This window comes from Mercenaria mercenaria, chromosome 11 (assembly GCF_021730395.1).
Source record: "Mercenaria mercenaria strain notata chromosome 11, MADL_Memer_1, whole genome shotgun sequence".
NCBI classification, from domain to species: domain Eukaryota; kingdom Metazoa; phylum Mollusca; class Bivalvia; order Venerida; family Veneridae; genus Mercenaria; species Mercenaria mercenaria.
Genome location: NC_069371.1, coordinates 50629820 through 50701908, shown reverse-complemented (window position 1 = coordinate 50701908; position 72089 = coordinate 50629820). Strand labels below are relative to the sequence as shown.

General features: G+C 32.9%; 3 protein-coding genes across 4 annotated transcripts in view; all 3 read right to left on the bottom strand.

The window, feature by feature from the left end:
- The window catches only part of LOC128546895 (uncharacterized), a 3059-nt gene extending 1582 nt beyond the window's left edge, over positions 1–1477 (bottom strand). Inside the window, exons 1-3 of one of the 2 annotated variants that reach the window (XM_053518298.1) lie at positions 1187–1477; positions 527–649; positions 177–283 (exon numbers count right to left, since the gene is read on the bottom strand). In XM_053518298.1, coding sequence (XP_053374273.1) covers positions 177–283; positions 527–591 — 172 coding nt within the window. In that variant the 5' untranslated portion in view covers positions 592–649; positions 1187–1477. Of the gene's footprint in view, positions 1–176; positions 284–526 lie in introns of both variants that reach the window. The other variant, XM_053518297.1, reaches the window with a different exon arrangement.
- Positions 1478–11222: 9745 nt separating this feature from the next.
- Positions 11223–21164, bottom strand: LOC123530969 (gamma-aminobutyric acid type B receptor subunit 1-like). Its single transcript, XM_053518093.1, has 9 exons — positions 20958–21164; positions 19595–19669; positions 18568–18705; positions 17954–18124; positions 16575–16676; positions 13519–13714; positions 12521–12667; positions 11551–11712; positions 11223–11230 (listed from the first exon to the last, which is right to left on the bottom strand). The coding sequence occupies exons 1-9, from the start codon at positions 21162–21164 to the stop codon at positions 11223–11225; spliced, it is 1206 nt and encodes a 401-aa protein (XP_053374068.1).
- Positions 21165–48001: 26837 nt separating this feature from the next.
- Positions 48002–62652, bottom strand: LOC123530968 (gamma-aminobutyric acid type B receptor subunit 1-like). The gene is made up of 8 exons (XM_053518092.1): positions 62458–62652; positions 61195–61332; positions 59732–59902; positions 55771–55993; positions 53807–53968; positions 49437–49523; positions 48927–49074; positions 48002–48053 (listed from the first exon to the last, which is right to left on the bottom strand). Exons 1-8 carry the CDS (start codon positions 62650–62652, stop codon positions 48002–48004), a joined length of 1176 nt encoding a protein of 391 aa, XP_053374067.1.
- Positions 62653–72089: the final 9437 nt, after the last annotated feature.

Below are 72089 nucleotides of genomic sequence, written 5' to 3'. Positions count from 1 at the left end.
ATTATTCGATGCATGCTTTTAATTACATATATAATGTAAAAAAAATAATAAGTTGATAATAACAAATAATTGTTCATGTATAAAACAGGACATAACTGGCTTCATTGTTCTTCCATGTCCTCTGAGAACTGAAATCTTTCAACGCAGAATAATTAGAAAAATATAAAACTGTGTACCTTTCTTCTTGCTAACTGTCACTAAACTCATGCACCCCTTTGTACCAAGCTTGGCAGTAGGACCTTCATCTTTTACTTTACAAATAACACAGGCTTGCTGCTCAGTGCTGGAAAACAATATGGAGAGTTCTTTAATATATCACAGCGTACTTCGTTAATACCTTATGACAAAAAAAAAAATCGAGACATCTAGTGTACATATCGCATTGATGTGAACAGACTTCCGTTGCAATAGTTACCTGGTTTGAAATAAAAACGAAATCATTATTCTTTTTTTTCAAAACTAAACTAAGTTTCATGAATGCCGTTCAGATATAACTTATAAAATTTCAAAATCATTATGGTCTTACTTCATGCTCATCGCCAGAAAAAGCAGTAAGCAGCAGTAATCAAAGATAATGTACATCTGTTTCATCAGCTTCTCTTTAACAGTGTTTCAAATATAATTAATCGTGCTACGCATTCCATATTTCCTGAAATGAACAAAAAATAAATAAAATAAATTTACTTTTTTCGTTTTAAATAGAAATAAATGGGTTTACTATGTTACAATTCACTACAATTAAAACTTTACAATGAATCATAATATCTTTTCTTAATCAATTTAACGAAAAACAAATATTATTTCGAATAATAATAATATATATTCGTTACTTTCAGTCAAAAATAAACGCAATAGCCTATTTGCAGAGTTTTTCCATTTTTAAATTTATGACCCAAAAACGCTTCCGTAGATTTTTTTTTGGTTATATTCCTTATTAGGCAACGTGTTTTTCTATTATTTTTTTCATAAATACCTGTTTTTTTCATTACCATTATAGATATAAATACGTATGTTTACTGTACTAAAGCATATGTGGCCAATACTGGACATAATAAAGTGTATTAGCCTCTAGTAAACAAATCGCGAAAAACATAAAACATTAAAAGACCTTGCTTATTTTCGCCTCTTTAAAAAGTCATAGTGGCGTAAATGTTGTATTTATTGTTGCAAATAAACGTATATTTACCAATCCTTTGAAATATATTCGTCTTGGTGGTTAAATAAACGGATAATGTAACACTTTCACAGTAAACTTTGCAGACGCTTTGTTTACGTCAGAACCGGAAGTAGGAAAACGAGAGATATGGTGTATGGTAATGGACATCGTCAGAAAACGAACAAAACATAAACTTTCCGACGTTGTATCTGAAAACCCTGTCGCCCGATTTTTGAGGACTTTTTTTTAGTGTTTCACTTCATATTAAAGAACATATTTATCATAAGAAAGTTTCTGTTGGAATTAGTTTAACGTTGACATTCAGAAAAACCGGCCTAAATGGAGTTATCAAAAATCTATCAAAAAACGTATCAGACTACTTAAAACAGCGGTACCAGACAAGTGAAAATAACATTCATCTTCTAAAGCAAAAGAAACAAAAAAACATATTAGAAGAACTCTTATGTGGTATAATAGCTGAAACAAACATCAGATGACATAATAATTAAATGAAGAGAGTTTGCTTGAATGTTTCTTTAAGTTCTTTGAAGTCATTAAAAGTGTAAAAAATATGGATGTTTATATGATACTTTGTACTAACATTAAATGTATTGTTATAATCACATGAGAAGTTGTAAGTTATTGATGATTTTGATAAATCTAATTACATGTAAACGTAAACGTCATGAAACAAACTGTAATAGTTATCGAATGTAACAGATGACATTTGAAAGGCAATGGCTTCATGTCTGATTATAAGAAAACAAAGTTTATAAAGTTAACATATGACAGAAAAGTATTTGACCAATGTCCTACAAAATGTTATTTGCCCTGAAGTGAATTCTGAATTTAGTAGAAAGCTTCATATTATAAATGCGTAAAGATTTATCAGAATGAACATAGTGTTTCATATTAGAGAAATGCTTTCATTATCTGTCTAGCTCACTTGATACGATAACATTTTAAAATTTGTTACATATTCTTACGTGTCAGTTAACCGTTATCACGCTGGACACGATTGATTCTGCCTTTGCGACCAGTGTAGATCATGATCAGCCTGCACATCTGTGCAGTCTGATCAAGATGTGGATTGTTCGCTATTAAGTCTGTATTGTTTGGTAGGAACCCCTTTTAACAATTAATGGCACTGTCCAAATTGAAAGATGGTTGAACTAGAAAAAGTGGAAACTCTACAGGTCGCTCAACACGACAAAAACGAAAATGTTGCAGGCTCGGTTTGATTGAGCCTGTTCATAGACGGTAGTGGAAATGCATACTACCGTCCACGCCCCCTAACCCCGGGTTGAGCAGAACCACATTTACACATGCTAAAAGTACAAACAACAATTTAGAGTCATCCGCAGATGTGTTCATACGGTGGTGCACATGGAACCTTCAATGATACACTAGCGTGTAATTCTATGAAAAGCGGCGTATGGCCCCCATTTAAAATAATGGGTTAATAAGTTCATTATAGAGATTTAACAAGGTAAAGGTTAAAGAAAGAAGGAAAGTGAGTATTGTATATTATGTGGTTTACAAAGAGTTTTGATGTCCAGACCATCATGGGATCGCCATTTGCCGCACGATGCCAGTTACTTTACAACACCATGAACGTAAATCGATTCGGTTATAATAGTTAGAACGATATAAGCAAGGCCTCTTTGTGGTTTATTGTCTAAATGCCCCGTATTTCAATTATTGCACATTTGAACTGTGGTATATCCTACAACAAACCACGCAAAAGTTTTTATACGATCCGAAGAACTGGGAGATGAAGTTTATTAAGAGATTGAATACATAATAATTAACATAGGAATTAAGATTTATTCTACGATTCGAAGAAAAATTTTGTTCATTTCTAAACTTGAAAAATCAACTAACCAACTACGTAAATGTCTGAACAAAAGTTTTACAAACTAATAGCCGCTAAATTATTCTGTAATTACAATGCTTCAACTGAAAATTTGAACTCGAATAGCCCTTAAAATGCTTAACATTTCTAACATTATAAAACAAAAGAAGGAAAAGTAAGACTAACCTTGTGTTTTGCACATAATTTCTATGTGATATTAAACATTTGCTGTTGTATCCGAAGTTCAGCTCCAAGTAAACGTTAGGGTATAATTGTTGTTGCATGCAATAATGCAATAACATTCTTTGATTCAGAAAATAGATAACCGTTCCCTTCACGATCTTAATTGAATAACGATCCTTTCCATATCAAATATTTCATGATGCAAGTGCAGAAAGCTAAATTCCTGACAGTGATAAACGTTCTAACCCAGGTTCCGCTTATATTACACAATTCCTTTACGAGGGATGTTCCTGGATGTGTACTTTGTACTTCAACAAAAAGGGAGCATTTTGATCCCTTTTTAACCTAAATGAAGCAACTATTCTTTTCAAATTGTGTAATTATGATGTTTGTTTTTCCTGTCTATGAAACTTCTGTTCGGGTTTTTATATCTTTCTATATTAAGAGGAACCTAATTTTGTTAGTATGTTTAGAGTCGATGAAAACTTTGAGTTGTTATTCTTTTCTTCCCAAACATAAAGACAATTCCAATACGAAAAACTTGTTAAGATTTATAGGGGCAGCTACACCTTTGGTTGTTAATTATGGAACTTCGATACAAATCGTCTGTGCCAAATCATATGAAACTGTCATAATCAAGCTTACGAAACTGAGGTTTTGAATATTTGAGCTTGGTGATTTCTTTTGTATAAGCAGAACGTCAATCCATATGATCCTTTACTAAATCTAATAGATAAACAAATGAGAAGATTGCCTATATTTCTGTTCGAACAATCCTCGTATAAAGATAAATTGTGTTAAGCACAATTCAAACGTGACGGTCTCACATTTAGATACCGCCTTTGCATAATATATGTCTACTGTATTTTCATTGAAACATGATGATGTCGTTTTAATCAGGTCATCAAAGAAGGCCGAAATTTTTTATTTCGTCACTGACCTGGTAAAGCAAATTCTATTATTCCCCTCAATTTTCCCTTTTTTGCATAAAGGTAGGGTAAGCTATATAACAAAAATCTGACACATCACTTGATAGTTTGCTACTGTATAAAAATGCCTGACTAAAATATTTTGAAAATGAGTTTACTTTTAGAACACAATGTAGCTAGTAATATGTCGAAATGCTGGTAACGTCAAAGAATTGAAACATATAAATTGATTCAATTTACGACCTAACTTCGCAAAAGCAAACTTAATTGTCTTAGTTTCATGAATAAATAAAGTTTTTCATAAATAAGGAAATTTCATTAATAGGGACAATATCATAAATAAGAAAAATCAAAACAAGAATATTTTCCTGCCATATCTAGGAAAACTGTATGGTAACTACACAGGTAGCCGTGTATTTGGAGCTGACCATTTTCAAAATGAAGCATTATATATACTGATAGATAGGTCAAAACGACTTTTAAAACATCTGGTGTAAGTGCGTTTGATTGCCAGACACGTGAAGTTTATGCAAGTGATCAATTTTTGAAACCCTGTGCTTAGATCACAAGCCTTACAAGCCAGTCTATCGTCTTGATGACGATTTGTTCTTAAACAAGTTCTTTTCAAGAACATTTGTCTACCATATTTGTCAGTTGCTTATTTTAGAAAAAAAACGCGATCATTAAATGAATAGAAGCTTATGAGAAGTTTATGTTATTGAATTATTCCCCTAGGTTTCTTTAGTGAAAAGGTACTTGAATAGTTGTGCTTTGTTGCCCTCCTTTTAATTTGACATTTGCCCCTTTTCAACGAGATAGATGTAAACACACGAGAAATGAGTTTCAGATATATAACATATATCAGTAAATAAATAAACAAGCAAGTGATTAATTATAATAATTACGTTTAAGCAAGTTCTACCTACATGCCTTTGAAATGTAGAACCGGGAGACAGGAAAGGGGTTTTAATAGGGCCGTACCATTTGGTAAACTAGCCGCCATGCATAATTAACAAAATTATGTATTTTTGCACCCTATCATACGGTAAAGTACTCGGCTTGTGCGGCGGAATCTCTAACTATGATGAATGGTGTTTAACATTGTTTTTCTTGGTCGTTCCTCTCCCATTGATGTTTAAGATGGGACAATGTCGCTGCTACGCTTGATAAATGTAAATTATAACAAGAGAACATATCCAACAGGGAAACCCTTCGTTCTAAGAACGCAATCCCTTCCAACCGAAAACCTTCCAACATTGTATATGTGTACACACAAAAATAGATAGACAAACCTTAACATATAAATAACATAGAAGAAACAACAGGGCATAGCCCTGAAACTGTCATTAGCAAATTCACCATTGGTGAGTATAAGCCTTGTACAATGTAATGAACACAGAAAGGTGATATGGTAAACCAGGGCGTCTGTAACTGGTGTATTGCAACCACTAGATATTCAACTTATCACTTAATGAACTTCTGGCAGACATATATCCCATTTACAGATATCGTTCAAAGAGGGCGTTCCTAAGGCAATTGCTAACACAAAAAGTACGTCGGAGGTTCGTGTCAATGTGTATAAAACTAAACATAGCCATCATGGAACTTTTGCATCACAACGCTGTAATTTGGTAACCATTTCAAACAATCTTGAAAATACTATCTTCCAAATTGGCTATAAGAGCATCGGTTTGATTCAATACATATCTAACATTAGCATTTCATGTTGATCAACAAATGAATATACATTCCTATTTTATAATATATACATTCATATAGATCTAACAACAAGTGATTGATGACCACGCTTCGCTTGTCGGAAGATATATCTTAACATGTGCCACTAACCGATTATGTTTTCAATGCAAAATATGAACACATTACTTAGAAACAAAGATTATTATCTTAAAATTAACAGTGAGAAACCGCAAACATCCAAAGAGAGCAAGTTATCCAAAACTAGTGTACAAATGAATTCATGTTTTTCTTCTGAATATTTAGGTGATTTGTACGTAACACAGTTTATGCATATACATACTAGAGTAATCATAAAGTATTGTCACACCTGTGAAGCCGAAATAGTTCGACTAGCAATGAAAGCGGAATTTTAGAACAACTGATACGATATTTAATAATTTCTAGAGTTTAGAAGATATATTTATCAAATACATTTCTGAAGATCGCAATGTCAGTGTGGCAATTACTTCTTTAGACATTAAAATGGATTACAGAAAAGAGTTTTGTAAAAAAAAAAAAAGATGAAAAAGAAATAAAAGGGAATATCTTCAAGAACGTACATGATTATCCATTGTTTTTTGTGTGTTTGTTTTAAGCGAACATATTGGACAGATCCACACAGCTACCGTTGTAGTTACCATACAGTAAGGAAGGGAAATTATTTCGTTTCTGCTAGCTGGACATTTGTTAGTCGGTATCTAAACCCCTGTTTACTTATAATTTCCAAATGTATCACGCGTATCTTTGTGACATTTAGAAAATATTCTGAGGTCGTAAAATGAAGATATTGATGTAAATGCAATTTAATTTTGTTGACATTTTAATATTTTACTGGTAGAATATCATGTTCAGTAATAATGTTTTTAAACAGTATGATTAGTTATTGACATAGAATCAAATGTTGTGTTAAAAGCGCATGCTTACCTCGTTCGCTAGAAATTTTGTATTTAGTTGGTGAGGACTAACTGTTTCCCATAGAATGACAACAACCAGTTGTACGGTTACCAAACATCCAATTACAATCAAGAGCTGATAATCTTTGACAGACTGAAATTTTATATGACTTTTCACTTTGGAATCCTTTCTACTCATTTAGCAACATGTCGTTTCATTGACCTAAACATGTCACGTGACATATGAATAAAACGTATCATTGGATAAGCCTCATAACAAATTTGAATTGACGGCACTGAAAGAAAACTTAAGATAAATCAGAACTTAATTTCCCTAGAACTTAAGATACTTGCTTTTAATGTCTCCAATAATAGAGAAAATAAATCCAATGTGAAATTTAACAGTAATTGATTAAACGGTAGTAATTATTGGTGGCCCTCTGATGTCAAAAGGGTATATTGGTATCTTTTTCCAATAAAACAAGTGGAGAGTCGATTACCGTTTGAAGTGAAACCAGAGCAAAAATTGAAACATTCTACTGTTAGACAATTATAAGACCATCAACGAATAGTGTTATTACCCTATTACGAAGATTCTGGTTGGTAAAAATTCTGTATACTCTCCATGTCTTGGAAAATAAGGCGCCGAATGTTATAGTGAATCCTAGACTGAAACAAAATATGCGGGCCTGAAAGTAAATTTAAATAATAATGTTACAATCGAATGTGCTACAATTAAGTTTTTTGCTGAAAATATTTATGTTACAACAATCCCTAAATAATATTTCTCAAACAGTCGTTGTAATACGATGGAGTGAAAAATAATTATGAAGTTCATATATATGTAGCATTTTTGAAAAAAATAATCTGATATTAAAAGAATAAAATCAAATCACTGATTTCAAATCACTTGGCCTTCACTGATGTGGGTTCGACAATGCGCTTGGGATGTAGAATTCTGGCATGTGCGGATGTGATCCATCTTGCTTATGGAAGGTCTTTAGCCACCAAGCCGCCCGCATCTGTCGTAAACAATGCCGGGATGCCGGGAAGACACTTCCTCCATCAAAAACAGAAAACTCGCTGATGGAGCTGTTATTGTGTCGTTGTGACGTTAAAAGCCAAGATTAAAGCTATAACTGCACCCCGCCCGACCCCACAATCCAATATACAAGTCAATGCTTATCTGCAGCTTTTACGTGATTGTTCAGTACTTGTTAATTGTAAGTTTATAAGTAAAGCTTGCAGTTCCCAACTGACAGCTGGAGACAATTATTATTAAGGTTAAAATGTGTGTAACCAATACCCAACTTTCTAACTCGATGTTGAATATAATAAAATGGCGATATTCGTCCAGTGAACAACAACAACAACAATAATAATAATAATAATAATTAATAATTATAATAATTACATTTATATATGTAGCAAGATAGATTATGATTTTGGTGCTTCAATACTGGAAAAATGTTGCGTAATTGCATAAAAATGTCAAATGGTATCTAAATTGATCGTACAAATGATCACATGCAAACGAATGTTGCTACTTTTTGAATACGCTGAACATTATAAAAAAACAAGAATTAACAGAAGAGAATTAAAACGCTCATTGTAAAACTTGTTTGTAACTTACTAAATATGAAGTAACAATTTTTAAACTTCTGAAATCAAAACAAACTGATAAAACTCCCAAAATTATAAAATAAGTTTGACTAACGAAATATTATCGTCTAATTCCTAATATCCTTATTATCTTCCTGAAGTTGTTTTATAGATAAAATATATTTTGATAAAAGTATTATGCCAAATTATACAACTTTTTAAGATGAGAGTGCTTCACATATAAAAAGTTTGAAAATGTCTCATCTGTCAAATTTGCAATGCTTATGCAACTTCATGGCTGATTGCCTTCCAAATTAATATATGACATCGTATAGTGGAACCATACTGTGAAAGTGTCCGACCCCTGCTGCTACAATGAAGTCCCAAATTTCTTAGCCCACTGCCAAGATCTAGGCCTTCATACGCAACAAAAGAAGAGAAGGAAAAAATGCATGCATATTTTGAAGGGTTTACAAATAAAATACATACATGTACATACCATATATCATCAGTATGGCGAATCATATCATCCTACTTACTGAACCAATCAAAAAACCATCAAAACATTTTCTTACATTTTGCGTATCATTATTTTGAACGATACACTATCAGGGGATCGGTAGTCTAGTGGTTAAAGTGTCGGCCGCTCAAACCTGGAGTCGTGGGTTCGAACCCCACTGGGATCACGACCACGCCTTCTCATATGACACCAGTACTGGTTTTTCCAGGAAGGGGACTCATCACAACTGAGCTAAAATAAATATAGTATAATATAGTAAGTATAAACTAAACTAACACATTGAGTAGTCAACATTTTTATTACACGGCTATCAAAAAGAAGCTTATCATTAATGTGGACTGACCTTACATATCGCAGCTTTATACGACTCTGATGTTTTAAAAAAGACTGTACAATAACACAAGACACAGCCGAGTAACAGAACATTGTTGATGTTTGGAGAAGACATCTTCACGAACCTGTTTCATGACGAAAGAACAACAATTAAATTATCTAATGTTTGATTAACCTATTCCATAACAAAGCTTTTTGGAAAAAATATCAAACCATGCTGAAAATCAATAAATCATAATTTGTGAAATAAATTTGAATGTATGTTATTTCAAACAATAGCTTTGCAATGCGTACAATATACACCCAAAGTTTTAGCTAATACGAGGAGGAAGTATTATTTAATGAATATTACTTGTTCGGCGTGAGTGTTGGAGGGTGGAGCGAGGTTATGTTGTGGGGAATGGAACAGATGGGGAATTAATGCGGCAGCCTGCCTATATGCAAAGTCCGAAGACAATACCTTAAAATGTTTTTGTTAAATTAAGCCCCGGAAAGAAGATGATGGACAGACAAACAAACGTTCGAACGAACAGACGAAAGACGAACGCGCCTTATGTCTCATTTTTCAAAACGGGCGTTAACAAATCATTGAACAGAATTATTACTTGGATAAAAGAAATTAATCTAAAGCAGCTTAATACCATCTTTGTATAGCTTTTTTCAGTTGTTTTGATTTTACAGGCAATATTACATTAATAAATACACATTGTGTGCTGTCTAAAACTTGCTGCACCATTTTGTTTCTTCATTTATTTACCATTTTCAACAATTTAAATTTCAAAACCTTGACATAAATATTGAGATAAGACCGTTTAAAGTAAACCTTATTCAGCTTACCTGTTATCTCTATAAACTACGTTAAAAGCAAAAAAGACCACACTTAAGAAAATGCCGAGCCCAGAAAATGATGACATCACTGCTAATAGGTATGGTGGTATATCTTTTTCTTTTTCTAAGATAAGTGTAGAGTCTCTTGGTATAATGCCATCTAGGAATACATAAATATCTTTAATGATTTCAACCAATACGATTGATTCAATGGATTTGGAATATATGATGATGCTACAGAATGTGTCCTTAGTTCTTTTATTTCTAAGACTCCTTTGGTTTATGAATGAATTTATGCTGTATGACATTTGTGTTAACAAAATGTAAGCTGTCTGATGAAAAGCTTGTGAAAAAGTAGCAATAGTTACCAAGACCTATTTACACAAACTGTATGTGAAATCAAACTGCTTTAAAATGTCATATTTATGACATTTGCGTTAACGAAATGCAAGCAATGTGAAAAATTTGCAGTATTTACCAAGACCTATTTACACAAACTGTATGTGAAATCAAACATTTTAGGAGGTGTCATATTTAACTCTTATGAAAATAAAATATCAGTCATGTAAATCTTTAATTATCAAACACAGTATTGCTAGTCAGAAGATGGAATACAGGAATGAAACAAACAATAAACATACCTTTCCACAAAATAGCACCCTCTATCCAATCGAAATATGACGGATCCTTGTCTTGTCTATACATTCCAACAAAATGCCGCTTCCCACCTAAAACATTTTCGTTAACATTACTTGGCTACTTGCATAACACGTAATTAAGAAAATGTGTAAGGTAATGTTCTGATTAACTGTTTTATACACGCGTACGTACAAATATTCAACAATATTTTTTATTAAATACAAAATAAATTTTAATACAGATTTAAATGTTCATTTATTTTTTACCACAAGACGAAGAAAAAAAATAAAGCATTTCATACTAAAATAAATAAAACAATTTCATACAAACATTATGACTTAGTAACGTTGCGTGGATGTAATTTGTATTTGCTTTTTAAAGCCATTTTAGATGTAAATTAAAAAGAAATTATGTTTCTTTTCCATATAGGATTAAAATATCTGGTATGTAATATCTTATACACCAGCCAGTGTAAAACACAATGTCTAACAAAAGCATGTATGCAAACAAGCCAACAGTTAACTAAGACGATCACTGATACATAATTCTAATAATCTACAATCATTAAGAAAATAGAATGGCTTAGTTGAATTATATCAGAAATTGTTATTTCATATCTTATTTCACGTTTTATTTCACATCTCGCGTAATTGTTTCGATAACCTATTTGGTTTCTTTATTAATATGATATTTTCATGAACAAATATTTAATTATTGGCGAAGAATCTGCAATAACTATAAGAAGTGAAACTTTTTGCTCTCGTTTACTACCGAAACAGGTACACAGCATCGTTCACTATTAAAACAATATGCAATTATTTGGAATGGTACCTAGGGAAATCACTTGCGGTATACCCAGTGCAAAAATAGCTCACCTTGTATACGCTCTATTTTCAAAATTCTATTAGGATCAACTTCTGTCGAGAGGACAATTCTTCCTGACACGCCTGTTATGTTTGTCCTTGACATACAGTCGAAAATAATATCGTTGATATCGGAATCCTGGTATGTAAACATATCAAGCGTTTTTGGATATTCTGAAAATTGAAAATATGTTCATATTCTAACATGCCTTGGATAATAAAAGAGTAAATACATACACCCATCTGATAAAATAATTATTTTCGAGTAAGTAATAGAAACACTAATTTGTTAAATCAACTTTTCCGTACATAGATTTTTTTCTTAATTTTTTCTTGAACTGTTACACAAAATATTAGTCGCATTATGAATAATTCTAAAGAACTCCAATGGTGGTAATAGGTTTTCGAATTTTGAAAATGTCTTGAATAGTTTTGAATTGATCATCAAAACATTTTCTGATATACATTTCCATTGCAAATTGCATCCATTTTAATATAGAGAAAATTAGTTTTAACAATTGTAATTTTATTTGTTTATAGACTGTTATTAAATTTTCAGTTACCCTGGTGTAAAAGCAATCTTTCCTTGTAAGACATAACCATAGGCCAAAATTTTACACATGGAAAACAAACATTGGACATAAAATTCACATTAAATATTCAAAGATATCGTACTACCACCTCTGGAGATCTATAGAATCTAATATCCGGATCTTGCAAAAGAAAGCCGCAGATTTACCGATGTTATGGATCGATTAGTAGATATATTGCAATATGAAAACAATGTATAGGTCTGACTTTTAAGTGTCGTAAGCACAATCAACCAGTCTACCTATCTGTTTGGTCAAACTTGATTGTTATTCAAGTGACACGTATATGAAATTTTCATTTTTGTTTTATATACTTATACACTTGGTACATGCATCCACTTACACAACATAGCTATTTTAAACTAAAAGAAGGAATATTCTACTTTGTCTACCTATTTGTTTAAGTCTCGCATCGGAACAGTTTAAAGCGAGGGCCGCTATCCAAATATGATCATAGCACTGATGGGCCACAATGTCAGTGTCTTTGTATATCGGATTGTATGTGGGATGGCTATAATACCGCTCTTCAAATTCCTTAGCTGAAATTACACGACAGGTGTCAATACTATTCGTTGTCTTTTGAATGTAGTAATAGGTTAAATATAGAAATTAATAAATAGTCATTTATTATTGCTAATTCACAACCTTCAATAATAAGACAGATTTAATACAACTTTTAAGCTAGTGTCACCTCCCATACCTATTCCATTTCTTCAACTAGGTTTGTTAAACATTAATGCTGTTTGCAAACACAACCTATAAAGTATGTTTACCCAACGCTATTACAATGAATTATACACAGATCGGGTGAGTTATACGCCGTCTATATGCAACACACCCATTTATTAAGTTTATTGCTACATTCATTTTTACAAATTTTATATACATTTATATTTTCCAATGCTGGTCAACAAGTAATGGACCTTTAGCGAAAACTTTTAGTCAAAATAATTAAAAGTTATTCGCCAACTTTGATGAACATTGGTCAACCTGTTATATTTGATAATCGCCTTTCTTCTATTTGGGTTTTAAACACTTGTCAGGTCAGGAATATTTTTTATGGATGAACCTACCTGTCAAATTACTGGTCTTCCCTCTTGTACTTGGCTCTTAAACACTGGTCCAGTGAGAGATAAACTCTGGATAAACTACCTGTCAGATTTGCTATTCCCCTCTATTCTTTTGCAGTGGTTGGGAATGCACTCTCTGGAAAACCTACCAATCAGATTTGCTATTCCCCTCTGCTGTTCAGGGTTTTTGCTTTTGCAGTGATCCGGTAGGGAACGCACCCTACCCTTTAGAAACCTACCTGTCAGATTTGTTTTCCCCTGTCTTGTACTGGATTTTGAAAACTGGTCCGGTTCCAACTACACCTTCTAGATCAACCTACCTGTAAGATCTGCTACTCCTTTCTCTTCTATTGGGTTTTTGAATATTGGTCCAGTAAAGAATGCGCCCTCTCCTGCTTCTTCCATCTCCTCTCTGGTACAATCTACTTCGTCCAGATTCTCGCGCCAGAAATTAGTGGAATACCATCCGGCAAAAACCCAGACTATCTTTGGACCATAGAGACCGACCTTGAATGCCTTTTTTGAATCAACTTATTATGCATGATTCTATCGATCAAATTTCCAATATAAACGTATAAGAAAATAACCAGTATATCATTTTACGATAAAATATACTAAGCTTTAACATTTCACCTCTTATGCTTGTAAGACAGGAATTCTACCTGTAACTCATTATCTGCCGTTTACATACAACATATACAAGTGCTAAATGTATAAACATGGTATAATAAAATATAAAACAAAGGATAAAACGTCGTCTTTGACTCAAACGGGGAGTCAGAATAAGTTTTGACCTTCGTGAATTTCCTAACGAGTGCCTTTGCTAAAATACAATTCAGCAATGACTTTATGAAAAAATATGACATCATAATAATGTGACGGTTTACTGAAGTTAAGATCATATTACTTGGTCAAATAACAGGTCCTCTGTATTCTTTGCATTTGCTAAGTGTATTTCACAAACTATTGCAACTTGTTAAATTACTGCCTTATAAATATACCTCAAAATCCCGTTGTACAATGCTTTCCAACCAGGATGTACATTGTAACAGCCTGTAGACCAAATGTTGAATTAAAATTCAAAATTTAGTGCCAAATATTTGCATGGTTAGAATCGAAATAATAAATGTCTTTCTATATTTTACCATCAGATAAAATACAATCGGTCAAACGAATGAGAATTATTTAATCACTCGTGCTGTGAACTCGTGCTTTAATTTTCATGCATCGATCCTCCTGCATTTTATATTATCTACCGTTAAAATATAGATGTATATTTATTATCTTCAATATCAAACTTTCGTTGAAATCAACATTTTGTTCACATACTTTTTTTGGTATTTGATCCTTAAAATATAACAATAGGCAATCGCGAATAATTAAAGTTGTTTGGTTGATTCTCTAGAGATATATCTGTTGTTTGGAAAACATCCTACCAGACTATCAGTTCTGAAGAAGGAGGTAAAATACCACACTTAGTTTAACCTTTAGCCTGCTGGCGGCAAGTGTGTTTCCTTTGCGGGCAGTGCAGACTAAGATCAGCTGATCATGGTTTGCACTGTTCGCTATTCAGTCAGTATATTTTCATTGAACATCCCTTTGAATAATAAATGGTACTGCCCAAATTGAATGATGGACCATTCCAGTTTAGAAATTTAGCAGGGTAAAGGTTAAGAAACAAACGTTAAAAAACAGTTAGGTAACAAACATTCCAATAAATAAAAATAAATCAGAAACCACATCTTTTTACAAAAAATAGGGACTTCTGGTACTGCTTGAATAGTTCAGCAGACTTTCACAAAGCTTCCAATTCTTATTTGTCCATGTTAAATGCAAACTGTTATATAGTACACAAATAGATATCTGCTCTCCCTTTCAGTTCTTAATGGGAGGCAACTGACTACTTGATGCAGTGATTTAGAATGAAATTTATTTTAATCCGTGTATTTGACTTACCGCACACAGAATTTCCCTTGCTCTGTCTTCATAAAGACTGGTCATTATTATTCTAGCACCACGCATCTAGATAATATTTTAAGGGAGATAGTTTTAGATTGTGAGCTTAAATATTAGAAAAAATATAACACCTAAATCAATACTGACTATCAAATTAAGAACATGAAGAAATTTAAAGTAACACGATAATCTGAAACAAACACCATCAACATTTTGTAGCGTACATTTCGAAATATACGTTTATATTTCACATGTATTTATATAAACTATTCGTCATTTGTGTTTCTTCCACCCAGCAGTATTTTGTTTCTAAATTTCCTTTTTATTTTATATTTTTACCAAATTCTACGACCGGAACATCATGACTTCACAACATTTATGTCGAAAAAAGTTAATTGTTATTTATTCTGAACTTCATAGTCTATAAGATTCATTTGATCTTCGATTTTTTAGATAAGCATTTCCGATTATTTTTAATTCATATTCTTCCGCGTCCAGTCAATTTAAAAGAACTTATATTTTATAATATCACTAGAATTATCAAATATAATTTACCTCTATATTTCAAGTAGCCGATGGAAAAAATGAAACAAATCCGACATATTTCATTTAATATTGTTCTGCATGTTTGATAAACCAGTAGTAATGGCGTAACGTAATTATGCCGGATAACGTAAAATAAAAGCTAAATTTGGCGTACGGAAATGAAAATCATTTTATAAATAAATAGCAACTCGTGAGTTAATTTATTACAACAGCACATAACTATCTTTCTAAGGTTAAAATATGATATTAAAACTTTTGACACGTTGAATAATTCCAAATGATGTCTTAAAATCAGTCTGAAAAGTGTGGATCTTTTTAATCATGGGCAAAAATCTAAAAAAACAAGCACACGTACATATACATTTCATTTTATTATAGTAAAGGTCATATATTTGTTGACAATTTTCGAAGTTTCCTTAAAATCTACATTGTAGCAAACTTCCTGTTCTGTTCGCGAAAATGTTATCGAAATCGTGATTTTCCTATAGATTCCCATTATGAAAACATGTGTCAGATCCGAACTTTTCAAATCAGTCTACCAAATAAAATCATGCACATGCACACGACATTATCATTTCATTTGCAAAATTTTCTAAGTACACTCTGAATATATGCAAAGTCATAGTTTATTCAAATTCTACATTGTAGAAAAATGTTTATCCGAACGTGAAGAATTACCTTAAAGTGTATGATCATTATCCATATACGATAGCATAAAAAATGTACAAATCGAGTGTCTACTCATGTTTGTATATCTTAACAGTATGAAAATTCTTCAGTTTCCTTTTAGTTGAAACAAATGCATGGCTCTTATTCGAGCCAAATTAAGTTAATATAATGGGAATAGAATGAAAATACCCACTTTGATTCTTACCTTTAAGTTATGAATTCTGTTTTGAGGGTCGTTGATGAATATTTCTTGGGACAGAATTGTAATGTCTGTATGCTGTATTTGCTGAACAAAGTCATCAATGACCTAAAAGTGAATAAATAAATTGAACGTAAGCAACATTAAAATACTGAAAGAATGCATTAAGCCAATGAATAGGTTTTTAATTTAAAAAACAGAAACTCATATATTTGAGGGACTTTGGTAAAGTTGTTATATTAACTTTCTTCGCAAAACATTTGTATGTATTTGTTTGAACTGAATATTCGTACTTGTTTTTCTTCTTTCCCCGTTCACGCACCTTTCTTTACCCAATTCTTATTTCTTCATCATTCATTTGATCAAAATATACTTGTTGATGGATATTTGAAGCAACGAATATCACAGCAGTCGGGTACTTGGTGATGTGTTGCTCCGACGGCAGTGTTTGTTTTACTCCATGCTTCCAGGAAATCTACCCTTACCTTTCAACTTCTGCATAAATGTGATGAACACATGTGTGTATATATGCAATAAAATATTAACAAACTAGTACATTATAATCCGTATCAGACAATAGAAGTCTGCGATATACAATAAATATAACTGCGCAGTTGGTTATGACTAAGCTTTTAGTAGGTAAACTGCATACATGGACTATCTCTATTTCTATTGAGTCTTTTTCCTAGTTTTCATCTTAATATATTTCATCGTAATTAAGAAATCATTTGTAGCAAAACCGTGTTTTAACACTATTTACACACGATGGATGGTTATACGTCGGGCGTAATAATTGCGCCCTCGTGAAATTATTACGCCCGACGTTTAACCAGCCATCGTGAACAAATAGTGTTTAACACTCGGTTTTGCGGAAAACTAGTTCGATTCTAATATGTCTTTTATTGTAAAATTTGAACCAAATAGTATAGAACTGCTTTTTTTTTCGTGCAAGTATAGCGCCAAATGACGAGTTGTCGTGCTTCTTTGTTTATATACGTCAGGACCAGAAATGGTAATACGTCTTGTGGAAGAGTTCCATTAGGGCACAAATGATGGCGAACTATTCTGCAAAGCTAATTACTAACTCAGTGTATGTGTAAAATAATCAAGGCAGTAGTGCTATGTGACATTTCGTTTCAAACATGCTATTAATTAAAATAAAAAATGTACTAGATCAAATTTGAAAGCGCTATTTCTAGATGCATACATGACGCTAAATATCACGTCGACGTGACGTCAACATAATATCTTTTGTGTTGATTTAAGCATTGCTAGGTATATTAGAATGAATAATAAGTACTGAACTTGATACAATATAAATATTAATGAAGTTCCAGACAGCGCAATAAATTTACATTCATAAAATTATTACGAGAAAGTCATACCACGGAGAAGAATTCTAACGCTTGGTGTATTGTTGCCACTTTCTTCCAGTCAAATTCTCTCATCAACGCTATTCTTGCAAGATTCATCTTCTGGTCTGGGGTTCCTATTCGAAAAAAGTAAGGGAACCGGTTTCTGTCCGACAGGATTGGCGACGGCGAACTATAGGAAAACTGCAATTAGAAAATGCAGTTACAGGGAAATTGGATAATACGAAAGAATTATGAAACCGACAAGAACTTTAGGAGAAAATATAAACTTTTATACCGATTTAAAAGTTATTTATCAAAGTTTACAGTCATCGGATACCATAATTGGGCTTGAAAATATTGCACGAATTGTGTGCATAATTCCAGACAGTTCTTGTAAAGCTTGAGACAGGCAGAAAAGCTAAGCAATATTGTCTATATATAACATCGTGTAAAATAAATAAGCTTTACATTTTATAAGAAAATGTAAGTTGTTTTAAATCACTGTTAATCTTGGGCATTTTCCTGACATTTATTCTTCTACTGAGCAATCAAAAACTAAAGACACTATTCAAATCGTTCTGTTGTATTTATGTCGTTTCTCGTGTCTAGTTAAAGGTTTTAGAAAAGCAAACCATTTAACAAACCTGGGTAAGGTTCCAGAGATGTGAAACCTGAGCAGTAGCTTCTGATCCGAACGAGCATCCGTCTCCTAGCAACATGACATAAGGTGGATCATTACAAAATGCTTCAAACATTCGTTTTACTGGAGTCCCGAAGTTACACTGAAATGAAAGCATAATATAACGAAGTGGAAGTGCTAGAATAGAAAATACGTGATGGAAAGTATATGAATAATTTTATGATACATTTTTTTTTATTACGGACTGTAATTTAGCCAACGATTTTGGTCTTTCATTAGACATATTTTGTGGCTATCCGCTTCGATATGTTTGTCTTTTTCCAAATGTATACATCTATATTGTCTGTTTCTAAAAGCATACATCTACCGGTTTCTGCATTCATTTAACATGTCCAATATGTATGAGAAGGAGCCGTATATTCCATTTCATAATAGTAAATCATTAGGGGTTACTGTTGACTTTTCATTAGAAGCTAAATGTACACACAAATACAAAAAAAGTTCGTTGTAATGTCGTCTCGCCGATGAAAAGTTTAGGTGATTACCTGAAAAGCGTTATAAAGTGTCAAAAAAATACTTTTCTGTTTTTTAACGTAAAAGGAGTTTGAAAAATATCCAAACTACCTTACAAAGCTAGAGTAGTATGCTTCACTAACCACATGTTTACCAAACAATCTTGAGAATGTGTTTTGTTTTCACTTAATAAAACATCATTAAAACTTTATTTACTGGTTTCAGACCAGTTTCCGATAAAAAATGAGGGTTTTCAATATATTTATTTTTAAATACACATTGTTTACAAAAGTAATCTACAAATTGTTAAATCTTAGTCTTTACTCTTTGCAAGGATGTAAACAATTCCGACCTTATCTGCGCATGCGTCCAAAAACAGGGGCTCCAAAAGGGCAGTCTAATTAACGTTAATTGGTTTATCTACAGTACCAGTTTCCGATAAATGGCTTTTTAAGCAGTTTTAAAATTGTTTTGACTGAAAATCTTTTATACTTCTGATTTTAAATTATGTAATTAACCTTTACAACTTTTCCCCATAAATCGTACACGGTGTGGCTATCTTCCGTTCCGTTACGTACGGTACCGTACAGCACCTGTACAATCATATTATGCAACACTTCAGACAAGCACCTTTCACATCGTGTATTTGTCTAGCTTATAAACAGTAGTTTATTTGATTACTGTATACATTGTACCCCCGGTAGATGGGAGTTCTATATTGATTTTAAGTCCTAAAGCTGTGTTATATAGATTTAAAAAAGCAATAAAAAAGGATAAAAGTTTCAGCGGAGGCTGGGATTCGAACCCACGGCCTCTCACACCTGAAGCGAGCGCTCTACCTTGTAACTAAATACCCATGTGATGCAACAGTAATATAATTTCCTTAATATTTTATCTAATTGTAAAGGGAGAGTAATTCTACAATGGAGTTCAAATCATAAGCTCAGGATTTACCTCCCTGGAATAGGACAAACATGGGTTTGTCTTCCGCGCATGCGTGTCATGTGGAATCCCTCAGATGTAAACAAAACAAAAAGTTGATTGCTTAATAAAGAAGGTAGAATTTCTCTGTAAACACTTGTCATTGATGAACGAAATTTCGCTCGATGCTTGCTTGTGAAACAGCCTTCCAAAACATTTAGTACTCCCTTTATGAAGGGTTACATGAATGGAGAAATTACGAGAATTCGGATACTGTTACTGTTCGAGTATAGGTCCGATACCAGTATTGATACAATTGAGGTACTTTTAATTCATGTGAAAATTATGTCAGTGTATATAGCCAGACAGGGCGACACTTTGGTTTACTTACTGTAATAACATGTTCTTATTCTAATACAATTACAATGATTAGCTTCAAAAACGAACGTATTATTAAAGGAATGCAAAACTAAAGGAAAGCATTATCAAAAGAACTCAGTTTTGAAATATGAAATGAACGCAAAGAATGTCGTTTTTATTTGCTACGTCGGTATTTGACACATTTATCTAATATTTATACGACTTTAAAAACACGGAAACTGTCTTTGTTGGATCTACTAACATGTTTTAAAATAAGAATTTATCAGTTGTCTGTCATTATTATTTATTTGTAAATATGAATAAAGTGATTGCATTTCGCTTAGCAAACTCGAATTGGCCTTGGCAAATCAGTCGTTTAATGTGGCCAAACACTTTACCTATTTTTAATTTGCCATTTGCATTTTAATTTGCCATAGCATAATTTCTATGCAATATTTTTTTTTATTTACTTCTGTGCAAATGATTTCTTTAATTGTAAACTGTGTTTCATTTATTGCCGGCCGATATTTAAGTAATTCTGACTCAGTATGTACAAATTGTTTTATAAAAGTATCTTCAAGTTGTTACATTTCAACTTACTTTGCTATCAGTCCATTTATACGTCAGATGATAATCTACAAGTATATCTTCCCGTGCATTAATATCGTTTATCGCCATCTGTACAGCTGGGAGGCATGATCTTCCAGTAGTCGAACCGTTCCCAGACATAGGTAAGAGTCCCAGCAACCGCAACTCACGTTGCTCCGCCTCAACTAAACACATCATTGTCACCAGCAAAATCGACATCGCCTTGACTAATTTCATAACTCTATATGTCTATACTTGTTTCGTTTTCTAAATTATAGAAAAATAATTTCTGTAAACTGGACAAAGTCAGCTGGTTTAAATATCTCGCGACGTCGATTATGTGCATATTCTATTCGTAAAGTCACTTTAATTCACATCTGTGATTCAACAAATTATCATGTTCTTTTCAATTTTGACATCAACTTTAAGCAAAAATTTAAAAGTTTACAAATCTTATACCGTAATATCGGCTGTAGTTTGTGTTTCGTCGCAATTCATTGAATAAAACAATCGGACACGCTGTGGCGCTTTATATCAATAACAGTTTCGACATAGTCAGAGGTTGGAATTGATTGGTTGAAAAATGTGTAGGGAAACCTGGATGATTCAATGAGACGTAAGCTGATTGGATGAAAATGGTATGGTTTCAATCATATAATTTGTGTCAAAATCAAGCAATACCATGTTTTCTGTGAAACTTGGAATATTTTACAAGTGTCTGGCTGAATGCCTGACTTTTCAGTTCTATCCTTAGCATAGTAGGTGTCAGTGCGCATTTTGCCTCTAAATGCAACAAAGGGTGTAGGTTTGTCTGAAGGATAATTGTGAAAAAATGGACTGGATAAGCCTATATATAATTGCTATTTTTATATGCCTGAAATGCTGTCTTACTGGAAGAATCACAGTTTAATGGTCATTTCTCAATTTTGGGATATGTTACAGGGTAAGTTCTTATAATGGAAGTCTGTGGAAAAAACAATAGCAGTGCCTGACGACATACTTAGAGAGGGTCATAAATACTTGCCGAGCGTTTTAATATCACGATTGCTTGTTTGTCAGTCAAGGAATTGAAATCTCTTTCATACTTTCAGTGTCAAAAGTTAACATGATAAAACTAATCAAATAAAAACATTAAGGCATAATTAGAAAGGAATCAGTTTACTGTATCTGTACAGCCAATGAACGTTACAAAATGCTTTGCGTGATAAAGCCTCCTGGGTTGGGCAGTTTACCAGAGCAAAAGCATAAACTAATTGTAACTTATCAACGATGAATAAATGAATACGCACACGTTTTGTTATTTTGTGTTTCTTTTTAAATGTCTTATATGTGTATTCAACGGCTTTTATTCTGTGTAATGATTCACTCTTTTTACCTCTTTTTGCAATTACGTAGCTTGAAGGACAATCTTTTAACAGAAAACATGATTGGGATGCTCCGGATTATAAAATCATTATTCAAAATAACATAGGGCTTAAAAGATTTTAGAATGACAATATATTTGACTTTAAATATATTTAGATTTTGTTCTACATATTATTTAAAAATGAGACATTTCGGCTGAATATTCATGTCACCTTTACGAATTAATATTCGTATCTACGGTCATGTGATGTCTTTCCGAATACCATCAAAAAGCAAAACGGACGAACACCATCTGGTTATGGATAAATACACTTTTAATTCACTGCATTGGTTAAAATGGTAATGAAAACTATCCTTAAGCAATGAAGCATAATTATGAGTGTATCATCAATAAAAATAATTGTGCATATGACGCAAATATTCTATATAGCATATAGTATTATTAAAAACCCTAAATAATGTGAATTCACCAGTGTTTACGTGCACAAGTAGGATTTTTGTGGGGTTTACAGTCACAATGACACAATTTATGTTATATTGCGTCTGTTCCAGTTTTTGGTGGTGGACAAATGTGCCCCTCCAGCCATTGTTTAGACTTGGCCGGCATCTAGGTAGAACCACTGCACTTGCGTAAGCAAACTCGGTGGCCTCTTTTACACCCGAAGCGAGTTTTTAAATACACACGAATTTAGGGCAAGTGATTGGAATTCAGCGACCATAACCGATCGGATGCCAAATTTCACATAGCACAACTGTCTTGATAAATTTACACAGACACTGAGTTGGTCATTTGCTTTGCAGAATAATTCGTCATCATTTGCGCCCTAATAGAATTCTTCCGTAAGACGTATAACCACTTCCGGTCCTGCCGTGTATAAACAAAGAAGCATGACGACCCACCATTTTACGCCATACTTGCACGAAAAAAGAAACAGTTCTGGCAGCTCATTTCTTGTCAAAAGGTCAAACTGTGGCTGCTAGATACTATCCAGTAATTTTGAAAAAAAAAAACAACAGAAAAACATTTAAAGAAAAACTAGAAAAGTTGCTTCTTAGGCTAGCCCAGAAAATGGCCTTCTTTTTTATGACAATGTCCCCCTCTCATACTTCTTCATCTACAGTAGAACGTATCAACTCCTTCAATTGTCAATTGTTGTCCCACCCTCCGTAGAGCCCAGACCTTGCACCCTTCGACTTTCATTTGATTTCCGCCTTAAAGCGGTACCTCAGCAGTAGGTCTACTTCATGGTTTGCAGAGGGAATACAAAAGCTCCCACGAAGATGGCAAACGTATATAGACCCTCGTAAACTTATGGAGGTACACACGTATGACACACATTACAATGTGAATGTCAAAAATTCGTTCAACAGTCTTCCGTTTACACGGCTTTTAACGTTTATGATTACGATGATTATCAGCACATATATAAAATCAGATTATCGTGTCAGATAAAATATCAAATTATTTACTTGTTTCTGCGTGTTCGGCGTATTTCATTTAAAATTTATAAACACTCAGAACTGGAACATTTAAAACAAAAATTTCAAAATATATTTTTATAGACCTGGGCCCAGTTGTTCGGAACTTTAACAGACTGTTAAACTAATCGCCTGTTCAATTTTGATTCAAAATATTAGTCTTAGTGGGACACACTAGTATGATGTTTTAGTTTTACTGTAAAGACGATTTAGTGTTCATAATCCTTAAGCCATACATTTGTTTTTCTAAGTTTTCTATAGTGTCGAAATCATAGATCAAACAATTCTGAATTTTACTGAAAACGGAGTATAGAAATAAGGAATATACTTTAGCAATTACTAATAAGTTCGTTATATCATGCTTAAATTGAAATATCATATTTGCGTGACTCTAACCATAGTATAACTTAGCTATAAGTACATTGTTATAGAAAAAATCAACATTGAATAACAATAACTTAAGCAAAAGCACGATTTTAAAATAACAGACTTAACTAAGTAATTACTTATTTTTTGTGAAATTGTGGCCTGAACTATAAGAATAAATTTTTACAGTTGTAAGTTTATAATTAATTTAGTTTAGCATAGACCAACATGGAAGATTTTAATGCAGCAGTTTTGAAATTGACGTCATATCAATTTTATGCGTTGAGATGACGTCATAAAAATTAATTTAAAAGTTAACATTGCAACATTCTTACTAATATTATGGATAAGCCATCATCTGATTGCAATGCATGTAAATTCTTGGAATAAATAAACAAGATATGAAACTACAGTAATGGTTTTTATAAACCCACATATGTGATTGACATAATTGTACAAGGATAAAGAGGTCAGTAGACTGTTCCACGTTTGTACCTTTATAAATTTCTGCATACTGGATTTAATGTCCTTTTCAAGGTCATTGCAAATGTGGTTAATCAGATTTTAGTCAAGTAATGGGTTTGCTCGAACTTTAAAAGTACTTATTAACACTTGATATATTCACATGGTGCGTAATACATTTACAATTTACATTACATCCATTACCAGTAGATGTGGCGCAACCAACTGGAACGGATTGGAATAAATAATTTTAGAAGCTGCACATTGTTTTAAAACTTGCCGTTTGGTTCAGATTATTGAACTATCTAAATATCTCTCAACAGCTAATGTAAAACTAGAAAATATACTGAAATCAAATAAAATAGCCCGCCGCATTTTAAATACTTTCATATTATAGTGTGTGGGGGACAATGATCTAATTTTATAAAAATGATAAAACATTCATTTCTAATAAGGACCATATGTAATTGATCTTTTATGCCTTAAATAAATGCCCAATAACATTTACAATTTTTTTAAATGTCATGCAATGTTGCTTAAATGTGATTGACAATCTTTAAACGTTCACAACAGACCGTTCTATTCCTTTATCTTGTACATGATTCTGATCAGTTATTAAAGTAATTATGATGCCAGTATAATAATCATCAGGTTAAACATCTTATAATATAGTTAAATGTCTTTTATGATAGCTGATTGATGTATTGTCGTGTACGACAGGTAAAAGTGAGGTAAAACTCAAACATGCAGACTGCACATCTTTGACATGTTTACTAAGTCTTTCCCATACTTTTACTTTTGACCGTTATGATTAAATCCGTGCATTTGTGCATATTAAATACACAAGTTGGCCCTGCCGCTTAGCTCATTAGGGAGAGCGCGGATCACGCGGTCGTGAGATCCTAGGCTGAGGCGTATAGTCTCAATGACAAATTGATTAAATACATTGTGTCTGAAGTCATTTCCTCCTCATCCTCTGATTTACATGTAGAAGGTGACAGTTACTTGCAAAGAACAGATTAGTACTAGTACAGAATCCAGAAATACTAGTTTGGAGTGTCTGCCGTTACATAGCTGAACGATAATTGAATAAATGAGGCAAAAACATACAAATTTGTAGTAAATTCTCTTCTTAAATCCTTAAATGCAGCCGAAAACAGCTCGACTTTGTAGAGATAATAAAATTGAATGACAAACGCAAATTATGAACACCTTTCAATAGGATTAAGTAGATTGTATCCTTTCCAACTAATTTAACATTTCTGATTTTAATTAGACATGTTGATTTCTTTGTATTAAGTATAACTGCATAGAGCCTCCAGCTTTTCCCATTTGATGCCATCATTCACATTTGTTTTAGATACAATATACTTCCTTTGAAATATACGAGTATTGTCGGCACAAAGATAATTTTTACGAGTATGCGATTCTAAATATTGTCTAGATATCGGAAACAAATGACATAAATTTTGAAAATGTGTCCCTTAACGATAATTTGTTTCACATTAAAGGTTCAATCAGATTGATTAACTTAACATAATGGATAAAGTTATTACAGAATACCATCTACCTCAACATGAACAAAATTAAAAACTAATCAGTAAAACATAAAAAGTATGAAATTAATTGGATCACGTCCATGTTAAGACTTCGTTTTAGACTAATTAGCCAAATCGTATACCACAAGGCCTTAGATCTATTACATGTAAGAAAAAAAGCACTGAGATTCTACTATTCCTAACCACAGGCATGTGCCATTCGGACATGTACTGTTTTTGGACATAACATTTTCAACTCTCTTTAGACATCCGATGCTTTTGTAATGTAACAAATCTAGTTCTAGCAATTAACAGTTTAGACATGAGTTCAAATTTTAACATTTCACGTCTGTCTGTTAAGGACGTTCAGATTTGATAAATGCCTTGTGCGCATGGCTATTAAACAGTTGACAAGTACTGTAGCAGCATATAATTGATCAATGGCGTTTATAGTATGTACATGTACATTTATTTAGGGATTGGTTGAGGATGGTGAGATGGGTTGGTAATCTATAATTAGAAAATCTCAGATTTGGACAAATGGTGGCACATAACCTGTTATACGCTTCTCACACTGATTATTGTTGTTACCATTCATGATTCAGTGTGCCATGCATATATTCAAGGTCAAATTGTCAATTTCACATGAGCCATTTAGGACTACTATGGTCCTATTGTATTCTAAAAACTGTAAGAGCTGTAGTTTTGAAACCTTATATATTTATTTGTCATGATATGGTAAGTAAGTGGACCAAGAATCATGACTCTCACATGCATTTTGTTTTATAAATGATCTTTATGAAATTTATTGATTAGGTCCATTTGCTTAATACTATAATGGCTTTAACCTCTCAAAAACGACTTGTTCAAATACTTTCAAACTTCATTAAGATGAATAGATTGATAGTTTATTTGAAAAAGATTACGAATCCATGAGTTAAAATATAGTATATAATCATAAAACATTTGAATAGTAATGTCAATGGTGGTGTAAATAAATAAATGATTTTACATATACACATAATAAACTCAGATGTATAACTATGCAATTTGACATATTTATAAACAATAATCTGGACCAGAAACAGTTCTGTTAGTTAACATTTAACTCACTTAATATATCTACTACATACTAAACACGTTATTTAATGGGAAACTATATAAACGTGTAATAATCTGGATAAAATATCAGAGAGGAGAAAAGTTTTAAGGGTAATATATAGTTCTACGAAGTTCAAAAGCCCTGTATAAAAAGGTTGATTGTTTTTTCAAGGTCGAAATGTTTTCATTTGATAACAGTTTTGTAAATTTTGGCTTGTTTTTTCCCCCAGTAATATGTCTGCATATACTTCTCTCTAAATTCTTTATATAATGTACATTCTAATGAAAAGTGAAATTCGTCCTCTTGAATATTACGTATAACACATTTCCTATTATTTCTTGTAATTTTGTTCGGCTTGTACCATCTACCTGTCTCTATCTATAATTTATGCGCTAACAATTTCAGTCTTGTTAATGCTATTCTAAATTTCGTTCCACAAACATTATCTAAATAGGACTTAGAACCGAAAGTTGAAAACTGTTTATAAGAAGACCTTTCGAAGAATTCTCAAAAGATTCATTCCAGTGTTGCATGAAATTATCTCTAATTCTCTGTTTGAAGCTGAGTAAACAAAAAGTTTCATTTCCTACTCCTTCATTGAACCAAACATAATGAAATCCTAATTGCTTTGGCTGATTTTGCTCAACAAATATTACATGGTTTATGTTCAATCTCATATATCATCATGCCATAACCTTTTCTAATATATCTATTTCTTTCAGACTTCAATATTTTAAACCAAACTTTTATTATCTGACACAGCCTATGGTTCGAGCCCGCCCGGTTAGCTCAGTAATTAGAGCGTTGGTCTACGGATCTCGGGGTCGCGAGTTCGATCCCCGGGCGGGGCGTATGTTCTCCGTGACTATTTGATAAACGTGAAGTCATTAGTCCTCCACCTCTGATTCATGTGGGGAAGTTGGCAGTTACTTGCGGAGAACAGGTTTGTACTGGTACAGAATCCAGGAACAATGGTTAGGTTAACTGCCCGCCGTTACATGACTGAAATACTGTTGAAAAACGGCGTTAAACCTAAAACAAACAAACAAACAGCCTATGGTTCCCTTCCTAACTCTCTATATATAAACGAATATATGTCTTTGGCATCATAAGGCGCGTTTACAAGATAAGCTATGTAATTCTAGCTTTTAGTTTCAAAATTAAGCTCTTTTTGTAACATAAAAATTTAAGCAGATTCCCCCCAAAACTATTAGGCTAAGTGCTTTAACACTCCACACAAGTCTTTAACATCATTAGATAAATTTACAGGGCAAGAGATATGGCTATTACTTACATTTCACTCTAACAAGGTCCATTTTTAACTGGAGAAAGCCTGTCAAACGTTGGTATGTAAACAAGTTTCACTGAATCTATCAAGTCAAATGCTTTCAATCTCCACTTTGTCTTCATAAGATGACCTTACATGATATGCCTTTAAAACTTAGAAATCTTAAGAAAGTTTTTCATGTAAGACTACTTGACCGAACTTATCGCAAGTCTTTTGCATCATGGGATGAACTCATAGAACAGGTTTCGTACGTCTGGCCTACATTTTCTCAAAAATATGCAACTTTTAACATTGTGTGAAAGTTTTGCATTTAAGCATGTTTTTCTCAGAATGTTGCTGACCAAATATTTTCAAACACTACACAAGTCTTTGGCATCATGCTATGACCTCACATGGCATGGTTCATAAATCTGATTTATATTTCGACAAAATATATATTGCTTTTTTATCACAGAAATTTTGGTTACCATTTTGCTTTTAAATACTCTTCTTAAGGCTTCAGTGTCATAAAATGACCTTTCTAAGCCAGTTTCTGTAACTCAAAATCAAGTTTTCAAAGGTATGTATCTTTTCAACTAAGGTGTTTATTTGTAAGTTAAAACTATGTTGAAGAGTTTCAAAATGTTGAGCGTGCTGTCATTAGACAATTCATAAAAAAAGTTTTCAATTTTTTATTGTGATGAGTTGAAGTCGTATCAATTCCCGATTGAGGCAATGCCTTATTTGATATTTTGTGTGATAACAGCAGTATGTAGCCTGAATTTAAAGTAAATTATTCTGTTTCGGATTTTCTTTGAAATATATTCCCATTGTCAAGCCCTGTTCTTTATATTGAACAACATTTGTTTTATGTTGGGAAAACAATTCTTCAGCAGACATTTGGTATCTTCATGAGAATATATTGTGCTTTGTTACACTTCTATAAACACAAGAAATACATGTATACATATACGTATTGCAGACTGTACATAATTTTTTGGAATAATTGTGTTCTGAATAAAGCAGTGAAATTTACCCTTACAAACATGCAAACAACTACTTGTTTACAACCATATTTGTTTCTTCTCTTCCGTTTAGGCATATGTTAAATGTATTGATTCACGATTGAGGCAGTGCATTTTTTCATATTTTGCGTGATAACAGCAGTATGAATCCTGAATTTTAAGTAAATTACTCTGTTTGGGAGTTTCATTGTAATATGTTTTCCCCCATTGTCAAGCCCTCTTCTTTATATGGAACAATATTTGTTTTATGTTGGGAAAGCAGTTCTTCAGCAGGCATGTGGTATCCTCATGAGAATATGTTGTGCCTTGTTACACTTTTATAAGCATCAGAAGTACATGTATACATATACGTCTTGCGCACAGTATATAATATTTCACATCATGACTCGTAAATAAGATTTTATGAGAGTATGTCATTAGTTCAAGCATGTTTTATGAAAAATATAATGACAAGAATAGGTAAGTAATTTACATGTACTAAATCTTTAAAGTAAGTAACGATTATTTCAATTTTACTGTGCTTACATAGTTATTTATGTCAATATTAGAAAGCATCAATGGAAATTTGTACTGACTGTACTTAACTTTCTCCTGAAGTAATGAAATGTAACCTGCTAAATTGGTAGAGCGTTGTGTTTTTTTTTCGGCCAATATCTTTGCTTCTGATATTGTGGCGGATCCAATTAGTGTGTAAAGGGGTGCCTATTAACAAAAAAACTTTATACTGCTTGTGTATATACTTTGGTAAAAACGTGTATTTTCTGGATATTATATATATATATATATATATATATATATATATATATATATATATATATATATATATATATATTGTACATTTTCAAGTACACGGCACTAACTAGCCTCAAACAATCGCCTTCTTTGTACTATATTTCGTCAACTAACCAAGCTTTTCCTTTTTAGGACATTTTATTATGGTCTTATTCCTTCAGTCATTTAATAAATAAAAACAAAGACAATTGGAGAAAACATTTGACCGCCTAAAATGTCAGCCCTTCTGATTCAATAGTAATTCAGTTAAAGATACTTTTAATTAAATAATAGTTACTTGCCCAAAGAACGGAGGCAAAGAAAATGTTTTCCACCAGTTGACAATTTATCACTGAAGCGATTAAAACGACATGAGATTCTGTTTTAGCTAGTTTCGTACTATTTTCTTGTTGAAAGTTGTAATACAGGTTTAAACCTATCTGCATATATTCCTGAACTACACAATGCCTTCTAGTAACACATCTACCATTACTCATTTTACATTCTAACATAAACTTGAAAAACAACTTAACGGCGCCTCATATATATATACACACAACGGTAATGCAAATGAACAGAAAAGTGTAGGGACATGATTACTATTGGTAAAGTAAACCCAAATCCTCGTTTACAACTACATACGATGATGTGTCACTATAATTCCAAATACAGAAGAGAGTTTGATTTATGATAACGTGGACACTCGATTAGAGTTAGAGTTCATGTTTTCTATGTTAGCTTTAGCCTTCTGAACCTACTGCATCGATAGGGTGCTCGAATCAAATAATCTTCATTTTTGTCAGAAGGGAATTACAATAAATATGAAAATCATGTAAACTAACTATTGCAAGCTATCAACGATTACAATGAATGCGACAATACTGTAAATGAAACAAAGAATTACAAATACACATGCATGCATGCATGTTTATTTTTTTTTTCCTCAAATCTAGCATTATATAAAAATTTTCGTTTTCATGTAATGCAGTGTTGAACGTTATTCACGTACAGCTTCTTGTTAGTCTGTTTAATCTTTCATAAAAAATTTCGTAACCGAATTGTATGTTGGTTATTTCCTGGCTGGTTAGGTCGTCTGTCTATGGATGATCTTGTCATACTTTCCGCCACTTTCGTCTTTATAGCATGAATCTATGGACATAAGAAATTTGAAAAGTCAAGCCGGGTAAAAATGTATTTTTAATCATTTGCATTTATACTTGCTTCGTGTTTTGCACAGAATGCCTGCATAAAATTGCACATAAATAATTACTTTTTAAACTATCTTTTTAAAAAAAATACTGCACTTAGACACAAAGAGGACTTTGATTGTTTCATTTTAAGATCAGAATATGTTCCATCGATAGTGGTTTTAAATGGTTTGAACTCAATGTAATCAATTTTCATATTTCCTTACCAGTGGCAAATATTAAATTGTATTATTCACTGTTGTAGTTCAATTATTGACTGAATATGGCCTTGACCATTTGACCGTAAATATACATCAAAAGACGTTATGAGATAACATCAATCAGTCCATAAGAAGTAGGTGTTTAAAGCGTGTTCTATTATAGCGTCGATGGCCACTACAGAAAAGGATCAAGCATAACTGACTTGACGGAGTACCCTGCGAGAATGCTTCATGCTTACCTTGGTGACCATCTAACAGGTGGCTCATGAGAAAAATATGTTACCTAGTTAGGTATTTGTTTCATTTTTGGCCTGTAGGCCCCTAACATGGACTGAATACAATCATTTCAATAGACTTGAGAAAGAACTTAAAATGATGCTGCAGGCAGAATTTGGTGTAGATGTGGAGACAAATCAAGTGGTTTAAACGATTTGTTTTATTTTGAGCTCTGGCAGTCTTAAAGGAGTCAAGCAAAGTCATTTATAAATTGTGAGATAGGACCTTGCAAGGATGTTACAGACTGGCGAATAAATCTTGTTATTCGTAGGAACAAGTGGTTTAAATGACTATTCTATATTAAACTCTCGCAACATCTTAAAGTGGCAAGGCAAAACTATTTAAACAAATGAATGAAGTAGGCAACTAATTTTGTTTTCTGCAGTATAACATAATGACCTGATATCTGTCAATGATGTATGAACAAATTTTGTTCTATATATATAATATGTTATAAGACAACGCCTAATTTAATTTGAATATAAAAAACTCTACAGTGGTTGATTGTTTATAACATCTATAAATATAAAATAGTATTTATTTTCAATTTTGATAACATTCCATTTTGAAATTGGTGGGAAAATATGAGAACAATTGTAAGAAATATCAAAGGAAAGTAATTCTGAAGAAAATACACTGACAAAGTTTTCAATTCGGTCCATTTGACACATAAGCTTATATTAAAATATTTTACAGACTGGACAAGAAAAGATCAATGTCGACATTTGACCTTCAATTGTGACCTTGTGACTTTTGAGCTAAGGGTCTGAGTATTGTACATGACACATTGTCTTATTACTGGCAACATAACTAAATTATGGACCAGAAAGGAAGAAAAACCCTATTGACATTTAACCTCCGACTATGACCTTGCCGTTTGAGTCACGTTGTCTCATTATGGGAAATATTTGTGCCAAGTAATTTTAAATCTTTAATGGATGACAGACTTATTGACCTTACAGGGAAAAAAACAACACTATTGACCTTTAAACATCCAAGTGTAACCTTAACCTTTGAGTTTAGCGTCTGGGTGTTTCGCAAGCTATATCGTCTTATTATGGGACTTATTTGTACCAAGTAATATTAAAAGCCCTGAAAAGAACATGTAGGTTGCGTTACAGACTGGACAGATAAAAGAACTCTGTTGGTCTTAGACATTTACGTTTGACATTGACACTTGAGCTAAGGGTCCAAGTTTTGCGCATGATGCATGGTCTCATCCAGGTAAATATTTGTGTCAACTAAAGTTTAAATTCTGTTTTGCATTACAAATTTATGGACCGGGCAGGATAAAAACCCTACTGACATTTGATCTCTAAGTGTGACCATGGCCAGTGAGCTAGGGTTCTGGGTGTTGCGCATGCCACGGGAAACATTTTGTCACGGTAATAGTGTAATCCCTTATAGACAGATTTACATGCAAATAAACATCATCTTTTATCACAACATTTCAAACATATCACATAAAATATCACAATAAATATGTATCACAGAATTACTTGAGCACATTTACTAGCACATAACGTTACTGTCTGCAATAACCATTTTATGAATCATAGTTAGCTTACAGATACCTATGCCTACATAAAACCTTGCCCATTTTAGTCAGACTTGGAAAGAAGAAAAAATGTGTACTGAGAAATATGTATATATGCAGGTTAGCCCATAAAAGTCTAACATTTTTTTCCTATGAGGTCATCAGACTTATTTCCAATGGAGTCCCTTCATGGATGACAGAGGTCTGAACCAGACACCTTGACCTTTAAGCTAGGTGTCTCAATGTTATACACACACTGTTATATGGCACACTGTCTTACTATGTGGTGCATGTGTGCCAAGTAATATTAATTTTCTTTCATGGCTTGTTGAGCTACAGACCGGACAGGAAAAAAGCCTTGTTGACATCTAAGTGTGACCATGCTGTTTGTGTTTGGTGTCTTGCGCATCACACGTTCCCTTTTTATGGGGAACATTTGTGCCAAGTAATATTAAAATCCCTTGATAAATGGCAAAGTTATGGACCGGACACGAAATTGCAGACAGACGGACGGACTGAATGACGGACGGACAGACGGAAGGGCGGAAAAAACAAAATCCTTTAGTCCCCAAAACTGGTTTTCAACCAGGAGGGGATTAATAACCATAAACGAGAATCTTACAAAAATGTTACAGACCATGTTTCGTTAAAATCCATCAGGCAGTGGTGAAAATGCATGTTACCGCCCACGCCCTCTATCCGCTGGTAGAACAGAACTCAATATTTGTACAAGTTTCAAGTACAAAAATACAATCTAGAGACATCCGTAGATGTGGCCATACAAAGTGTATGTATAGATGTGTAAATGACACACCCAATGAACGGCCACACAATTGACTCTATCAGTTGTTGACATCATACTTAGCAATTCTTGCACCCAGAGACAATAGTCTATTATAAAACTAATTGACTGAAATGCAATATTTACCTTAGGTATGAAAAGGACAACTTCTATTAAAGTTGTTCCAATTTGAATACAACCGGATGTAATAACGTACACCAAGGCATCTTTTCCCTCTAGCAGTAACGTCATGATCAAGCCTACTGCACTTAAAACAATCACGTTGTAGATACAAAGTCCAATCTCGTGTGAGTCATTTAGTGCTTCTATTTTTACCTGTTGGCTTTCATCCATAGCTACATCACTATGACAAACAATTTAATGCTTGATCCGGCTTTTCTGAAACAAGAATTTACTTAATCTTTCTTTTAATATACCACTCGGAGAGTAGTGTTTAAACTCTGTTTCTTTTTAATTTTAAAATTATCATTATCATTTTTGCAATTTATCGTCAAAACGATTTCTCCGAAAGGTAATTTCTGCAATTTTGTCACTATAGTTGTTTAAACATCAATTTTGGCTTTATTTAATGATGAATGTTGGTTAGTTTAATAAGTATCAATGTCAGCATAATCTAAATGATTAGAATGTAAGAATAAAAACTAACACACCTTTCTGGTTTCCCATGCTAGAAATGCTCCGAACGTAAGAAGTGCACCTTGTGTAATGTACAAAGCCCATTCAAAATATTGAGAGTATTTGGACTCGCACACACGGACAAATGGACGTACTTCTGCACCATTTTTCATAATGTAAACCTAGAAATGATACAATTACATTTTGAAATATGTTATTGATATAAGTTAATCATAGTGACTAGATCCCTCTAACATTACAACATTTCGACACATTAAATGAAAACAATTGATATTATCTCTAAAATAGTATATCTGGAAGAATGAATATAGGCTTATATGAGGTAATCGTGATTAGTAATCGTTTTCAAATGTAATCAGTCACATTTTGACATGTCATATAAGGTAAACAAATTATTTTTGAAGTTTCTGACGTGTAGTAGTAATTGTAATTTTAAAAGTATTCAATGTAATCGTAATCAAGCGATTACTTTCCATTATATATGTTAATGTTCTAATTCTTATTGCACTTATTAACCGTTCAAGATTTATCTTGAATGTCATTATTCCATGGTTTGATTTGGGGTTTTTGGGAATATGGAGTGATCTAATATATATTCAATATAGTTTCTTTATTTTGAACAAAAATTATTATCAAACCAGAAAATCTGTTTGTTTGATAATTTGTGCCAATTGCCTATATAGTTCTGAAGGCAGATTACTGGTATAAACAGTTACATTTAACATTTAGTAGGTATATAATTATGTTATTTTTGTTGAGAAATAGCTTTAAAAATGTCCAGTGGTATAACACTTGCCATAAACGAGGATATTACAATGGAGTTATCAAATATCTATCATCAGGTTTTAAACGTATCAGACTACTTAAAACAGCGGTATCAGACAAGTGAAAGTAACATTCATCTTCTAAAGCAAAAGAAAATAAAACATACTAGAAAAACCCATGTGTAGTATAATAGCTGAAACAAACATCAGATGACATAATGGTTAAACGAAGAGTGTTTGCTTGAATGTTTCTTTAAGTGCTTTGAAGTCATTAAAAGTTTATATGAAACTTTGTACCAACAGTAATTGTATTGTTATAATCACATGAGAAGTTGTAAGTTATTGATGATTTTGATAAAATCTAATTACATGTAAACGTCATGAAACAAATTGTAATAGTTATCGAATGTAACAGATAACATTTGACAGGAAAGTATTTGACCAATGTCCTACAAAATGTTATTTGTCCTGAAATGAGTTCTGACGTAAACAGAAAGCTTTATGCATAAAGATTTATCAAAATGAAAAAAGTGTTTCATATTAGATATATGTTTTCATTATCTGTCTAGCTCACTTGATACGATAACATTTTAAAATTTGTTGCATATTCGTATGTGTCAGTTAACAGTTATCATGCTGGACACGATTGGTTCTGCCTTTGCGATCAGTGTAGATCATGATCAGCCTGCACATCTGTATTGTTTGGTAGGCACCCCTTTTAACAATTAATGGTACTGTCCAAATTGAAATATGGTTAAAATAGAAAAAGAGGAAACTCCACAGGTCGCTCAACACGACAAAAACGAAAACACATCCGCAGATATGTTCATACGGCGGTGCATATGGAACCTTCAATGATACACTAGCGTGTAATTCTATGAAGAGCCGCGTATGGTCCCCAGTTAAAATAATGGGTTAATAAGTTCATTATAGAGATTTAGCAGGGTAAATATTAAAGAAAGATGGAAAGTAAGCATTGTATATTATGTGGTTTACAAAGAGTTTTGACATGCAGACCATCATGGGATCGCCATTTGCCGCACGATGCCAGTTACTTTACAACACCATGAACGTAAATCAATTTGGTTATAATATTTAGAACGATAAAAGCAAGCCTCTTTGTGGTTTATTGTCTAAATGCTCCGTATTTCAATTATTGCGCATTTGAACTGTGGTATATCCTACAACAAACCATGCAAAAGTTTTTATACGAACCGAAGAACTGGGAGATGAAGTTTATTAAGAGATTGAATACATAATAATTAACATAGGAATTAAGATTTCTTACACGATTCGAAGAAAATTTTCTCCTTTTCTAAACTTGAAAAACTAACTAACTAACTACGTACGTGTCTGAACAAAAGTTTTGCAAACTAATACGCCGCTAAATTATTCTGTAAATACAATGCTTCAACTGAAAAATTGAACTCGAATAGCCCTTAAAATGCTTAACATCTCTAACATTATAAAACAAAAGAAGGAAAAGTAAGACTAACCTTGTGTTTTGCACATAATTTCTACGTGATATTAAACATTTGCTATTGTATCCGGAGTTCAGTTCCAAGTAAACGTTAGGATACAATTGTTGTTGCATGCAATAATGCAATAACATTCCTTGATTCAGAAAATAGATTTTTTTTCTTTTCTTCACGAGCATAAAGACAATTCCAATACGAAAAACTAATTAAGATTTACAGAGGCAGCTACACCTTTGGTTGTTAATTATGGAACTTCCATACTAATCGTCTGTGCCAAATCATATGAAACTGTCCTAATCAAGCTTACGAAACAGAGGTTTTGAATATTTGAGTTTGGTGATTTCTTTTGTATAAGCAGAACGTCAATCTATATGATCCTTTATTGAATCTAATAGATAAACAAATGAGAAGATTTCCTGCATTGCTGTTCGAACAATCCTCGTATAAAGATAAATTGTGTTAAGGGCTATTCAAACGTGACGGTCTCACATTTAGATACCGCCTTTGCGTAGATATGTATTCTGTATTTTAATTGAAACGTGATGATTTGATTTCGTTTTAATCAGGTCATTAAAGAAGGCCGAAATGTTTTATTTCGCTACTGACCTGGTAAAGCAAATTCTATTATACCTCTCAATTTTTCCTTACTTTGCATGAATGTAAGGTAAGCTATATAACAAAAATTTGACACATCACTTGATAGTTTGCTATTGTATAAAAATAGCTGATAAAAATATTTTGAAAATGAGTTTACTTTTAGAACAAAATGTAGCTAGTAATATGTCGAAATGTTGGTAACGTCAAAGAATTTAAACATATAAATGTATTTAATTTACGACCTAACTTAGCAAAAGCAAACATAATTGTCTTAGTTTCATAAATAAATAAAGGTTTTCATAAATAAGGAAATTTCATTAATAGGGACAATATCATAAATAAGAAAAATCAAAACAAGATCATTTTCCTGCCATATCTAGGAAAACTGTATGGTAACTACACAGGTAGCCGTGTATTTGGAGCTGGCCATTTTCAGAATGAAGCATTATATATACTGATAGATAGGTCAAAACGACTTTTGAAACATCTGGTGTAAGTGCGTTTGATTGCCAGACACGTGAAGGTTATGCAAGTATTCCATTTTTGAAACCATGCGCTTAGATCACAAGCCAGTCTACCGTCTTGACGACGATTTGTTCTTAAACAAGTTCTTTTCAAGATCATTTGTCTACAAAAAATTGTCAGTTGTTTTTCTTAGAAAAAAAAACGCGATCATTAAATGAAAAGAAGCTAAGCTCTTATAAAAAGCCGTCTTTCCTGCCAATTTAGAAGCAACCCCTATGTACAAATCAGTTTTTTTGCAATTCCAAATGGTGTTTGAAGAATACGTAGGCCTACTGCACAAATCCGTCTGTCGGTTTCGGCGTCCCGAATTGGTAATATTTTGTATGTAAGCTATTAGGAATCTAGTAAAACTAAACACATGTGTTTACTGTGATCATCTTTTTGCAACAATCCTGTATGTACGCAGGTATCTCAGTAGCCACTAGATGGAGTGGATTAAATCTTCAAATACCTGTTCACTGTGATGATCCAGTGTACAAGCTTCCTAACTCTGATTTTGCTGTGTTAAAAAGATATGTCGCCTCTTCAACTTAACAGATTTTGGTTAAGCCTTTTGTTTGCATGTGTATATGTTTGTTTTACTCTTAAGAATGAAATGAAATTTCATACATTTTTTCACTTTGATGATCCAACATAATGTACATAGGTTCCATGATTCTGATTTTAGCTTTTTTGAAGAAGTTATGCCCCTATATGTACTTAGCAATGTCTGGTTAAGTTCTTGTATGTTAGCATGCATCTAATTTAGCATTATTTGACTTTAAAATAAGATTAAGCAAAAATGTTTATGTTATTGAATACTTGTGCTTTGTTGCCCTCCTTTTAATTTGACATTTGCCCCTTTTCAACGAGATAGATGTAAACACTCGAGAAATGAGATTATGTTTTATAACATATATCAGTATATAAATAAACAAGCAAGTGAATAATTATAATAATTATGTTTAAGCAAGTTCTGCCTACATGCCTTTGAAATGTAGGACAGGGAGACAGGAAATGGGTTTTAATAGGGCCATACCATTTGGTAAACTAGCCGCCATACATAATTAACAATATTATGTATTCTTGCACCCTAACATACGGTAAAGTACTAGGCTTGTGCGGCGGAATCTCCAACTATGATGAATGGTGTTTAACATTGTTTTTCTTTTTCGCTACTCTCCCATTGATGTTTAAGATGGGACAATGCCGCTGCTACGCTTGATAAATGAAAATTATTACAAGAGAACATATCCAACAGGGAACACCTTCGTTCTAAGAACGCAATCCCTTCCAACCGAAAACCTTCCAACACTGTATGGATTGATGTGTACACACAAAAATGCATAGACAAACCTTAACATATCAATAACATAGAAGAAACAAACAAACAGTTTGGCATCGCCCTGGAACTGTCATTAGCAAATTCACCATTGGTGAGTATAAGCCTTGTACAATGTAATAAACACAGAAAGGTGATATGGTAAACCAGGCTTCTGTTAGTTCTGTACTGCAACCACTAAATATTCAACGTATCGCTTAACGAATTTCTGACAGACATATATCCCATTTACAGATATCGTTCAATGACGGTGTTTCTAAGGCAAGTGCTAACGCAAATAGTAAGTCTGAGGTGCATGTCAATGTGTATAAAACTAAATCTAGCCCTCATCGAACATTTGCACCACAACGCTGTCAATTTTAACACTATTTTTAAGGTAATCTGGTAACCATTTCAAACAATCTTGAAAATACTGTCTTCCAAATTGGCTGTAATAGCATCGGTTTGATTCAATACATATCTAACATTAGCATTTCATGTTGATCAACAAATGAATATACATTCCTATTTTATAAGCATATACATTCATATAAATCTAACAACAAGTGATTGATGACCACGCTTCGCTTGTCGGAAGATATATTTTAACATGTGCCACTAACCGATTATGTTTCCAATGCAAAATATGAACACATTACTTAGAAACAAAGATTATTATCTTAAAATTAGCAGTGAGAAATATAAAGTCAAAACTGCAAACATCCAAAGTGACCAAGTTGTCCAAAACCGGTGTAAAAATGAATTCATGCTTCTCTTTTGAATAGTTAGGTGATTTGTACATAACACAGTTTATGCATATACATACTAGAGTAATCATCAAGTATTTTACACCTGTGAAGCTGATATATTCGACTAGCAATGAAAGTGGAATTTTAGAACATCTGACACGATATTTGATAATTTCTATGAGTTTAGAAGATATATTTATCAAATACATTTCTGAAGATCGCAAAGTCAGTGTGGCAATTACTTCTTTTAGACATTAAATGGATTACTGAAAAGAGTTTTGTAAAAAAAAATGAAAAAGACGTAGGGAATATCTTCAAGAACGTACATGATTATCCATTGTTTTTTTTTTTGTTTGTTTTGAGCGAACATATGGGACAGATCCACACAGCTACCGTTGTAGTTACCATACAGTAAGGAAGGGAAATTATTTCGTTTCTGCTAGCTGGACATTTGTTAGTCGGTATCTAAACCCCTGTTTACTTATAATTTCCAAATGCATCACGCGTATCTTTGTGACATTTAGAAAATATTCTGAGGTCGTAAAATGAAGATATTGATGTAAATGCAATTTAATTTTGTTGACATTCTGATATTGTACTGATAGAATATCATGTTCAGTAATAATGTTTTTAAACAGTATGATTAGTTATTGACATAGAATCAAATGCTGTGTTAAAAGCGCATGCTTACCTCGTTCGCTAGAAATTTTGTATTTAGTTGGTGAGGACTAATTGTTTCCCATAGAATGACAACAACCATTTGTACAGTTACCAAACATCCAATTACAATCAAGAGCTGATAATCTTTGACAGACTGAAATTTGATATGACTTGTCACTTTGGAATAATTTCTACTCATTTAGCAACATGTCGTTTCATTGGCCTAAACATGTCACGTGACATATGAATAAAACATATCAATAATATTGGTTTAAGCCTCATAACAAATTTAAAATGACGGCACTGAAATGAAACCTAAGAATAAGAACTTAATTTCCCTAGAACTTAAGAGACTTGCTTTTAATATCTTCGATAATAGAGAAAATAAATCCAATGTGAAATTTAACAGTAATTGATTAAACGGTGGTAATTATTGGTGGCCCTCTGATGTCAAAAGGGTATATTTGTATCTGTTTCCAATAAAAACAAGTGGAGAGTCGATTACCGTTTGAAGTGAAACCAGAGCAAAATTGAAACATTCTACTGTTAGACAATTATAAGTCCATCAACGAATAGTGTTATTACCCTATTACGAAGATTCTGGTTGGTAAAAATTCTGTATACACTCCATGTCTTGGAAAATAATGCGCCGAATGTTATAGTGAATCCAAGACTGAAACAAAATATGCGGGCCTGAAAGTAAATTTAAATAATAATGTTACAATCGAATGTGCTACAGTTAAGTTTTGTGCTTAAAATTTTTACGTTACAACAATCCCTAAATAATATTTCTCAAACAGTCGTTGTAATACGATGGAGTGAAAAATAATTATGAAGTTCATATATATGTAGCATTTTTGAAAAAAATAATCTGATATTAAAAGAATAAAATCAAATCACTGATTTCAAATCACTTGGATTTCACTGATGTGGGTTCGACAATGCGCTTTGGATGTAGAATTCTGTCATGTGCGGATGTGATCCATGTAGCTTATGGAAGGTCTTTAGCAACCAAGCTGCCCGCATCTGTCGTAAATAATGCCTGAATGCCGGGAAGACTCTTCCTCCATCAAAAGCAGAAAACTCGTTATTGTGTCGTTGTGACGTTTAAAGCCAAGATAAAAGCTATAACTGCACCACGCCCGACCCCACAATCCAATATACAAGTCAATGCTTATCTGCAGCTTATACGTGATTGTTCAGTACTTGTTAATTGTAAGTTTATAAGTAAAGCTTGCAGTTTCTAACTGACAGCTGGAGATATGAAAGGTTAAAATGTGTGTAACCAATACCCAACTTTCTAACTCGATGTTGAATATAATAAAATGGTGATATTCGTCCAGCGAACAACAAGAACCACAACAACAGCAATAATAATAATAATAATAATAATTAATTATGATAATAATTACATTTATATATGTAGCAAGATAGATTATGATTTTGATGCTTCAATACTGGAAAATGTTGCGTAATTACATAAAAGGTCTAATGGTATTTAAATTGATCATACAAAAGATCACATGCAAACGAATGTTGCTACTTTTTAAATACGCTGAACATTGTAAAATACAAGGATTAACAGAAGAGAATTAAAATGCTCATTGTAAAACTTGTAGTATATATCTATAAAAGTTGTTTGTAACTTACTAAATATCAAGTAAACATTTTTAAACTTCTGAAATCAAAACAAAATGATAAAACTTCCATAATTATAAAATAAGTTTGACTAACGAAATATTATCGTCTAATTCCTAATATCCTTATTATCTTCCTGAAGTTGTTTTATAGATAAAATATGTTTTGATAAAAGTATTATGCCAAACTATACAACTTTTTGAGATGAGAGTGTTTCACATATAAAAAGTTTGAAAATGTCTCTTCTGTCAAAGGGCTCGGTACGCTTTACATTGAAAAATGGCCCATCACAAAAATTGCTTATATTTGTCATGCAAAGATTGCAAACTTTTAACAACAAGAAACTGAAAAAAATATTCAGATACATCAAAAACTCACCTTTCTACAGGATATTTACCGACCCGACTGTTCGATGGAGAACGTCGTCTGCTCAATTCATTTTGACGTCGCGCGGAATTCTTCATTTCCCGCTTATCGTTTTCTCAGTATCCGCTAGTTTAATTCGGTGCTACGGACATTAAGCAGTCGTCGACTATTTATACTGTTAATGTTATTTAAATGTAGCGAATAAGTATAAAACGACAAAAGAACCAGATCGCATTAACCTCATATATCGTGCTGACTTAATCAAGATGCTGACCGCGATAAATAAAACAATAATCTACACTCATGGACTTTTATAATCGGTCACTGTCGTTAAAGCGATAACTTTGATAATATTTAAATTACTCAATTGATATTTTCTCGATCACCTTTGTTCCCATAACATTATACCATTTATTCGTGAGGGTAATTTCCCGTTGAAATGGCTCAAATTAACCATGCGTGGTGTACTTTATTTTATTTTTAGTAGTCTTCACGAAATTATGAAAATCATAGATGACTGATTATAAATGTCTATGAGTGTATATTTATATTTCATATGTGGTTAAAATAAATAAATAAAAACCGGAACCACATTTCAATATGTGTTTTCATACTTGTAATACAATTCACCGCTGCCGCTCTCCCTATAATTTTTAATCTGTTATACGCAAGTAACTGACAACTAACTAACATTTTGTATTGTCGTTTGTTGCATACTCTCTGTTATGGAGAAATAATGACTGACGCAGATAGAAAGGCTTAGTGATAAGTTTGTGCATACAAAATGATGAATTAAATATAAGTTTGATGATAATGAACAATTAACACATACGTACATGTATATATAAAACACTGATTAATATACATGTGTCCATTGCTAATGTTCAAATACAGTTCTAAGGTATCTATTCCTATAAACTGTAAGTCTCTATTGTGGAATGCAAAAAAAACAATTATAAGTACTCTATTAACATTTTCTGAAGTTAGATTTAAAGAAATGTCTCAAAATAAATCAATAGGGAAATATTTCGTCCCTTGATTTACGAGTTCATTGAGCGGTCTGTAAGCCTTTAAGCTGACTTAGCCGCATCAGATCAATAATCATTCTTTAAACAAACACATTTGAGTGAATGAATGGATGAATGAATGAATCGGAATGAATGACTGAAAAGACAGTAGTATAAAATCATTTTCATAGAAAAGCTAACATGCATATCATTCGACTTTGTAAAACGATAAAAATATAACAGAGTTTCGCCGAACTAGTGTTCATACAGCATGTCTTAATTAGTCATCGACTGTCATCATAGATATGACAAATGACTGGTATTTTTAACTATCATATCGGTTAGCGACGTACATGTCACCCACCAATTTGATAAACATCAACACATTTTGGATTAAAACATTATTCCTCTTGCTTACTAGTATCACACACAAAGTTATCCCAGCCAGTCGGCCATTTGTTTGAACGGTAACGACCGGTTCCCAGGTACCATACCACACTAGCTACATGGGCACATGACCCGACAACACGTGCGCCGGCCTTACACTTGCAATACCAAGATGTGATATTTTTACTGTCATACCCTATCCAACATTCATACTTAACAGCTGATGTATGCCTGCTTTGTAGTCTAGCTTGCAAAATACCAGGAACATCGCTACATACAGATAATGCATACGTGTCGTCACTCATATGTTCAACTGTGTACGATTTAGCCAATTTTACAGTATACACCCCTAATGTAATTCCGCGCACTTGTTCTTCTGACAGTTTAGGAAAGTCAATAACTGCTGATTCTGTTACTTCTCGCCACTTTTGTTTCGTCCGGCTTTGAAGTTTTTCTTCTACTGTGTTTTGTAATTCGTTTTTCCTTTTAGCAAATTCGAACATTTTAGTGCCAAGTTCGATATCTGCGAGGCGATCCTTTGTTTGAGAAAGTGGAGGCTTAAACTTGTTACAGATTGCACATATGATGCGGACATAATCCGTTAAATACGGTAATTGACTTGTTGGTAGTACATTATTTAGAATCTGCCATTGTTTGATTCTAGCATTGGCAGATTCTACAACCCAACGTATTTTTGTCACAAGTCTACTTTCGTTAGCGTCTTCTGTTGTGTGTTGTGTTTTTCCTTTCTCTAAAAAAGAAGGCATTTTAGCTTTAATTCCGATGTCTTTAAGCACTCCTAAAGAATCTCTAAAACCTCTGTCAACGACGAAAACATCGCCACGCCTAACCCATGCTTTCATTTCTTCAACATTTTGCTCTAACATACTGTTCAGAATGTTCGCATCATTATTTTAACCATTCGCCAGATATGGACCAAGTACTGATACTATGTATCCAGATGTTGTTACTACCATCATTGGTTTGACAAGTGGTCTTTTCTTGAGTACACTGTATGTTTTGCGCTGGAATTTGAAATTAGAACTTTTGTGTATATACACGTACGTTCTATCTAAAACAAGGATCGCCGGCGGGCTACATTCATTTTGACCTAATAAAGAAACTGCTAATGGTCGTGTGTGCTTTTCAATTACATCACTCCTGCTAATGTGTGAAAACCCGATGTACAAAGGGGCAAAGTTTTTAGCCAGTTGCTTCCGGATTGAGGTTACAGACCTACGTATTTGTGATTTTGACAGGTTGTATAGAGTACTTATTATTCTGTTGGAAAAGAAAGATAGCAAGGGAGGTGCGAATACTTTTTTTCCCAGAAACCTTACTTGTATTTACGTACTGGACCATTTCATCGAAATCAGATTTGATAAGACCTGTTAGATTGAGATATTCATCACTCGATAATGAGTCGTCATTAAAGCAGTCTTTTTTCTTTATTTTCCGTTGCGATTTTGCGTATATTTTCAATCAAATCAATCAGTTCTGAACTCGATAGATAAGTTCTGTTTCGAACATTTCCATTTCCTTTTACAGTCGTGATACTACTTGCAGTAAACATGTTTTCAATTAAATGACGTGGACAGCATCTTGCGCCATTTGAAAGAAGCACCCCTGTTTCAACAAATAATTGATTCCTAGCAAAACTTTTCACTCTCATAAGTTTTGGGCCTGGCTTTTCGCAAATAAAACACCTGGAATGTGTGTACCCAGTGCTCTTTAATGGAAGTGAAATAGTGTCATTTTCAGATTCAATTCGTGCCATTTTTGACGGATTATTCTCCATAGTATTGATGGCATCAACCGATTCAAGCGGTGTTGGACTTGGGGTCTGCTTAACATTGTTGCGGCGTTTGAAGTAGAATTTCTGTCTGCATTTTCTGCATGTAACATCTGTTGTGTCAGATTGGAGATAAATAAGGAATGTTTTTTTCCAAGAACTTTCTGAAATCTGTATTTGATTCTCCATTTATCGGAATACGGTCCTTTGGTTTGCACCTCTTATTGCAAAGTAAACATCGTCTATAGTAATCCATTGTTTCAGTCGCGCTAGAAAAAAGATATAAGATTTCTTTATCATTCTAGGTTTTTAGCACGGGTAAAAAATATGACCAGACAAGTAAAAAAAAAGGTTTTCAACATCAAATATTTTTAACTGAAAAAAAAATGGTGAAATATAAATCCACTATGGTATTTGAAAGGGGCAAATATTTCTCTACATAATTTTCAGTTTGGATGGATTTCGGATGAATACTTTTTTTTCCTTATTTGTCTGGTCATATTTTTGTTTTATTCTATGTCCGTACTTACGTGATTCATTTTTATAATGATATGAACACAGGATAATGTTGATTTTCGATAAATTAACCATGAAAATTCACAACATAAGTGACAAGTTTCCTGCTTTTAAATTTGCAGACGATTTGTCCGTACAGTTGCATGATGTCAATTCGCTTTTCGTTAAAGACAATTATAATTGATATTATAATTATATTTATCGTCGCTAAACTACAGTGTATCCAGTGCGCATGTTCATTCTTTCTGTCCATCATTTTGTAAACAATCAAGATTAAATAAGATCATATCAAATCAAATAAAGAATTGACATTCTTGGAAAGCTGTAATGAAAAATAAGCTAAAACATTTCTAGATTGTAATAATTGGCCGGTACGATTATAATCGTTTCCTAAACGACATCTACTTCTTGCTTATAAAGTTGTATACTGGTCCAGAACAGAATAATCATGTACACCTTCGAACAATTTCTGCAAAATACTCACCATCCACAAACGATAAACTTCAAAACTCCTCTGTCACGTGAAAGGTTACATCCTGTTCTTATTAACCATGTAAAAAATCTAAAGTTTATTACTTGCGGATATCATTTATTTTGAGCGTTTGTTGAAAAAAAAACACACGTTTTCGTTACTTTTACGATTTACGACGTCCGTATGACGTCACTTATGACGTCATCAGTGGTTGCGTAGGTGACGTAATGTTTACGCGTTTACGTTCCTTGTATAATTGGCTATAATCTGATACATTTTTTTTTCATAAAATAAAAAACTTTTAATTTTTCATGATATTTTAGGCCATTTTGTATAGTAAAGCGTACCAAGCCCTTTGCAATGCTTATGCAACTTCATGGCCGATTGCCTTCCAAATTAATATATGACATTGTATTCTGGAACCATACTGTGAAAGTGTCCAACCCCTGCTGCTACAATGAAGTCTTTAGCCCACTGCCAAGATCTAGGCCTTCATACGCAACAAAAGAAAAAAAGAAAAGAAGAAAAAAAATGCATGCATGTTTTGAAAGGTTTATCAAATTAAATACACACCATGTATTATCTGTAAGGCGAATCATATCATCCTATATACTGAACCAATCAAAAAGCCATCAAAACATATTCTTGCATTTTGCGTATCATTATTTTGACGATACACTATCAGGGGAGCGGTGGTCTAGTGGTTAAGGTGTCGGCGCTCAAACCTGGAGTCGTGGGTTCGAACCCCACTGGGATCACGACCACGCCTTCTCATAAGACACCAGTACTGGTTTTACCAGGAAAGGGACTCATCACAACTGAGCTAAAATAAATTAGTATAAACTAATCTAACACATTGAGTAGTCAACATTTTTATTACACGCCTATCAAAATGAAGCTTATCATTAATGTGGACTGACCTTACATATCGCAGCTTTATACGACTCTGATGTTTTAAAAAAGACTGTACAATAACACAAGACACAGCCGAGTAACAGAACATTGTTGATGTTTGGAGAAGACATCTTCACGAACCTGTTTCAAGACGAAAGAACAACAATTAAATTACTTAATGTTTGATTAACCTATTCCATAACAAAGCTTTTTGGAAAAAATATCAAAGCATGCTGAAAATGAATAAATCATAATTTGTGAAATAATTTTGAACGTATGTTATTTCAAACAATAGCTTTGCAATCGTACAATATACATATTAGTTTTAGCTAAAAGGAGGAGGAGGTATTATTTAATAAATATTACTTGTTCGGCGTGAGTGTTGGAGGGTGGAGCGAGGTTATGTTGTGGGGAATGAAACAGATGGGGAATTAATGCGGCAGCCTGCCTATATGCAAAATCCGAAGACATTACCTTAAAATGTTTTTGTTAAATTAAGCCCCGGAAAGAAGATGATGGACAGGCAAACAGACGTTCGAACGAACAGACGAAAGACGCACTCGCCTTATGTCTCAATTTTCAAAACGGACGTTAACAAATCATTGAACAGAATTATTACTTGGATAAAAGAAATTAATCTAAAGCAGCTTAATTACATTAATAAATACACATTGTGTGCTGTCTAAAACTTGCTGCAACATTTTGTTTCTTCATTTATTTACCATTTTCAACAATTTAAATTTCAAATACTTGACATAAATATGGAGATAAGACCGTTTAAAGTAAAACTTATTCAACTTACCTGTTATCTCTATAAACTACGTTAAAAACAAAAAGACCACACTTAAGAAAATGCCGAGCCCAGAAAATGATGACATCACTGCTCAGGTACGGTGGTATATCTTTTTCTTTTTCTAAGATGAGTGTAGAGTCTCTTGGTATAATGCCATCTAGGAATACATATTTATGCTGTATGACATTTGTGTTAACAAAATGCAAGCTGTCTGATGAAAAAGCATGTGAAAAAGTTGCAATAGTTACCAAGACCTACTTACACAAACTGTATGTGAAATCAAACTGCTTTAAAATGTCATATTTATGACATTTGCGTTAACGAAATGCAAGCAATGTGAAAATTTGCAGTATTTACCGAGACCTGTTTACACAAACTGTATGTGAAATCAAACTCTTTATGACGAGTCATATTTAGCTCTTATGAAAATAAAGTACTAGTCATGTAAATCTCTAAGTATCAAACACAGTATTGCTAGTCAGAAGATGGAATACAGGAATGAAACAACAATAAACTTACCTTTCCACAAAATAGCACCCTCTATCCAATCGAAATATGATGGATCCTTGTCTTGTCTATACATTCCAACAAAATGCCGCTTCCCGCCTAAAACATTGTCGTTAACATTACTTGGTTACTTGCATAACACGTAATTAAGAAAATGTGTAAGGTAATGTTATGATTAACTGTTTTATACACGCGTACGTACAAATTAATATTCAACAATATTTTTTATTAAATACAAAATAAACTTTAATACAGATTTAAATGTTCATAATGTTTTACCACAAGATGTAGAAAAAATAATAGTGTATAAGTTATAGGAAAATGATGTTTCCTTATGTGACGAAAGCACCAAACTTTGTATGTAACTATTTTGAAGTATGCTGAATCCAAATAAAAGGAGGGGACACGCAGTTCGCTAACCTCAATAAGCTTAAAATGAGGCCCCCAAGGGGATATTTATATTTATTTTTTTATTCTAGTTTTATTTTTATTTATTTTAATCATATATTTTTAAAGCAATGTCCAAAAGGTTAACTTATGACCTAAATAAGCAATTATTCTTGACATAATATTTATTAAATTACATTTTATACACATTTAATATATAAGACACAGACAAATGACATAGATGAGACCCTAAAAGAGGGGGGATTGTTTAAAAATCTCATTTACAGGATGACAATTTTTAAGTATGAATATTATATTATCACTCAAGTAAACAAAACTAATTTTAGTATTTAATTATATCAACACATTATTTAAACATTCTTTACATTTTGAGGTTCATTAGGTGTATTTTATCAAACAAGTTCACAATTTTCATTCTCACATCGATTTGGCAGTACTACTGTACATGGGGTACCGATATTTACATTTCCCTATGAATATAATTATTAGGCAAATATATTTACATTCAAAAGAGAAGCTAAATAAGGAGTTATTTTGTGTTTTTCTTGTATTGCAGTATCTAATTTAAATCCCTGTAAAACATATTTTACAAAACATAATTTTATATGTTTTTTCAAGTCAATTAATGACTTCAAGCTAAAGCATACCTTCATCTTAATGCTTTTTTATAACAAAAGAAAATGGAATGTGTACTAAATATATTGTTGTTTTTATTATTGCTTATTGATACCATATTTAATAATACTAATTTATTTAAATTTAATTCAGATTTCAAGCTTTAGAATAAGTATAAATTCCGCTATCTTGAAAAGAGCACTGGTATTGAATGATAGATTGACTTTTATACTGTTTGAACCAACAACCTTCCTATTGATCTGGCAACACCTTTACCACTAGACTGCCTCTGCCACTGAACCCCTCAACAGAGCCCTAGATTAATGTTTATAACAAATTTATTATACACGTTTCTAAAGTGCAGTGATAACTGCAGACGTCCCAAGAACGCAAATAGTTACATTTAAAAATTTGCTACAGATGAAAATATAAAACAGACATAAAGAAAGTCATGCCAAATAGATTTAGATGTAAACCTTTGAAAGTAAAGATTAATCGATTAGTTTATAAACAATGTCTCCTTACAATAACTGAGCTACAGTTATCTTACATAATCCCTTTGGACAAATAATGAAACAGTATATTCTTTATCTTAGGTTCCAAATCGGCCTATGTTATAATATGCAGAACATTGTATGTGTGGGTAAGAGTTGAGTATAATACTTTGCATTTCTGTATAGCCGACGGAGCTCATTCAACACGGGTAAATTGACTATTGCACGTCCTGGTTATAATCATAGCTGATATGTGCTCTTTGTCCAATATAGTGTTAGGAATACCTCTCTGTAGCGCAATTATAAGGCCTAGCGTAATTGCTTGTTTAGGAGTAATGCCCCAAGAATTTGTCGTGAACTTACAGAAGTTGAAAGAAAAGTTATGATCAGGTTACCCTAAACAAACAACTTTTAATTTTAGGCGTAACAACCCTTTCAATATTTAACTTAAGCTGTAAAAGGTTTGCCAGTATTGCCAGGTCTTCAAAATGTTTTGTCTGAGTACACAGCATTGGCTTGGTACATTTATATCTCTCTTTGTATGTATTCTTGTAGTTACATTGATGAGTTTCTCCAACTTATAGCAGCAATAAAGCCAAGTACCAGTTCTCTTGTCCATTGCCTGTCTACAACTTGCTTGATACAATGTTCTTTGCTACATACGTGAACATCTCTTAAGGGGTTGTTTTTAGTACGTCTAATTACTTAAGAAAATATATCCTCTTGCTTCATTTAGATATTTCCTTGCATGATAGAACAACCTGTCCTTCCAGTTGTCATGTGCGCTTCTCAAATCTTTTAACGAGGCATAGCCGTAAGTAAAGATATCCTATGTCTGCAACGTATTGAGACAGTATCACAACCAGATAATGCATTATAAAGAATGTTAGCTTTAAGTGTTGTATAGGTGGCTACGTTCTTTTATGTGTCTTTTCCTGTTGGATTTTTGTCCTTTATGCCGAAAAGACGACTTACTACGGAATTAGTCAGCATGTACAAGAACTGTTTGGAACGGCCAAATAAAGCTACAGCTAACAACTAGCAAACTGTTTACTTTAGAAAATACCAGTGTGCGCTCATAACATTATCTTAATGCATCTGCGGCAAACAAATGTATTTATAGAAATATTGGGAAACCTATGACAGTTTTTAGAATGCAAATATCAGTTTCTTTTATTTTATGGGTCTTTTGATGAGTCGTTATGTCTCCCACACCACTGTGGTGGGAATCATATTGATTTACTTCTGTCTGTGTGTCCATCCGTCTGTCACAAATCTTGTCCGCACTCTAAGTCAAACATTTCTCATCCGATCTTCCCCAAACTTGAACAAAATGTGTTTGCCAATACAATGTAAGTCCTCGGTCAAGTTCGATAACTAGCCAAATCGGCCTAGGCACTTCGGAATTATTGCCCTTGAACCAAACATCGATGCCAGTATCCGCACTCTAAGTCATTGGTGCATGGTTGACTCAGATACATAACTATTCAGATGATTAGGCAGTTGTGGAAGACATGCGCTTTTCTCAAAAGCAGCTCTAGTTTGATTTGAAAACATGATTATGTCATAGACTGTTATGTAACTGATAAAAGATTAAGGGGCTTAATTTTGATGTTCCTTACAAAGACATACAAAAATTATCCATTGTGGGGCCTCTCTTTTTAATATAAATCTATTGCCCTAATAAATACAGCTATTAAGGTTACCTCATGGACCTCAAAATGTGAATATTTTTACTTTGATATCTTATACATGATATACATGAATTCAGTTTCTTTATTCTTTATTTATGTTAAGATCAGTTATATGATATTTTAACGATTAAAATAAATTAATTTGCCCTTTAAATGAGATTTTTAACAATTTCCCCTTTAAGGACCTCATATCATTTTTCCTGAGCCATGTATATTGAATGTGTATAAAATTTAATTGAATAAATTTTGTGTCAAGTGTTATAATTGATATAAGGTCATGAATTAACATTTTGGAAATTGTTCTAGATATATTCATTTAAGATAAATAAAAGGTAGTGCCCCTTTGGGGCCTCTTTTTTTTTTTTTTTTTTTTGGTTGATTCAAGCCAACAAATCATATCTGTAATCCATTTCTGATTCAGTATACTTTATAATAGTTAAATACAAACTTTCATGCTTTCTTCATAAGAAACATCTTTTCGCACTCAGTTTTAAAATTATACATACAGTAAATATCATATTACGTCCCTCCCTTTTTAGTATGTATCTTGAGAAATGTGTATTTTAGGGGTAAATTTTCTATATTTGTCAATACCAAATGGTTGTCTGTCCATGTTAGTGATATGTTATCCATGTTTAGATCATACGAAACATTACTATATAGATAAATTTCAATTTAAAGGAAAAACTAATTTTTTTATCAAGACATTTTTACCTCCCTTTTTTAAATTGAATCTTTGCCATTTTTTGTTCCATATCTTACTCGCTATAAAGCATTTCATATTAAAATATATAAAACAATCTCATAAAAACATGACTTAATGACGTTGCGTGCATGTAATTTGTATTTGCTTTTAAAAGCCATTATAGACGTCAAAAAGAAATAATTATTATGTTTCTTTTACACATATGATTAAAATATCTGGTATGTAATACCTTATACTCAGCCAGTGTAAAACAAAATGTCTAACAAAAGCATGTATGCAAACAAGCCAACTGTTAACTAAGAGGATCACTGATATATAATTCGAATAAACTACAACCATTAAGAAAATATATTGACTTACTATATATAGGTCTTGCTGATGTTTAATATAAACTGTCTGTTGAATTCTATCAGAAATTGTTATTTTATATCTTACCTAGGGAAATCTGGTGCAAAAATGGCTCACCTTGTATACGTTCTATTTTTAAAATTCTATTAGGATCAACTTCTGTCGAGAGAACAATTCTTCCTGACACGCCTGTTATGTTTGTCCTTGACATACAGTCGAAAATAATATCGTTGATATCAGAGTCCTGGTATGTAAACATATCAAGCGTTTTTGGATATTCTGAAAATTGAAAATATGTTCATATTCTAACATGCCTTAGATATTTACGAGCAAATGCATACACCCATCAGATACAATAATTATTTTCGAGTAAGTGATAGAACCACTGATTTGTTAGATCAATTTTTCCGTTCTAAGATTTTTTCTTGATTTTTCTTGAACTGTTAAGCAATATTAATCGCATTATGAATCATTCTAAAGAACTACGATGGTGGTAATAGGTTTTCTAATTTTGAAAATGTCTTGAATAATTTTGAATTGATAATCAAAACAATTTCTGATATGCATTTCCATTGCAAATTGCATCCATTTTAAATATATAGAAAATTAATTTTAAAAATTGTAGTTTTATATGTTTATAGACTGTTATTAAATTTACAGTTCCTAGTGTAAAAGCAATGTTTCCTTGTAAGACATTTGAAAAATAAAGAACCATGGGCCACAATTTTACACAGGGAAAACAAACATTGGACATAATGTCCACATTAAATATTCAAAGATATCATGCTACCACCACTGGAGAACTTTAGAATCTAATATCCGCATCTTGCAAAAGAAAGCCGCATATTTACCGATGTTATGGATCGATTAGTAGATATATTGCAATATGAAGAAATGTATAGGTCTGACTTTTAAGTGTCGTAAGCACAATCAACCAGTCTACCTATCTGTTTGGTCAAACTTTATTGTTATTTAAGTGACACGTATATGAAATTTTCATTTTTGTTTTAGATACTTATACACTTGGTACATGCATCCACTTACACAACAAAACCATGTGTAAATTAAAAGAAAGAATATTCTACTTTGTCTACCTATTTGTTTAAGTCTTGCATCGGAACAGTTTAAAGCGAGGGCCGCTATCCAAATATGGTCATAGCACGCACTGATGGGCCACAATGTCAGTGTCATTGTATAGCGCATTGTATGTGGGGTGGCTATAATACCGCTCTTCAAATTCCTTAGCTGAAATAACATGACAGGTGTCAATACTATTCGTAGTCTTTAGAATGTAGTAATAGGTTAAATATAGAAATTGTTAAATAGTCATTCATTATTGCTAATTCACAGCGTTCAAAAATTAGACAGATTTAATACAAAATTTAAGCTAGTGTCACCACCCATACCTATTCCCTTTCTTCAATTAGGTTTGTTAAACATTAATGCTTTTTGCAAACACAACCTATAAAGTATGTTTACCCAACTCTATTACAATGAATTATACACCGATCGAGTGAGTTATACGCCGTCTACATGCAACACACCTATTTATTTATATTATTAAGTTGTATTGCTGCATTCATTTTTACACATTTTATATACATTTATACTTTCCAACGCTGGTCCAACAAGTAATTGACATTTAGTGAAACCTTTCAGTCAAAACAATTAAAAGTTATTCGCCAACTTTGATAAACATTGTTCAACCTGTTATATTTAATAATCACCTTTCTTCTATTGGGATTTTAAACACTGGTCAGGTCAGGAATAAATCTTCTGGATAAACCTACCTGTCAAATTGCTAGTCTTCTCTCTTGTACTGGGCTTTTGAACACTGGTCCAGTGAGGAATAAACTCTGGATAAACTACCTGTCAGATTTGCTATTCCCTCTAATCTCTTGCAGTGATTTGATTAGGGAAATGCTATTTCCCTCTATTGTTCAGGGTTTTTGCTTTTGCAGTGATCCGGTAGGGAACGCACCCTACCCTCTAGAAACCTACCTGTCAGATTTGTTTTTCCCCTGTCTTGTATGGATTTTGAAAACTAGTCCGGTTGAAACGCACCTTCTAGATCAACCTACCTGTAAGATATGCTACTCCTCTCTCTTCTATTGGGTTTTTGAATATTGGTCCAGTAAAGAATGCACCCTCTCCTGCTTCTTCCATCTCCTCTTTGGTACAATCCACTTCGTCCAGATTCTCGCGCCAGAAATTAATAGAATACCATCCGGCAAAACCCAGACTATCTTTCGACCATAGAGACCGACCTTGAATGCCTTTTTTGAAACAACTTATTGCATGATTCTATCGATCAAATTTCCAATATAAACTTATAAGAAAATAACCAGTATATCATTTGATGATAAAATATACTAAGCTTTTACATTTCATCTCTTATGATTGAAAGACAGAGATTCTACATTTATCTCATTATATGCCGTTTATATACAATATATACAAGTGCTAAACTAAACATAATGAAATAAAAAAAAACAAAGGATAAAACGTTGTCTTTGACTCAAACGATGGGTCAAAATAAGTTTTGACCTCTGCGAATTTCCTAACGAGTGCCTTTGCTACAATACGATTCAGCAATGACTTTATGAAAAATATGACATCATATTAATGTGACGTCTTACTCAGGTTAAGATCTTATCACTTGGTCAAATAACAGATCCTCTGTATTTCACAAACCATTGCAACTTGTTAAATTACTACTTTATAAATGTACCTCAAAATCCCGATGTACAATGCTTTCCAACCAGGATGTACATTGTAACAGCCTATAGACCAAATGTTGAAATGAAATTCAACATTAAGTGCAAAATGTTTGCATGGTTAGAATCGAAATAATAAATGTCTTCCTGTATTTTACCATCGGATAAAATACAATCGATCAATCGAATGAGCATTATTTAATCACTCGATCTTCGCACTCGTGCTTCAATTTTTATGCATCGATCCACCTGCCCTTTATATTATCTATCGTTATAAAATGGGTGTATATTTTTTATCTTAATTATCAAAATTTTGTTCAAATCAACATTTTGTTCACATCTATTTTTTTGTATGTGATACTTAAAATATAGCAATAGGCAAACATGAATGATTAAAGTTGTTTGGTGGTTTCTCTACAGATACATCAGTTGTTTGGAAAACATCCTACCAGACTTAATTTAAGAAACAAAAATTTAAAAACAGCAATGTAACACACATTCCAAACAAAATAAATCAGAAACCACGTTTTAACAAAAAAGTGAGGAACTTCTGGTACTGTATGCTGGTATCTTAATAGTTCAGCAGACTTTCGCACAGCTTTCAATTCTTATTTGTCCACGTTAAATGCAAAGTTTTATATAATGCGCGAATATCTGCTCTACCTTTCAGTTCTTAATGGGAGGCCATTGACTAATTGATGCAGTAAGTTACAATGAAATTTATCTTAATTCAAGTATTTGACTTACCGCACACAAAATTTCTCTCGCTCTGTCTTCATAAAGACTGGTCATTATTATTCTAGCATCACGCATCTAGATGATATTTTAAGGGAGATAGTTTTAGAAATTGAACAAGAAAAATATTACACCTAATCAAATTAGGCACATATTAAGCAATTTAAAGTAACACGATAATCTGAAACAAAAACCATCAACATTTTGTAGCGTACATTTCGAAATATTCTATTTATATTTCACATGTATTTATATAAACTATTGGTCATTTGTCTTCCACCCAGTAGTATTTTTTTTCTAAAATTCCTTTTTATTTTATTTCTTATATTAGTTAATTATTTTTTTACCTTTAAGTTTTTAATTCTGTTTTGAGGGTCGTTAATGAATATTTCTTGGGACATAATTGTGATGTCGGTATACTGTATTTGCTGAACAAAGTCATCAATGACCTAAAAGTAATAGATAAATTGAACATACGTTGAAATACAGAAAGAATGCATTAAGCCAATGGATAGGTTTTTTTTATGTAAATAACTGAAATTCAAATACTTGAGGGACCTTAATGATATTTCTATATTAAATTTCTTCCCAAAACATTTGTATGTATTTGTTTGGACTAAATATTCATACTCGTACTTGTTTTTCTTCTTTCCCCTTCACGCACCTTTATTTACACAATTCTTATTTTTTATCATTCATGTAATCAAAATACACTTGGACATTTGAAGCAACGCATATCACAGCAGTCTTTATTTGCGGCGAGCGTACTTGGCGATGTGTTGCTCTGGTGGCTGTGTTTGTTTCCCTCCATGCTTTCAGGAAATCTACCCTCACCTTTTAACTTTTGTATAAATGTGACGAACATATGTATGTACATTTGTATATATACAATAAAATATTAACAAACTAGTACATTATATAGAGATGGTACCTAAAAATTCAAATTGCATCGGATATTACTTTTTGTTGAAAAATTAATACTGGAGTACCTCAATTATATAATTGTTTAACTTTCACTCTTCAATTTTCATGCTGAAAGGCAATATTTAATCCAAAACATTTGGTCCTACTTGGAAAAGTGAAGCCAGTGACAGATAACTCTTCTAGGACTATTTAGTTATCTGAACAAAGTATGCATAGATTCGGATATGTTTCCCAAAGCTATACTTTACTTCAAGATCGATGAATAATCATTCAAACAAAAAAGTTGAGCACTATCTTTCATGTTCAAACGAACTCATTTAAAGACATTCTTTTTATTTATTGCTGCCGATAATTTACATGTATGGTATGATCATAGAAAATGAAACATTATGCATGAGGAAAAAATATAAATAAACTATATGAATTTTACGACATCGAATCCCTCAACAATTTACAAAATTTGTTTGCCAAGAATAATCAATGCCTCAAAATGTATGAGTTAAAAACAGAGCGATATAAAAATGTATAATCTATCTCATGGTCACACCAAAACCATACCAAAAACTGTGCCGAAAGAAGTTATTTCACTTTTTATGACACGCACCTTGTGTTTACAAATGTACCTAATTTGCATATTGACCGAGGCGTGCGGAATCGCATTTGCCTTGCGGAATTTACCGTTACAGAAACTTCGGTTAATATAATGCAGACATTCTTTAGTATAAATAAAATGGTAGTGTTAGTTAGTACGGTGCTATGTTAAATTATTGCAAGTGTGAGATAAGCGATATGCGCTTCAGTTTTGCACACGATTTGTTGTTGTTGTCGTTGAATACATAGCCTTAGGTACCATCTCTACATTATAATTCGTATCAGACAATAGAAGTATATACGATATACAATAAAATATAAATGCGCTTTTGGTCATTGTTACGCTTTTAGTAGGTAAGCTGCATACCTGGAAAGTCTCTATTTCTATTTTCCTTGTTCTCATCTAAATACAGTTTATCTTAGTCTTATCTTAATTAAGAAATAATTTATAGCAAAATCGTGTTTTAACACTATTTATACACGATGGTTATACGATGGGCGTAATAATTGCGCCCTCGTTAAATTATTACACCCGACGTATAACCACCCATCGTGTATAAATAGTGTTCAAACATTCGGTTTTGCTAACACTTATTTCGATTCAAATATGTCTTTTATTGTATTTTTTATTTAAACCAAATAGGATAGAACTGTTGTTTGTTTTGTTTTTTTTGTGCAAGTATAGCGCCAAATGGTTTGTCGTCATACTTCTTTGTTTATACACGCCAGGGCCGGAAATTGTAATACGTCTTGCGGAAGAGTTCCATTTAGGGCGCAAAGATGTCGAATTGTTCTGCATCAGTGTACGTGTAAATTAATCAAGGGGACATTTCGTTTTAAACATGCTATTAATTAAAGTACAAAATGCATTTGATCAAATTTGAAAGCGCTATTTCTAGATGGCGTTAAATACCACATCGATGTGACGTCAACATAATATCGTTGTGTTGATTTAAGCATTTCTAGGCATATTAAAAGAATAATAAGTACTGAATTTGATACAATATAAATAGTAATGACGTTCCAGACGGCGCAGTACATTTACATTCATATAATAATTACGAGAAGGTCATACCACGGAGAAGAATTCTAACGCTTGGTGTATTGTTGCCACTTTCTTCCAGCCAAATTCTCTTATCAACGCTATTCTTGCAAGATTCATCTTCTGGTCTGGGGTTCCTATTCTAAAAAAGTAAGGGAACCGATTTCTGTTCGAGAGTATTGGCGACGGCGAACCATAGGACAACTGAAATTAGAAAATGCAGTTACAAGTTAATTGGATAATACAAAAGAATTATGAAACCGACAAGATCTTTAGGAGAAAATGTCAAATTTTATACCGTTTTTTAAAGTTATTTATCAAAGTTTACAGACATCGAATACCATAATTGGGCTTGCACATATTGCACGAATTTTGTGCATAAATCAAGACAGTTCTTTTAAAGCTTGAGACAAGGAAAAAATATATGCAATAGTATATATATGTAGCAACTACACATTTTTTATATGTCTGTCCTGATGATTATGATATGAAACCGGTAGGTAGACGGAAATACAGATAGAGGAAACCCACTGGACACATATATATATATATATATATATATATAACGAACAAAAAAGAACCCGGAACGGGAACAAAATATCGTAAAATTATAAAATGACTTCAACGCTCGCTTAGTTTTTCTTAAACTTTAATATAAAAGTCACAAACTAGTTTCGCCTAACTGTAACCTATGTAAACAAATAGAAGAATCTAATTCATTTAACTTTAATGGAAAAATATTTTACGTGAATGAAAACATGTCATGTGAAGTGAAAAATGTAATTTATGTTATTACGTGTAATGGCTGCCATGAATATTTCATAGGTCAAACCGGAGACAATTAAGAACTAGAAGACCAATTCATTCTCAACAAATTAGAGACCCGTCGGTAAGACAATTACATGTCAGTAGCCATATAGACTTTTGCTGTACAAAAGAGCCAAAATTTACTATATTCCCATTTTATAAAATGAAAACTAACAGTTTATCAGCTAGATTAACAAAAGAAAAATACTTTACTGACTGTTTTAAACCGAAATTAAACATGCGGAACATTTCACATGATACGGATTGATAAATAACATAACGTCATTAACTCCCCTGTTAGACGTCTTAATTACGTCCTTTGTTTCCTTGACGTCAACGTCAAAACTATTGAATTAATTCCCTTTCTCTTATTGTTATATATTTAGACACACTGATGAGTCATTCACGGCGAAACTAGTTTGTGACTTTTATATTAAAATTTAAGAAAAACTAAGCGAGCGTGTGAAGTCATTTTATAATTTTACGATATATATAAAACATCGTGTAAAATAAATTAGCTTTACATTTTATAAAAAAAATGCAAGTTTTTTTAAATCACTGTTAATCTGGGGCATTTTTTGACATTTCTTCTTCTAAAAATTAAATATACTATTCAAATCATTCTGTTGTAATTATGTCGTTTCTCGTATCTAGTTAAAGGTTTAAGAAAAGCAAACCATTTAACAAACCTGGGTAAGGTTCCAGAGATGTGAAACTTGAGCAGTAGCTTCTGATCCGACCGAACATCCATCTCCTAGCAACATGACATAAGGCGGATCATTATAAAATGCTTCAAACATTCGATTTACTGGAGTTCCGAAGCTACACTGAAACGAAAACATAAGGTGACGTAGTGGGAGTGCTATAACGTGATGGAAAGTATATGAATGATGTTATGATACATTTTTTATTGCGATCTGTAATTTAGCCAGCGATTGTGGTCTTTCATTAGACATATTTTGTGGCTACCTTTTCGATATGTTTGTCTATTTCCAAACGTATACATCTATATTGTCTATTTCTAAATGCATACATCTACCGGTCTCTGCATTACTTTAACATGTCCAATATGTATCAGAAGGCGCCGTAAATAATTTGGGTTTACCGTTGACTTTTCATTAGAAGCTACAAAAAAAAAAACAGTAAACAAAACCCCCCAAAACAGCAACACACCCACACAAAAACAACATTTTTTATTGCAATGTCTTCTCGTCGATGAAAAATTCTAGAATAGGTTATTACCTGTAAAAAGTTACAAAGTGGCCAAAACTACTTTTCTGGTATTTTTAACGTAAAAACTGTTTGAACAAAAACACCAAAATACCACCTTACAAAGCTATAGTAGTATGCTTCACTAACCACATGTTACCCCATGTTTTCATGTAAAAAATTTTATCAGTCTTTATAGCTAGATAGGGTGAGGCTTTGGTTTACTTACTGTAAGAACATGTTCTTATTCTTCTACAATTACAATGATTAGCTTAAAAACGTATTATTAAAGGAATGCAAAACTAAAGGGAAAGCATAAAGGAACTGTCGTTTTTGCTACGTCAGTATTTGACACATTTATCTAATACCTATACGACTTTAAAAACACACAAGGAAAGTGTCTTTGTTGGATTTACTAACCTGTTTTAAAAAAGAATTTATCAATTGTCTGTCATTACTATTTGTTTGTAAATATGAATAAAGTGATTGCATTTTGTTTAGCAAAATCGAATTGGCCTTGGCAAATCAGTCGTTTAATATGCCAAACCGATTTACCTATTTTTAGTATGCCATAGCATAATTTCCATGCCAATATTGTTAAAGATTTTTTTTCATTTACTTCTGTGCAAATGAGTTCTTTAAATGTAAACTGTATTTCATCTATTGCCGGCCGATTTTTAATTAATTCTAACTCGGTATGTACAAATTGTTTTATAAAAGTATCTTGTTACATTTCAACTTACTTTGCTATCAGTCCATTTATACGTCAGATGATAATCTGCAAGTATATCTTCCCGTGCATTAATATCGTTTAACGCCATCTGTACAGCTGGAAGGCATGACCTTCCGGCAGTCGAACCGTTCCCAGAAATAGGTAAGAGTCCCAGCAACCGCAACTTACGTTGCTCCTCCTCAGCTAAACACAGCGTTATCACCATGAAAGTCGAAATCGCCTTTACTTATTTCATAATTCTATATGTCTATACCTGTTGCATTTTTCTAAATTATAGAAAAATAATTACTCAAAACTGGACAAAGTCAGCTGGTTTAAATATCTTGCGACGTCGATTATGTGCATATTCAATTCATAAAGTCACTTTCATTTACATCTGTGATTCAACAAATTATCATGCACTTTTCAATTTTGACATCAACTTTAAGCAACAGTTTTCAAAGGATACCATTTCAAAGCTTATAACGTACTTTCAGCAGTAGTTTGTACTTCGTCGCAATTCATGAATAAAACAATGTGACACGCTGTGGCCCTTTATATCAATAACAATTTCGACATATATAGACAGGGACATAAATAGTCAGTCAAGGGATTGAAATCTCTTTCATACTGCCAGTGTCAAAAGTTAACATGATAAAACTAATCAAATAAAAACAGAAAGGCATAATTAGAAAGGAATCAGTTTACTGTATCTGTACAGCCAATAAACGTTACAAAATGTTTTGCGTGATAAATACGGTGTTCCGTTGGGGCCATCGCAGTTTCGCGTTGTCGTCCTAGGGGCGAAATCGCGAAAACGCGATATTTTTACGCGAAAACGCGATACCTTCACACGAAAACACGAAGCTATAAAGCGAAAACACGAAACAAAAAATATCGCGTTTTCGCGCTCTTAATATCGTATTTTCGCGTTTTCGTCCTCGATTTGCCATCGTGTTTTCGCGTTTTCGCCTTCGTGGTAAGTAGGGCGGAAACGCGAAAACACGATATTGATAGCGCGAAAACGCGATATTTTTGCTTTGTGTTTTCGTGTGAAAGTATCGCGTTTTCGCGTTTTCGCCTTTGTTTAGCTAAAACGCGAAAACACGATATTGTTATATCGTAATTTCGTCTTCCGGTTTGACTTGCGCAAACGCTTGAAAGACATTTCTAGAGACCGTAAATTCCACCCCGATACATTTCAACCCCAACTTACGGTGTTCCTTGGCCATTTTGACCCCTTTTTCTTTTACATTTTCACACTACTGGTAGAAATAAAATAACCACCCAAATCGCAATAATTATTAATGAGTTTTATTTCCAAAAAAAAATGTAAATAGCACGTAGGCTTGAGTTTCTTGATCAGTTGAGAATAAGGCCAGTGTCTTAAAATGCTCTCTCTATATTTTATCCATACATTGGGTGTCGTTTTGTGTGTCATTTGTCTGTCAGTCTATGTATCTGTCTTTGTGTCTGCCTGTCTGTCTGTTTATATACTTATGTTTGTTTGTATGGCATTTACTACAGATGGAGTCTGCGGTAGTTTGTCCTTGAAATGAACAAATACCCTGTGACAACTAGCGGGAGCTAAAAGCAGCAAATTCAGGTTGTGATAAATGTTGCATGACGATATGCTATGTGCAAGTCTTTAATAAAATTCCGTGGAGCATTATTTGACCAGAGAAGTTCCATATAAGGAAAGTTAGAAAAATCATCATGGCAAAAATTGGTAAAAGCGTGTATATATATTTGTATATCTTATGTGATTACTTTTTTAGTGAAAACACATTTGAAATATGACTAATTGTTTTATTGTTCCCGTTTTATTGACCTTCTCGGCCTTTCAAAAGTGACCGAAAAGAATGTGAACGTGATTTTAAAATAAACATGTATTAAATTTCATTCTATTCATTATTTATTTGGTTGTTGTTTTATTCATTTTTATTGACGTAGTCCTAGCTAGTTCAATCCATTGCTAATCAATTATAAGTTTTAGACACATTTTCAATTACAAGCAATGGCTGGGTACGTTGTAAAATTGCATTTGTTTTTATAACTAAAGTGCTTTAATTCAGTTAAAATGTATGGGTATATGCAAAATGAACAATTTAAGCACTGTTCTACATAACCTAGTTCATGCACATTTTATTACCGAAAGTTATAAAAGTAACTTCTTGTTCTGAATAACATAAATATAGCCTAGACCCGTAACATATTGATTCCAACACTCATATGTATGAATTATTTGGTGTTCATGTGTATAATAAATTGTAATTGTTCACTTTCTATGTAACAGTGTAATGTTAAGATGTTGACAAATGAAATGAATTCCAATTATGTCGGGGGGTTTAAAATTGACCTGATTTAGTCGTATATTTCATAACTTTAAAAAACGCACATAGAAATATACATTTAAGTTGGCCCTATATTCCATTTATATATCATTATTCCAAACGTTGATACGAATTTTTAATACAATCTACAATGTAGAAAGTTTTTATCATTTCAAAAATGTTATATTTTTTTCAGCTACAGTATTATTCGAATATCTGTGGTTTTGCAAATCTATCTCCTAACTTAATGTTTTCTCTGAAAGGGTAATGTCCTACTGAATAGAACATCTTTATAATCTATGTAAATAAAATGGTTGGCTATAAATACATAGGCGCTTGTTTCATACCAAGTAAATGCACACATCATAATTATATCCCTGACTGGAAATGTGGAATCTTTGGTCTATACAAAAAAGAACCCTCCAAATACTAAGATCGCGTCAACTTTGTTAGACTATCCTAATGAACGACTTTGATGTCCACTGATGAATTCTTTAAAGGGAACACCATTCTAACATGACTCGATTAATTTAAGAAAATAATTTATCGCAATGAGTGTATTTATGCACGGTTGGGCGTACGTCTGGCGTTTATTTCACGAGGGCCCACGCGTGGTAAAATAGTGTTTAAAAAATTACGGCTTTGGCATGACCTCTATTCCCCCCCCCCGATGCCTAATATGCCTTTAATATAAAACACTAGATAAAATATAGTAGCGTCTTTAAACCCTTTGAATGTCACCGTACGTTAACGGGACATCATTCTTCTAGGTAAGAGTGTTTTCATCCGTATGTAGTGATTTACTCAGCGAGCACCTGCGTATTATATATAGATCATCGAAGGGTGTTACACTTTTAGCCTAACTATATGCGGTGTCCCAGAGAGATCCGTTTTTTAATCAAATGTTCGTCAACATCCCGTGTCGCCAATACTTAAAAATATTCATATAAAGCGTTTAGCTGTATAAAATCTTTGCATAGTTACGTCTTAATTTTTTTCAAATATTTCGAATTTTGATTTATTACGGTTTTTGGATCACTTCTTTTTAATTAACTATTTTTTCTTTTGTTTTATTATATTGTTTTTATAGTCACATATGTCTGCGCTATATTCATCATTGTTTCTATTTTTAACAAAATTTATTTCTAGGTTTTTCATCACGCTCGCTGATTTTCTTAATTTTGATCGAAAGTCACAAACTAGTTTCGCCGTGAATGGTCATCTGTGTGTCTAATATATAGCAAACAATATATACATTCGAATTTTAATATATATTTTCTTGTATGTAGGTGTTACCAAACTGAAAAAACTATTTGTCTTTTATCATGAAGATTTTTAAACATTATTCTATTTTTGTAGCTAAAAAGTTGCTGATATTGGTAACTTTTTGTATTCTCCCATTTTTATAAATATTGTTTTTCTTGTTTATTGTCCCTATCAAGGGAAGGAACAGTTATGGGAACATGTTCTCAATTGGACTGAGCAGGTATGGATACAAGGGTGTTTTATCAAAGACACAAACTGAAATTCAGTAGGGCGCCGCCATCTTGGATCATGCTTTCATTTACCAAAAAAAAATTATTATTAAGAAAGAAGTGGATTAATAAAATTATTTCTGGTTTATATATATATTCATTTTAACATTTTAGTTGCCAAGTCTTTATATTGATTGAAAAGTTCAAGAGGGCATCCTCGAAGAAGAATAAACAACAAAATCGTTCGTGTTATTAAATCAAACAACGAAATGTTGCTGTCCAAAATATTTTTGCAATGCGGATGTTTTAGAGGGTTAAAATTCTTATTTACTGTATTAAATTATGTATATGTGCAAATCAATTAAATCCTGTAAAGTGTACGTTTTGTACGAAATTACATTTTCACGCACGGGCTACGATTTTTTCGTTTACTATAAACTGCACTGTACCTTCGATATTTTTTAACAAACAACGATAACATATAATACGAAAAGCTGAGTGAAGATCAATTATATGGCTACAGATGGACGTTATCGTTTGAAAAAATTTGTTATATCATATACACACTTACTACTGCAAAATGTTTCCTCTGTTAGGTCAAAAAAGTAAACAAATAACGCCCATATTGAACTGCAAACAGCATTTTCTATCGCCTTAAAAGGCAGGAAAATGCGAAATACGTCCACCCCTGATTCAATTAACGGGAGGGGTCATTTCAAATATACAAGGTCATATCACCCTATAAAACGACTGTATTCCTCTTCTCTTGCGAGTGATCAAAACCATAAACTTACAGCTAAAAGCTGAAAAACGCATTTTAAAGTGACTGATTTGCTTTGAATGTATGTATGTTTAACATTTTATTGGAACTAAACATTGATTTGCTTCTGTATATAATGTGTTTTGTTGACAGGTAGAATTAAAGCAAAAACCGATCGATGACTGGATTTTGTCCAGGATATTGATCACTGTCGCGGTCAAAAGCTTATTTTCTGCTTGAGAAGACATACATGTAAATTCCACTGTTATGGATAAGAAAACATACAAGTTTTTAGTAAAATACAATAAATCTTTTTATAATAATCCAATTTGTTTATAACCGTAAATGAACGACGATTCGGTGTTACTTTCCCTGACTGTCTGCACCTGCTTAAGTACTGTACAAGTGCTTGCGAGTTGGTAAAAGACTGTATGATCTGGTTTATGAGTGACTTCTTTACAAAATATCGGCTTTTTAGTATTTCTTCTATTAGAACCCGCAACCATGTTGTTTGAAGGTGGGGTGAGTATAAAAGCAATCATCATGTGGTCTGTCAGTTCAGTCTATTGTATATGTGTCCTTATATATTTGGTCGTGCAATTACATCAACGCTAGATTGCACCTACCTATCTCAGTTTTACATACAATCATCGGCATATGTAGTTAATGTCTATCTTATTATTTTCCTTTTTTCTTTTTTAAGTGACAAATGTGAAACATGTCAGGTTTTCCATGTCAGTGAACATAACTTCTTGGTTCATTACAGTGATTTTTGAATATAACTTGTCACAAATGTTCGCCATCAAAAAGAACCGTATGCGACGATGTGTCGCATACAGGACCTATATTTCAAGAATTTCAAACATTGAAACCAATATATAATCGCAAACTGCCATTCATAAGGTGTGAAGATATGAACAGTAATTGGGGTGATTTGGAGGTGAAACGGCGCAGATCGATACCCGCAATTCTTTGTTAGATCGCTTTCATGACACCGTTGCCACAATATCAGCTCTGTTTTAGTTATGCTTTTTATTTGCATAAACGCATGCATTTTAAAATGAAAATTGTCTTATTTTACAGAAAAATTACATCTGCGAATGAATGCATTTATAAGTCCCATTTTACAAGCAAAAGTGCCTTAGAGAGAAAAATGACTGTGTTATTACCTCACTGAGTAGTAGTGCTCCAAGTGGCTTTAGTGTGTACCCTTTGTCCATCAACACACCTACTACTTTTATTAGTGTCAGATTCCATACATGTAATAACATGACACTTTTTTTTTCAAACAAGCTGTGGGTTTAGGATGGCGGACTGGGCATAATTATATAATCATATTATATATAGTAGTCATCCGTCGTTAACAATTTGACTGTTACACTGAGAGGTCACATTTTTGGTCCAATCTAATGAAACTTGGTCAGAATGATACCCTCATAGTCAATAGCATCTTGACGAGTTCGATATTGGGTCAATTCTGGGCTCAAAAACTATGTCACCATGGTCAAATCAAAGGAAAAGGATGTTAACGTGTAGAGATACAATTTGTCCAATCTTAATGTAACTTGGTTGAATATACCCTTAATAAAACCTTGGACCAGTTCGACATTGGGACATCTGGTTCAAAAAACTAATTGTCACCATGTCAAATCAAAGGAAAACCTAGTTAACACTCTGGAGGCACATCTGTGACACCATTTATTAATGAAATTTATTTTCAAATGTGTTTTAATGATATTTAGGTCGGTTGAAATAAGTGTATCTGGGTCAGATGGGTAAAAAATTGGTCACTACGCCAATTAAGGAAATAAAGCAAGTTAAGACTCTTGAGGCCACATTAATGAAACATATCGTAATGAAAACTTTTTTCAGATATCAATCTTGATAATCTATAGGTGTTGTTGAAATAGGAGTCATTTGAGGTCAAAAAAAAGGTCACCAGATAAAAATTATAGGAAAAAAAGCCTGATAACTCTCCATCGGCATAAATATGGCAATATCTCTAATGCCTACCCACAACTACCTGCTGTGATTTGATAATCATTTCTCATACATTTATCTACAAAATTTATACTTACCAATAAACACACAGCTTTCTAATAAATTTATCGGAATTGGCCGAGCATGATTGAAACACAGACGAGGTACAACTCACGCCATTTTAAAACGACGGAAAGTGGATTGAGCAAGACCTAGCAGGCTAGACAATAAAAACGACCAAATCCGCAAGGACGATTCCCGGCGAGTGTGCGTTATCACTTCAAATGTTAAATTACTTCTAACATGAGAAATAGAGGTAAGGTAAAAAATCTTGACAATAGTAAACACAAGGTTGTACTATTCGCGCACGGTATTTGTACTGATAACGGCTCTGGATGTTTATATATTATTGAGGGAAGGGGGAATCGGGTATACAAGACAAAATAGTTGTACTACTTCTGAATTTGGTTAAAACTGAATTGACCATGAAGTAAACTCTGAATTATAATACGGACTTATTCGACTTGCCGATAATGTTGTCGTAATTATCTTTTTCTATTTACACGTCCATTCGCTGAAATATATTTCTTTTCAAATCAAAGGATTAATTTTTGTTGCAGGACGGAACAGCTGACGGGGTCAGATATAGTCCCCTCCTTTCTCATCTCAATCGATATTTAGAAATCGTAGGTAACATTTCTTGTGTGATTTCTATAGGGAATCGCACAGTTACTTTCTTGCATGAAAACATAATAGGGAACCTGTGTATACATTCAGTTTCTAATTTCATTATTGTATGATAGTATATTTGTGTAACACCAACACTGAAAACGTGGCATGTTGTAAACGACCCTGAAGCATTCAATTAACTATTTAATGTAAGTAGGAATTGAGTCAAGACCCTCCACCTAAATCCCAATGGATTAGTACACAGCATCGCCGGGGATTTCGACATTTACATGGACATTATAAAAGAAACAATTTTGTATGCTTATTTTTTACGCCTTTTCATGACATTAAAACCGCCTATGGTACTCGCAAGATGGGAATAAGTATCACTCGCAAATACGCATTCCACCTCCAAAAATCCAAAATGGCAAGTCGGCCATACAGTAAATGTTTTTTCACGACTAGATAAACATAAATTTCATTCATAACGCCACAGAAACGAAACATTTTATTTAAATATATTTATGGAGTATGCATACTTATTACAAAAAAAACATCTGAAATTGGATTACAAATCAATTTGGCGTGATATTCATCAGTTTCCTGACTTAGTCGAGTGAATTTTCATGCAATGAGTGTGACAGTCATCATTTTGTAATGTAATTACCTTTCAATTTCCTTATTCTATCACCATACACACACATTTATAATTAGACTTATCGTTTAACTTAAAACACATTACAGCGTAAAGCCAAATGCTGAATTTGAAGATATCTTACTTTTTGCGTTGTCTGTTTATTGTTTTTGATCACTCGCAAGAGGAAGCGGGGGAAAACAGTCGTTTATAGGGTGTGATTATGTAATGTAGAGTTACTAAAATAAACAACATGGATTGACTTTATCACGAGAAATTCGATTGTGGTATATTACCATAGGTTGAAGGTTGGATAAAATAAGTTTTGTGATTTATACACTCAGTTCCAAAAGAAAAGTGTGCACATAGTTTTCTGTTAATTTTTTCTCGGTTATTTCCAAAGAAGTATAAAATATAACCTCTTTGGTTATTATCATGAAACGTAAAAGGTATGGTACCAAAATGTCATCAGTTCGTAAACAAATTGGTGTGCAATTTAGATTTGAGTTATACCTGAGAGTTAGTGTATGAAAAAATGAAAATAAAGTCGGGGGAGAATTTATTTTAACTAATTTAATCTTAAAAAGTTGCCACACTTTCTTTTGGGAACTGAGTATATATTGGCTCCGTACTATAAAAATACAGATAGCCTCTACAATTATAACGCGCGAGATTGAAATCACTTAAAAGGAAGGCATTTTGCATTTGAATATAATTTTTCGATAAATGAATCACTCTCTTCGTAAAAATCTAATTTTCTGTGATAATTAAGTATTATTAATTGTAAGACGGTAGAAACCAGGCACAAGAATACATGTTCACAAATTGCATTCAATAAATTCTAAGTATTTGGATAATTTATTCCCATTACAGATCTAATAGAATAGGTTCGCCTCACATGACAAAACGAAAATATTGCAAATCGTTTAAATTGAGCTGTTCTTGGACGGTAGTGGAAAAAGATGCTAAATCATTTTTATAAATGTCTATTCGTTATGACATGTCTATGAAGCCAAATATTATAGTGGAGGTTATTGCTCACTAAATTCCTCTACTCACATTTTGACTTATTTTAGGCTTTCTAATAAATGTGCACCTGTCATTGAAAACCTTGTAGATTTATGTCAAGGTTTTATTACTAGTAGATTATTACTTTTAGATTTTAGAATGCATAACAGCGAAAGTGGACAAAAAGCCCCTTGGTCCGAAAAATGGTCAAGTGGACAAACGCGCCCTGCTGTTTTTTCTCGGTGGACAAAAGCTCCTGATCAATTTGGAAGAGAGGGACAAAAGCCCTGCCCTGGATATATTTTTAGGGTGGACAAAGTCCTTGATGATGATTATATCCCTATATCTTTAATTCGAACTGTTTTTAATCAATGTGTTTTTAGGTGTTATTTAGGTGGTCTTTTCAAACAGGGTCTTTCAAAAATGAATCTGATTGAGTGACCTGTTTTCAAACAAATACTGTTTATACTGTATTATGCTTTTTTTGAAGTGTGTTTATGTCCACTTTAAAAATTCCCGGGGGTGTGTGCTTTTGTCACTCTTCCAAACTGATCAGGAGGGCTTTTGTCCATTAGACATTACCAGCCCAGTGGGGCTTTTGTCGAATAGACAGAGCATAGGGGGAATTGGAAAAAAGCTATTTGTAAGGGATCGAAACGTCTATTATGTGTGTCTAGGAAATGCAATTTTTGGGTCGAAGTGTATTGGGATTGGAAAGTGTCTTATTCGTCGCGAAAAAAAAAACAACAACAAAAGAAAATAGCGTCTGAAGAAGAGACCGTTAGTGATATTTATGCATCCTTT

Bases quoted from the DNA above. Each gene is read 5' to 3' on its own strand.
- LOC123530969 (XM_053518093.1), bottom strand. From the start codon at position 21,164: ATGTCGATTTTGCTGGTGACAATGATGTGTTTAGTTGAGGCGGAGCAA. The intron at 18,125-18,567 runs GTTTGTTAAATG...TTCTAATTGCAG, and splicing joins ATCTCTGGAACCTTACCCAG to TTTTCCTATAGTTCGCCGTC. The intron at 13,715-16,574 runs GTAAGAATCAAA...GATTCAAAAAAG, and splicing joins ACAGAATTCATAACTTAAAG to GCATTCAAGGTCGGTCTCTA.
- LOC123530968 (XM_053518092.1), bottom strand. From the start codon at position 62,652: ATGGTGATAACGCTGTGTTTAGCTGAGGAGGAGCAACGTAAGTTGCGG. The intron at 59,903-61,194 runs GTTTGTTAAATG...TTCTAATTTCAG, and splicing joins ATCTCTGGAACCTTACCCAG to TTGTCCTATGGTTCGCCGTC. The intron at 49,524-53,806 runs GTGAGCCATTTT...ACAATGTTTTAG, and splicing joins AAAAATAGAACGTATACAAG to GCGGGAAGCGGCATTTTGTT.